At 35.5% G+C, this 72,089-nt stretch overlaps 1 protein-coding gene across 1 annotated transcript; it reads right to left on the bottom strand.

The window, feature by feature from the left end:
* Positions 1-10,000: 10,000 nt before the first annotated feature.
* DPB2 (DNA polymerase epsilon subunit B2) lies at positions 10,001-45,844 on the bottom strand. The gene is made up of 13 exons (XM_089796686.1): positions 45,372-45,844; positions 44,559-44,745; positions 35,665-35,818; positions 34,973-35,104; positions 34,434-34,511; positions 13,249-13,353; positions 13,029-13,109; positions 12,802-12,932; positions 12,551-12,645; positions 11,950-12,049; positions 11,733-11,847; positions 11,526-11,636; positions 10,001-10,734 (listed from the first exon to the last, which is right to left on the bottom strand). Exons 1-13 carry the CDS (start codon positions 45,532-45,534, stop codon positions 10,594-10,596), a joined length of 1,593 nt encoding a protein of 530 aa, XP_089652812.1. The 5' UTR covers positions 45,535-45,844; the 3' UTR covers positions 10,001-10,593.
* Positions 45,845-72,089: the final 26,245 nt, after the last annotated feature.

Genomic DNA, 72,089 nt, shown 5'->3' on the forward strand with positions numbered 1-72,089 from the left:
GCTAGGTACATTCAAATGATTTATGCCCTTCTCCACAGTGAAAACATTTTCCACGGAAACCCCCTCTTCCTCTCTAATCTCTATTGTTCTGATCATGGAAATGATTGGAATTGTTTCCCTTTTGGTTCTAGTTGCTACTTCTAGTTGCTACTTCTAGCCTCATCCTTTTTCTTTTGATCATCATTACGGCCTCCATAAGATCATCTAGCAGATCTTCCACAACGACCTCTTCCACTATTCTTATTGTCAAACTTCTTGCTTAATTTCTCTTCGACTCTTAGGGAAAACTGGTATGCCTCCTCAATATTGCTCATTCAAACTAGACTCAGCTAGTCCTAAATATTGGGCCTTAACCCATTAAGATAACAAGTGACTTTCTCCTTATCAGCTTTTGCATGGCCAGTTCTAATGAGAACTCGGTAGAACTCTTCAGTATACTCTTGAACATATTTTTTCGCTTGCTTCATTCCTTGCATCTTCTTTAACAGATCAAGTTCATCATCCATAGGAATGAAATGTCCCTAAATTTTAGCTATCATCCAATCCCATCTGGCGATTTTGTCCTTTCCCTTTCTATTTCGCTCCAATTGAACCTCTTGCCACCAGACCTTTGCATCTCCCTTCAGTTTTGCCTTCGCAAACTTGACCCTATCCGGATCCTCAATATCTTCATACTCAAAGTACTCCTCTAGTTCATTGATCCAATCGATCAGCTCTTCTGGATTAAGATTTCTTGAAAATGTAGAAACCTCAAACTTAGGTCTTTTTCCAATCTTGGAGATGGCCCTAAAAAGCCTCTTTTCCTTTAGATTTAGAACTACCTCTGCTTCAACATTTTCTTCTACTTCATCCTCATCCTCGCTTATCTCTTACAAGAAGATTTATTTCTCTTTGTATTTTTTCTTCCAATGCTTGCATTTGCCTTTGGAGGGCTCGAAAACCCTCAAGTGTAACACCTACAGCTCTTCTGCCACGCTCTCTTCATGGAGGCATTTTCGTGTTTCCACTTAAACACTAGTGCAAACTGTCTCACAATCGGTGATCTGTCTACACGCTCAGCCCAAACCACAGTTCTAGTGCAAATTGCCTCACAATCAGCGATCTGTCCACACACTCAAGAACTCTAGCTTTGATACCACTTGATATAGGGGACTCCTCTTAATACCATAAACTCATAACAAAAACAAAGAAACAACATCAAATGGATGATACAAAATATGGACTTCTTATTATCGCCGCAAATGTGGAATTACAGAATTCTCGATTAGAATATGTGAACCCAAATAGACACCTTCATTATAGTAATCTGCAAGACAGTGTTGTGAATTATCACCCAGAGCTCTCCTAGACAATGTTTGGGTCTTTCTTAAATAGGCAGTTTTATGCTGCCCAGGAAGGTTTTAGATGCTCAAACTTAATACCTAGGGCCGACAGACCCTAACAATACACAGAGTTAGGCAAATACATCTTTGACAAATTATTTTAAAAAAATTGGTAGCCCAACTTATGAAGGCCACAACTCACGAGTTGTTGCTCCAATTGACTATTATAACCACTTTTCGGAAATGCCAGCCTCTGATCTACAGGCTTAGATTGGTGCTAGCACTCTTCCATTGAGTTTTTGGATCTCATCCAAGCACTCTAAGGCCTCCAACGGTGAGCCTGAAGATTTTTCTACAAATTTTTCCACCGAAAATCTGCAATAACTTCTTTGATACTTAAGTTGGAGCAATGAGATTTTTATGGTAGACTTATATCTCTAAAATGAACCTTCCTATAGAAAATGAGAACATTCTGAGCTCGTATGAAAAATTTACTAAAAATAGCAAGTCCCCATAAATAGTAACCACCCTATCTACTAGTCCTTATTAAAATAGAAAAGGCTGAAAATAAAATATTTTTAGGTGATGCAAGGTTTCCCTTACACCCAGTATGCTCCTGCATCAAACTTGGTTAGCATAACTGGTTCCAGAGACTTCCAAACTCGGTTCCAGATGAAGCTTATAGAAATTTATTGTTTGATTTTCTGTGTCAATAAATTACTATTACCCCAACTAATATTGATACCAGAAAAGAGAAATTAAGAGTTGGAAATTAATTTATAAATATAACTATTTTTTAACTTTATAAATTGGCCAAATCTAATTATAAAATTTAATTGTTTAACAATTGGGAACATTAGACTAACAAGGGCTCTGGTTGAGTTGTAGTCCCTACCTTGTCTAGGGGCTAGAAGTATGTGATTGAGAAGCAACTATGATATTATTTTTCTATGAAAATGTAGATATGTTAATAACAAAAAAAAAAATCCTTTTTATAATAAGTTTTTGGAGATAAAAGTTCACAAGTCACTAACACAATTGGTATTTTTCATTAGAGATCTATATATTCAATAGGGCACTTGAAAGATATTGTAGGCTAATAAATAGATATAAATATGCACATGCACTCATAAATCTTAGACCAATACTTATGTTAAAAGAATAGTTTTCCATTATGTATATAATGTTATTTGATTTTATCATTTATAAATGTAAATGTATAATATTTATAACTCTAAAGTGAATATCTAAATTAAATAGGATTTATAGAGTTACAAGACATTTTCAATTCTTTTGGTGAAACAAAAATTGTATAGTGTTTTGAAAAAATAGTTTATAACACCAATTTATTATTTTAAAGATATTTTTCCTTGTATTATAGGATATTCTTCTAAAAAATATTAGGTACATAAAAATTGAGAAATTAAAATTGGTGATTTATATTACTTTCAACTTTTACTAAAAAGTTGGTACAATGTATGGACATGCTTAAGACATAGTACATAACTCAAATCTTATTGACAATGTATTTTGTATTTATTTTTATATTACTTTTTTGAAAAAAATGATAATTTATGTCTTTCAACTTGTACTAAACTATAAATTCTATTTAGGTTACTCTTAATTTTATACTTCATACTTATTCAAAATAAAAATAAAAATATTTTAGTATTGACTATAATTTATTTATTTAGATTACTAGTTCATTTATTTTTATTAAAAAATATTGTTTATTTTCTAATTTTTTATATTTAAATATTTTGTAATTATAATTGTTGATAAGAGAGTACTAAAATTTCAAATTCCATAAGAAAGAAAGTTGTAGTTAAAACATTTCATTTCTTAACTCTTATTAAAGTCAAGAGAAAGCATGATATATGTTATCATCTTATACAATTTTTAAAAATCTGTCAAGTTTTTAGAATAACAAAATGAGCTTTATTAAATGCTACTGAAGATTTAAAAATACATAATAAATGAACTGACGTGGTAGATATTTGTAGATTGCTTTCCTCTAATTTTTTAACTACATATGAATCAGGCAAAATAGATTAACATATTATTATAGTTGGTAAAACAAATTAACAAATTCTTATTGATCTTTGTGTTTTTTAAAGTCTAAGTTTTAAAAGTTTGCACTATTATATTTGTTTTTGACTTATAATATCATAAATATAAATAACAAAAAGTTGTTCCTGGATTGTACTTAAACATTAACATTATACATGATTATTCTTAAAAATATATAATAAAAATTGAATTAAGAATATAATGAAGAAAACAATTTGAAAGTTTTGTTCATCTTACTTGGTTTCAATGTAATAGTTTAGTAGACACTCGTATTGAATCTCTAAAAATTCGGAATTAACGATGAGGTCTAAGGATTTTTCAAATTGCCTAAGATTTGTTTACTAAAACTAACTCCATTGTAAATAGATTCTCAGTTTTTTGACACATTACTATAGCTTTCTAAACTACTTTTTTTATATTGAAGAAAGCTAATAAATTACAAATAGCGAGAGCAGTAGACAAAAGGCTGCAAAAAAAAATTAAGGACTAACTCAATACTAGAAAACTATATCAGCTAGTTCACAGACTAGAAAAACAAGTCACAAACAGCAACAATACATGAGAACCAAGTCACAAACTCTAATCAACAACAATACATGAGAAACATTAGGGTTGCACTTGAAACTTAATGAGTTGTTTGAGTTGTCTGGAACATTTCATCTCACTAGCATGGAGCTGTAGAAACTGATAATTAATTTCATCCAGCTGTCTTTGGTACCTGGCTTGATTTTGCTACTTAGTCTTCTTAGTCTTCTGCTGAGAACAAAGAAAAACTAATTCATACAAGATATCTGAATAAAACAGAAGGGTATCTATTTCCTGTTGTAGACAATGGTTAGAAAATACTGCTCGACATCTACTTTTCCACATATGTAGCAATATGTATTGTCTCATAGAGTCTGCAACCACATTCTTACAAAGACCAAGCCCAAAAATTGCTTCCCTCCAGCTTAAAATATGATAAAATATGGAAAGAAAATGATGAAACATAATATTCCATTTAACTTTAGCTCAAGGACAACTCTAAAAGATATGTTTCAAATTTTCAGATCTAAGGAAAAAAGGACACAAGGGAGCTTGTACAGACAAAAACCTCAATTTATCCTCGACAGGCAACTTTTGATGTAAAATCTTACAAGACAAAATTTGTGCATTTGCCTCAACTTTAGATTTCTAGATTTGAGAGCTCAAATTATGCCACTTCCTTTCGGTAAGCCTACAACCCCATTTATTGTTTAGACGAGGATTTAACCTCAAACGTGGGAGAATGTGTAAATTGATTTTTTTAAGAGGAAAACAAGAAAAGGGAAAACATTCCAACCACTGCCAATCCTTGAAGACAATGCATTGTAGAGGTGTACACAGCTTCATAATGAGCTCCATAGGCACTAATGACCTGACAAAAATCAAAAACCCTTTAATCTTGTTATTTAAATTGAAGTGATTCTTTGTAGCTTGCCAACTTGCCCAATCAAAGGAGTTGAAATCCTAGATATCATCAAAGTTGTGTACCCCTTTCTTGAAAAGGTACATACCATGCTTAGGAAAGTTGACTGCCAATGGTTGTCCCTGATATTGTATAAGTTTGTTCCACCAAATAGAGGAATTGGCAAAGCTAAAACCATGTTGTAATGAGTTCCTTCTCCAATCCAAACAGCTGCAGACAATCCTCCAAGCCTTCCAAATGGATTGTAAAGGAAAGGAACCTTTGATACAAAAGAATGAAGCAAGTAAGATCTTGTCCAACCATCCCACATTATGCCACTTATTATTCCTATCAACAAGAGCAATCCTATTTCTCATCAATATCTTCCAAGGTTCATCTCCGGAAACAACTCTAACAATCCATTTAGAAGCTAAACAAATATCTTGAGTCTTAGGGTCCAAAAGTCCCAGCCCACCTCTATGGTTTGGTTGAATACAATGAAGCCATGAAGACGACCTAAAACCAACCTTACCATCCCAATTAGTCCACAAAAATTGACGAATGAGTTTGTTGAGGTCTTCATAACATTTTTTAGAAGGCATCCAACAAGAAGAGTAATAAACATGTGATGCTAAAAAAATTCTATAAATCACTTGAATTTTACCAGCTAATGAGAGATATCTATTGCCCCAATTAAAAAATTTGTTCTTCAACTTTAAGAGAAACCAATCCCACATGTCAAGCAGAGAAACCCCCAAACCAAAGGGAATGCCAAGATAGTGTGTAATTTACCCATGCTTAATGAGTTTCCACTTATTAGGAATCCATGGTGGAACTGGGTCAGGCTGGATCATCAAAAACTCGGTCTTATGATGAGCTACTCTAGAGCCCGAGACTGAGTAATACAATTCCAAGACCTCCATCACATTGTTAATTTCAGAATCGAAATTTTGCACAAACAACAAACTATCATCAACAAAATGCAAGTTGAAAACCACAAAGTTATTAGGAATAGCAATACCCTTAACTAGCCCCATGTGATTATATTTTTGCAAAATATATCCCAGGGCATCAACAACTAATACATAAAGAAAAGGAGACAGAGGACAGCCCTGTCTTATCGAGTGTTCGAAAGGAAATGGGTTAGACAAAGAATTATTGACCCTTAATTGTGCATTTGCATCGGTAAATAACATTTGACATGCTTACAAATTTTAGGACCAAACCCCAACCATTGTAACATCTTTATAATGAAGCCCCATCGCATTCTATTATATGCTTTATCAAAGTCCAGCTCAACTAGCAGCGCATCTTGTTGTGATTGCTGAGCCCATTCACATGTCTCCCAAGCTAACATTAAATTATCCAATATGAATCTACCACCCAAAAAACTAGTTTGCTCAAGTCGAACTATCATAATGGCCACTGGTTTTATCCTTTTAGCCAATGCTTTCACAATAATTTTATAGGAAGTGTTTAGCAAAGTAATAGGATGCCAACCAGATATGTAATCTGTATTTTTTCCCTTTAGGAAGGAGCTTAATCAAACCTCTATTAATCAATGGGCCCAAGGAACCTTCATTAATAGCTTCTAGGTAAACCAAATAGAAGTCCTTAATATTTTGCCATAAGGTTTGATAAAATTCAATTGATAAACCATCAATGCATGGGCTTTTATTAGGAGCCATAGAGAAAACAACATGTTCTAAATCTTCCATAGAGAGGTCTCGATCAATGTATCTACTATAATCTTGTTCCACCTTCCGCGGAATGACATCTTCAAAGATATCTTTTAAAACTAAATGAACATCTTGCCAATTTTCGTCCTCTCTAAAGAGATTCTCATAAAAACCCTGAAATAAATTTTTGATTTCTCCTGGATTAGAATGCAGTTTTCCATCATCATCAAATATAGGACCTATGAACTTGTTCCTATGTTTGTAGTTGAGGTACTAAAAAAGGTACTTGGAGCCTTTGTTACCTTCTTTATACCAATGCAATCTTGCTCTAATTTTAGCTCCTTGCCCCTTATAATTATCAAGATTTCGTAGTTGTGATTCACTAGAAGCTATGGCAGATTGGATAACTATGTTGTTTGGATCAGACAACAATAGTTTTCTATTTAGCTCCAGTTTCCTTTGTAAAGATTTTTCCTTCCTTCTACGCTGCCATGCCAATCTTCTACCAAATGAGTGCAAAATTTCAGCACACTTAGAGATAGCTAATTGCCACCATTCTCTATATGACTCCCCATCTCTCGGTTTAGGAAAAGAGTTCCATAACCCCACCAATGCATCAACACAGGAGGGGATTTTCAGATGTGAAGTGTTAAGCTTAAAAGGCAGCTACAAATTAAAAACTGTGGAATTATCTTTAGCAAGCGTACAAATGATATGAAAGTGGTCTGAAAGTGTAGTAGTGTAATCTACCCTCACAACACAACCACTAGCATCTTGATTACTTGTAGGTGAGGAGAGATCTAAAATCTATCTAATCTACTAAGTTTCCTTTCAACCCCTAACCTACAATTAGACCAAGTAAACCAGTTTTTTTTGTGGCTTAGAGATTTTTTACAAATAGGATCTACAACACCAATAGAATTGCAACAAAATAGCCATTTGTCAAATTCTTCATTGCTGATTTTAACATGATTAAGCCAACTGTGATCCGTATAATGTTCCACCATCTTAAAGTCCCTGCCAAAAACCCAATCTGCCTATGGAAGATGATTAGACAACCATTCCCATAACACGCATCTATCTTTAGCACTATTAGGGGCATAAATTGAACAAAAACCAATAGGCTGATCATTGATGAAGGTAAATACCCACACACAATTATGTGAGGGATCCTCCCCTTTAGTGATCACAAACCTATTAACCCAAGAAGCGAGTCCAATAATTGCTCCCCCCCTGCCTTCACCATTCTATGTATGGAAGAAAGTTCCCTCTCTCCAAATGTTGAATAATGAAGCAGCAAGACGAGGGCCACTAAGCTTAACCTCTTGCAAAAATACAATATCAAGTTTCCACTTGACAATGGTTTTCTTAACTTCAAGTTTGCAGTGAGGGAGCGATAACCCTCTCACATTCCAAGATAGAGTTTTGTAATTCATAATTAAGCTGTGAGAGAAGAGTCATCCTCATTAGGCAAGACATCAAAGCGATTTGCATGCACAACTAAGTTTTCCACATTTCCATCCTCCTTGCAATTGGAAATGGGAGATCTTGGTCTTGGTCTTGAAGTTTGAATAGAGGAATCATGTCTTTTAGAAGGGGAAGGGGACCTGCGCCTCTCTGAAGGAGTTGAAAGAGATGTTTCTTTGTTCTTGACAAAAGGTCTAGTGGGAGATCTTGACTGATTGTGAGAGGACAAGGATCCCTTGTTCTGAGTCAAAAATGAACGACGGTCTTTTCTTTTTTTGACCATCCTCCAACTATCTGTCATAATGGCATCTTTGTAGGTAGAAGTTGTAACATTGTCATTCATGTTTGAGGGGTCACCGTCGAGTTGTTGAGACTGGGGGGCTATATTGGGCAACACCATAGGTTGAGAGGACTGAGGCGCTTGGGCTGGGCTAGGGGAAACTGTGTTCTGAGAATGACTGAGTTTGCTCTTATGGGTTGGGCAATCTTTAATCAGATGTCCCTCTTGCTTACAGAAGAAGCAGGCATTAGATTTATTTAAGTAGACTACAAGATGATAAATTCAAAGCCTGGCCCAACTAACTTAATACTCTCTGGCAACTGATTATTCAAATATATCTCAACGCAGGCCCTAGGATGGACCCTTAGGCTGGAAAACTTATCAGAACTATTTTTACACCATATAACCTTCCCAAGTTGAGCAACTATGTTCTTCATAAAGGGTCTAAAGGCCAGATTTAGAAAGGGTAGATCAATCCACATAGGATATTTTGATCTAGAGGGACCCTCAGGGTGAAACTCAAGTGTCCAAGCCTGTAAATAGCAAATCCACCCACAAATAACCCAAGTACCATACTGCAGAACTGCTTGAGCAGCATCAGCAAACTTAAATTTGCATGAAATACATCCTTTACCAAACCCTCTCAGAGCTTCAATTTCCCACCCTTCACTTTCCCAATTAAATTTGGCCCATTTATAGAAATCAATTTCAGAGGAGATGCCCTTCAAAAAAAAACAAGATTACAGATCTGTATTGACAATTTTCAATTGAATCAAGCACATCATCAGGAAGAACATATTCCAGGATTTTACCGTCATTGTTTGGTTCCTCGATGGTCTTGTCCACTTCCACAGGCCTTTTCTCCTCTTCACCAATATTGACTGAGGCCTCCTTATTTGCTTCCATTACAGCCACATCTTTAACAATCTGCATGTCGTTTTTGTCTACCAAGTTGCGGTTAGATAACTCCACACCACTCTTGCTTGATGGACCGGAGCTTGCATTGACCCCTTGAACCGCTAACGGGTCTAGCCCCTCTGTAGTATTCTCCACCGCCCTCCTATCCTCGGCCTTAAGCCGCATGGAGCTGTTGCCGTTCAGCAGAAAGGATTCACTTATCTAACTAACAAAAATGCTGTTCAGTTCCTGCAATTCCTCTCTAGGGTTTCCTGCTGTATTTGCCTTTCAAGCATTGCAAGTTGAAGTCTGCTTTCAAAACTTACTGACACATATTTAAGGCACGTTGGGACAAGATGCCTCAACTAGTCAAATTTACTGACATGTATTTAAGGCCTTCTGACATTACCGCAGTCTTATAGCTACCCAAATTTTTGCTTTTTTCGTTCTCTAAAAATCAGAATTTTGCGCAGGAAATTAGTGATGAGCCAATCAGAATTTTAAAAAGTCAACATCATAAATGATTTTAAAAATAAAGTCACCAAAACCTTAGCCTCCAAAAATATGTGGCATGGAAATTAATTGCAGGAGACAACCGGGAACATTAGTTACCTGCCTTATATAAGGCAGGGACTAATAATCAATTTGTAAGAAAATCCACAAAAAAGGGATAAATTGAATCAATGTGTCTTGAATGTTAGAAAATGCATGAAAAGGGAATAAATTGAATCAATGTATGAGAAAAAAAAAATTGCTGCCATGTCAAATTATTGATTAATAATCCATTTTAACTGTTATGATAGAGGAACACTAATTTCTAGATAGAATCTTCAAGTTCAGAGTGTTGTGCACAAGAACATGAGACTTAAACCAGAGCTGGATTATTAAATAGTAGAGTTGTCTACACGTAAAAATTCCTACAAAAGAGTGGATACATGATGTATTAAAACGAATAACTCGTTTCAGAAAACCAAGCTTCTTGTCAAGAAAATATGGGTACTTTGTATCTCTTCGGGACATTAGTAATGTCCAACGAACCATTATTAGAGTGCCTCTTTACAATTCAAGGATATCATCAAGCAAATTTCTGATGTATCTACTCTTAGATAGCCTGTCAGTGTATAAACTTCAAGATAAACCGTGTTTGTAAAAATTGAGCTAAATGCATAGCAGGTAGTGTAATTACAAATCTCCTGTAAATTTAGAATCTTCTACAACAAAAGTAGTTTGTCTATGCCTTTGTGGTGGATGCATAATCCATCGCATTCACATAAAAGCTATGCTTGTCTTAAATAAACTGGCAACAATCTTCCTCTGCCATGCATCTTTTAGACCATAAAACTGCAAAATGCCCAATTGTATTGAAGAAAAAACTCAGTTCCCAATCAGAAGTATCACTGGTTGAAATACAGCGAACAACCTCCATCCAAATTATACCCTCTCCAGCAGCATTCACAGAGAAGATAGTTCAACTTCATGAGTTGCTGGGCGGTAAGCTACAAAGGTTCCATCATTTGCAAAAGAACCCGGATTGAAGCAGGTGACCCCAGTGTATTTGAATGCTTTCTGCTCAGCTTTATCTGCTAATACTATCTGCTTAGAAAAAAATGAATAAACATGCTGCATTAAGCTAATCCTTCAGTTTCTAATGCAATTGGCAAGGAATGAAATAAAAAACCTGATACTCACTCAACAGAAAATGAAAAAGAACTTCAGTATGGTGCCTTTTCAGTCCCATAAATAGACTATAGCACCAGACAATTGGACTTTCAGATGCTTACCCTATGAAAACATATTGACTGTATAAACACTGATATAGCTCTAGCTATGTATGATATCAGAATATAGAGTAACTCTACAATTTACATACAGAGAGCAGCGAACAACCCACAGCAGGAGAAATAAAGAAAATGAACAAGAATGCTTAGCAAAATTGAAAAATCTCATCCTCGCCAGTACAACCATAGCTTCTTCACTCTAGAACAGGAAAATGATAAAATGCTTTTGAACGGAACCCTATGCAGCTGATATAATATAATAATGCCGACAGTGGAAATATTTGTGTATATACAAAACACAAACACCCATCCTAATCTGTTGCCATTATTGTATACCTGAAATCTGAAAAGAATTTATGTGGAATAAGCAATCCATACATGATTCATTTTCATCAGACCTTAATATACAACATTATATACCCTCACGATATTATGGTTTGCTTTTCATTTAAGCATCTATAGCTTGGAGAAAGAAAGATACCCGTGTGCGGTGTGGGGTACAAACGTAAACAGTGATCAAAATATTAATCTACAACATTATATACCCTCACGATATTATGGTTTGCTTTTCATTTAAGTATCTATAGCTTGGAGAAAGAAAGATACCGTGTGCGGTGTGGGGTACAAACGTAAACAATGATCAAAATTCCAGATAATAGGTTGCACCGTCAGAGCCAATGGGCAAAGATGACTTTGATGAGTTACAGTAGCAACCAACTGTCAGCCAAACAAAAATGCATAAAAGAAAGGGTAAGCCTTTACACGCTAAAAAATTTGCATTTAACATTGTTAACATAAAGAAAGGACACATACATGTTCGAAAGGTTCAGTTGTTTCCTCTGAAGAAGGAGGTATTATGCAGGACCTCCGCATGCGGTATAACATGTCTTGGCGGAAAAAGACTATCTCTTGGTTATAGAATTTAATTCTGACCATAAAGTTTAGTCAGTGGGGACATTTAAATCAGATTGGATAAAATAGCAGATCATTAGATTTCCCTGACGGAACCAAACAAGAGGAACTCAATTACCTGCAGGGATTGCTAGAAAAGATAGCATTCGGGACATGCTTCTTAACCTCTTCACAGAAGAAGTTTGGCAACGCAGGTCTAGGAAGAACTTTTGCTGGACCTACATTTGCAAAAAGATTTGTATCAGCTTATTTTCAATGAAATTCAAGATTTGCACCCAAAATCCTGTAACCATTGCAAGAACAATAAGTGAACCTAAAAATCAGGCAACAGTTCAGAAACGCCCATGGAGAAACAAGCTATAGAAAAATACAAAATGCAAATTCTCAGTTATTAATCAAACCCATAAAATTTTGATATTAAATTAATAATTACATACATGTATTAACCAGTGATACCAAATGATAAAACAATGTAGAAATAATAAAACTTGTGTCCATATATATAGTAAATAAAATAAAATAGCTCCAAATACATTTATGCATTTTTTCGAATGGACAAATTTAAGATACTGATACACATCTTAAACAATTATAAAGTAAAAACTAAGAATTTTTTAAATAAATTAGCTATAAAACAAAGAGAATAAAAGCTCTTTTAATAAGTAAAATAGTTCAACAATAATATCTATGCATACAAGATATGTAAAGTAGTGATTTACCAGCATCATCGGGACCTGGTATAAATAAAAACCGACTCCCTTCTTTTAGTCGGGTATGAGCCGCAATCATTGACCCCAGCTTACCAAACTGTGTTCTGCTAAAGAAGATGGTATTTTTAGGTAAAGCACGTTTTAGCAGAATTCCTTAAAAGAGACTTCCTAATACCAATTCAAACGCCATTCCTAACCAAATACCTTTCCTTTCCTAACATATATTAGAGTTGTTGACATGTCAAGCACCATTGACTTACCGCAGTTCTGAAAAAGAATGGAAAGCAAGATTGCATGGATGAGAGCAAAAGTTGCCCATGAAAACAAATAAAGAGGGTACAATTTCAACTGCTTCATATCCATCCAAAACTGTAGCAACCTTTTCCATGGTCTTTTCTACAGTGAACAATCAGAGCATCAAACTTCCCTGTCTTATCAAAATCAGACCATAAATGATCCAACACTGACAGAAGAATGAAAGCATTACCTCAGCACAGTCAACCCAGACATCAGAGAGGATAACAAACATATCATTGACTGCCTTCTCTTCTAGATCAGCAAACCTGGTCTACATGCAGTCAAAGAAATAAACATACTTTATCAATTTTCATTTTCTCTGTATTTAAATTTAGTTATATGACTACAGAACGCCCACACTAGCAACAAAACATTTAGCTATTTGTTTTTAAGCATAACCAAAAGGATACAGTTTCATCTGTTGTCAGAACGCCCCCACCAAAAAAGTCAAGACCTGCCGTTACTGAAAGAGATACATTTCTATTCTCCAATGGTGGAAAGCCACATGTATATATCTATAACTCACACAGAAAAATAAATGTTAGATGGTTACCTTCAACTGAATTACATAGTGAATAAGCACCTTCCTTGAACAAATCTTGCAGGAAAAACTTAAAAGAACAACTTTGGTATTATTTATATTCTAGAATTGGAAAATTTAACCAAAGGAAATAAATAAATGTAGATTGAACTGGAAAAGCATTCATGCTTGCTTAAGAAAGACAAATTCAAAATATTTAACATAAAGCAACTTTCATGAGCTACAATAAATCATCAAGAAAGCTTTCGAAATGATTTATTTCTTGTTGGAAAAGTTTATGACAGAGTTGGAAAGACCTGTTTCCTTCTAGATAATTACACTGATTCCTCATTTACAGAAATTGTTAGAGCAGTCTTCTTTGTTCCCCAACTGTTCTCATCTCCTTTAAATAAGATCGACAATGATTAAATATTGTTCTCTCTGTTGATTGACCTATTTATGGTTGGCAACCATTGCTGGCATTTATCTAAAAGGCCAATAATAATGGTTACTTGGAAGAAAATTGAACGATGAACCTACTTAGTTTAAGAACATTAGTACATTTTGACTTGATTTCTTATGGGCAATGTCCACCTAAAACTAATTCTCCAAAAAACTTATAATCGTGCTTGCTCTTTCATTGTTAATTTTGAGCAAAGTTGCCTAGGAGTTTGATTTCAATATTAACTTTAATGTATTTTTAAGGAAAATTTTGTGGGGAAGATTCCCAGAATCCTTGTCTTCTACTGTTGTGTTCTCTTTTCCTTTTTCCTCTTTACCAGTTTCTTTCTACATGGAAATATTTAACAGTTTCAATTAAGGATATAATCAGGCCAAAATGTCTACATATTTCGCAGAATTTTGAAAAAAGGAGCAAAAAAAGCACCACCATCCTCTTACATTTCCTAGTGCATAAGAAAATCGTATCTACTATCAGTCTTTCATTAATATGAAAGATAAAATGGAGGGATGAAGAAACTCGCATGATTATTGGATCAATCAGACATGTGAATTCAAATAGCAATTAAGATTTTCATCAAGTGGATAGTCATTTGTGTATGCAGGACAGAAACATAAATTATATATCAATGAACCATCTTGACTTACCTGTATGTCTGACCAAGGTATATTACTATATGCTGATGCTTCTGTAAACAGTTAAATCCTCCTTGTGTAGCATGAAATGTTGTTGATGTTGAGGAAACTGGATTAGATGGTTTCTGTGCAGAAGCGTCAACATGCTGCCCCAAAAAAGGCTTGAAAAGTTCTTTCCAAAATTTCAAGCTGTTACAAGTGCAGTTACAATTGATTGAAATCGTAGTCCCCACCTAGCTACAATTAAGCTGAACTTCATTTTGCTTTAGGAATCTTTGATTACACCTTCCTCTTCTTTGGATGGCTGAGATACAGCCATACAAAACAACTGAATCAAATCATTTAGATTGGTTAAATTCAAAGGATATGAATGTTTAGATCACATTCACGTCACTTCAACAAAATATTCTTGTCATCAGTTTACTGATCACCAACAATCTAAATTTTGTAGACAAGCTGTCTCAGGTAATAGTTTCTCCAATTTGATATTAATGCAGACCTGAGAATGTGTTACATCACTTTTATGCAAACTAAGTCAGCAACATTTGCAAACACCTCGTCATAATTAGAAAATTTAAGGAATAGTGCACACAAATAATAATTCAGGAAAATTTGCTCGTAAAGTTTTCATACAAACAAAGCTGAGACCCCAAATGTGGAGCGAAAGCAGTAAGGGCTTATGCGAGTTTTATGACCACTTCAACATGCAAAATTGAATACTTAGTATTCCAAATGAAACACCAAATCTCCAGCTCTTGTTTGAACAAAGAAGCTCATATGCTAAACAATATATATGAATTGTGTGATCAAATGTGACAACCCCAAGGTTTCTTCTAATTTTAGACTTAACTCAGTTGTAATGATGTTTGTAAAGTCGTGATTATGGACAAGATTACAATATTGTCAAAATAATTCCAGCATGATGCTTTATGTGAAAGAAATCTTACAAACCATCTTAACAGCACATAAGCACAATTTTCCATTTCTGATCTGATTCTGATTTCACCAATTTGAACATGATTTTTTTTCTTTCCAGCGGATCTGATTCTTTTGTGGACTAAAGGCCTGGTTGTAATCCTAAACAGCCAAATTTATTAAGGAACACAATCCAAAGTGCAAATTTTCCTGAGGGCAATGGGCAGAATTGAGGGGGAGTCATGGACACAAGTGTCCAAGGGTAGTGCAGATTCCACACTACCTATGGACAAGCTCCAAACATGCCCTGCTTAAAACTATAACAACTTCATTCTACCTTACCCTTTTCAATTTAGATTTAACCTTCTCGGTAGCAATGACGCAGCCTTAGTGATTGACTTTGCACTGAAAACTGAATTTAACCATCTACTTATCCAATCAAGGGTCTGGTTTGCATGATACATGGAGAAATTGATCCCTTACTTACTTGGATCAGACCTGCCTTGGAGGGGAGAGCTGGGATTTCACCTTGAATTGCCCACATTCATTACAGAGATCAGCATGTGGTTGAGGTTTTCTTAAACTGGAAGTCTGCAAATTGAAGGTCCTTTGGACAGCCCTGTCCATGAGGAGTGTGGAATCTGCACTCCACTACCTTTGGACAAGCTCCAGAGAGTCGCCTAACCTCTTCATTCTTTTCAAAAAGCAACCATCGACTTGTTCTTTCAAGTTTTGACCTCCAACTTTCACACTTGGACTTTGATTTCCCTCCCTTCTCTTGAAACTTCACCTTTAATTATCACTTAATGGCTTAGATCGGAACAGCATTTGGTTGAGGTTTTCTTCAACTGGAAGTGTGGAAATTGAACGTCGCTTGGACAGCCCTGTCAATGCAGAGTGCGGAATCTGCACTCCAGTACCTTTGGACAAGCTCCAAAGAGTTGCCTAACCTCTTCCTTCTTTTCAAAAAGCAAAAGTCAACTGGTTCTTTCAAGGTTTGACATCCAACTTTCACACTTGGACTTTGATTTCCCTACCTTCTTCTCTTGAAACTTCACCTTTGGATTATCACTTAATGGCTTAGATTGGCTCATGAAATTTTCATTTTGAATTTCTGATTTTGATAAAAAAAACCTTCTCTATTGGCCTGGATTAGATGCATTTACCTTAAAATCCCTTTACCATATGCCTTAAAATGTCTTTACCTTTGCAAGTGTGAAATCTGCACTTGGACAACTCTGTCCAAGGCAAGTGCAGAATCTGCAGTTGCTTTGGACAGCCTCATACAAGGCAAGGGTGGATTCCACCCTTTTCTCGGACAGCTCACAAGCTTGCCCAACCTATTCAAGTATTAAATTTATTCCTTCATATTTTGCAATTTCATCCTCCATTTCGCCTAAATGTCATCTAAATCAGGCCTTGATCAATCCCATCTTGCAATTGATGGCTAAGCCCTTCCAATTTCCACATTTTCATGTTAAGCCTTCATCTCCTAATACTTTGCATCTTGATATTGAATCCAAACTTGGTGGTTATCCTCAATCTTCACATCCACTAAGGCCTTTTCTTCATTATTATACTTCTCTTGATTTCAACTTTTCACCTTCCATCCAGGCTAAACTCTCCTCCCTCCAACTGCCTTGACTCCTACATCAGCCAACTCAGCCAAAGTTGCTCAAACTCGTCTCTAAGACTGGGAGACTTGCAAAACTTCTACCCAACTAAGGCAAACAAGATAACCTACTGCTAAAGCCAAACAACAAAAGGTCTCCATTTGCAATGGGGTGAGAGCGTGACGACCTCACAAGAGGACCACACTAAGCAAAGAGCACATGAAGCATACTCATACAAAGTAAAATTCCAAATTATTCCTTACCTTCATATCCACTTTGTAGCATTTATGTTGATGGCAATAATCCATCAATGGACAAACTAGCAATTGTTCCAAATTCATTAAACATTCCATACTTGCTCCGAATTTGGTAGCAATTTCTTGAGTGTCTCACCTGCTGATGAAAACCATTTAAATGCTTTCCAATAAAACTTATGAAGCTACATATCGCTTTCCTCAGAAAGCTATTTAGTAACCATCTTGTAATTTCCCCATTTTTGGCAAGATTGTGCAATTGATGGAGTTAGCTCATCATAGCGACCCTCATGAGCTGAGAGGGTGTTTTTGGGGTCCCAGCTATGTCTTCCTATTTTTTTAGTAAGTCTATTTTTGGTAGTGCAGTGGGTAGCATTGGTAGTTGGTCGTCACTTGCAGTAACTAAGGTCAATAATTGCATGAGCTCTTATTTATTCATTAATTATTAAGTTGCAATATTATAATAATATTTATGTTATTATAATAATGACATTAAAATATTATTATAATAATGACATTAAGAGATCTTTCTAAAAAGTGTGTTGGAAAGTTTCTAGTGTTGAGTTATTTTGGGAAACTTCCATAATTTATGAAGTGGAGTTCTTAGGAAACTTTGGCCAACAAACAATTATAAATAGGAGCTCATTTTATTGGAAAAAGCAGCTTGAAAATTTATTTGCTTTTGTTTCATTTGTGGTCTTTTCTGAGTTCTGATATTTTGTGGCCCTTGCTGAGGTATAAGGGTTGAGTCTGAGACTCTAAGAAGTTCTTGGCAATTGTGCTGAAGTATACAATTGGCCAACATCTCTTACTGTATTTGTTGTGACTAAGGAGAATAATCTGGATTATTATATTGAAAACTATTGGGCATCTGGCTAAGGGCTTTGAGAAGTTCTGGGGATTCTGAAATTGTGTTCTGCAAATTATGCTAAGGAGCATCAAGGAGACCGATTTACATTGTTGTGACCACATATTGGTATCATAATTGCCCTGGGAATCTGCCACTTGCTTCTACATGCAAAGTTGGATGATTGAATTGCATTTGCCAAACACTACTGGGTTGGTGGACATATCCTTGATCCTTGAAGTGGCTTGCAAATTGTTTGTCAAAATGCCAAATTTCCTAAATTTGTCAAGAAATTGGAGTTGTTGAGGTTATAGTCAGGTTGGGGTTATTACACATCTCGTGGTAGGATGCAATTTGCCTGTTATTATTTTACTAGACAGCAAGGGATAGATCTCCCCAAAATGTTCCATTCTAACTACTAGCTGATGAAGAAAGATTATTAATTAACAATCTTAGTGCTCACCTAAGAGTTTTCTTTACCAAACCAAGAAGAAATATGTGTCATTACATTTACATATCCAAACATACTTTGGCTCTCACCAAAAGAAAAAGATAGTCTTCGCATTACCAATTCCTCAAAATGAGGTGGATACACACCAACTACTTAACCAACTCCACATGATTGAGATTTGATATAGGTGATTGCCTACATCCATATGGATGTCACTTGTTAACAAAAGTTAATCAATTATCCCTCCAAGAATATGTAAACAAATTTTGCCTGTATGTCTGCTCACATAGAAAACTTGTACTTGGAGTCCTGTTAGCATCTGCACCTTCCTAAAGCTATAGACGAGCTTGGAATCCCATTGACTAACATTGTTTTTCAAGGAAAACCATGTAGGCAAAATATGTGTTGAAAGATCAACTTATCCACTTGAACTGTGAAGCTATTGAAATATAGGACAACAAAATGAGGCTATATTGATTGACCTAACCCAACAAACAGAGATTCAACTCTTGCTCAAGGCAATAATGTAATCAAATCCATGCTTGTGCCTATGTACACTGAGAATAGGCAAGGACTGCCATAATCATGAGCTTTTAAGAGCCCACCATCTTGCTTCACTGACACACCTTGCGTTAAGGAACAAACTTCTTGTATCCGCTTTCTTCCAAAAAGAATTTACATTAGATGTTGCTATAGGCATTAAAAACATCAATCTGAATGGCAGCAAGTGAAGAGCAAAACTCCGCTAAAGCATTTCCCTCGCATTATGTAAAACGAAATCAGGTCGGTATTTAATTGTTCCACGTTAATAATAACTGTGACAAATGGTAAGCATATAAATCATTCCATGAACCTTAAGCCCTGCAAATTGAGAGGCAATCTTTGGTGTGAAAACTGTGGGTTGACAGGCTATCATTTTCCTTTCTAGTAGTACCACTCAATGGTGCTTTGTTCCCTGAGGGTCCTCTTTATCCATGGTCGATCAACAGTGGACATGAAAAAAAAGGTCAAAGGTCATAAAACTACTCAGAGAGATTAGCCATTCCCAGTGATATGTGCCACACAGTTGGATCTCATAAAATAGTTTACAAGGTGCATACAATTTTTTAGAGAGTAAACTCATAAAAGAATACATAACTTTTGTCTTCTTATTGTGCTCTTTTGCATATCCTCACACCACCTTCTCATCCTTGTCATACTCTACTACTATTTCTTGACCAACAAGTTTCGGATGCAATTTTTTCTTGAAGCTCACAAATCCAGGACAGAGAAGCTGCCAATATCAAGCCATTATAATGTGACAATGTGTATTGCTTATTGCTCATTATGGATCCTTCTGGATAGGCAATACTTCAGAAATGGATTGTCAAAAGCATAAACGAGAGCCAACACTTATTAATCATAAACAAATAACACTTGTTTGTTCATCCATTAATCTTCTTCTCTCAATAACTATTGGTTTCTTTTTTACAAATGGCCCCATTGCCTTCACCAGTATTCCTCACAATCTATTTGAATGGTTTGAGCTATTTGGATATGTACAGACATGGGGAATCTTAAGAGCTCTTAATCCATTACAACCCTTGAAAATCTCTCAATTGTGTCACATTCCTTGGGATAAGCCATTCATGAAAAGCTTAATCATTGAATGGAAAAACCTTGATTTCACTATTATTGATGAGGACGGAACAACCATGACTCCATTGTTATTAATGAGGATGAAATGACCTTGACCCCACTGTTATTTATGATAAGCCCTTCATATTCAAGTTCATCTGGTTTAAATTCGCAAATCAACTCCTTTGCAAAATGATTATGATGCAACCAAGATCAAAGAATCCCCAAGGGAGAGATATCTAACCTTGCAACAGCAGAAATGCACAAACAAACATAACAAGAGAGAGACAATATGGAAGAATATCACTGGATTATCATCAAGTTGGGCTGCAAATGCAGTTATTACATCCCAATTGTCAATATACAATTGCTAGCAAGTTTGCAGCTGATCATTCATCAAAACTACAAACCTAACCTTCCAATTGCTTCTAAACTACCTTCCGCAATCATCACTTTTGCCATACTTTGTGCCGCAGCCTTCCACTTCCAAGCTCTTCTTTGCACTCTTATACTAGAGCCTCTAACCTACTTATATACAAAATCGCCAACCACAAGTTGGCTTATCCAATCATTAAATCCCAAGCCAGAGGAAATGTATTACAAACAAATAGGTCAGGACCCAAATCATAAGAATAATTCTCAAATGAATACATCGTGTCATGCAAACATACAAGAGGATCAATGGAACATATTACAACATAAAACAATGCACCAACATACATTGCATGTCGTGAATCTCCATCACAAGCTGCATCTTGCTAGCTTGATCATTAGAACCGGAAAGCTAGAACAGGACTGGACCAAACTTTAGATAACTTTATTTGGAAACATCAAAACACAATGCAAAGTTACACGTAGGAAGTCCACGATGCCTAAACCATGCCATTAGGATCGCATAAGAAAACAAGCCTGTTGGATCAATCACAAGCTAAAACAACAGGAAAACTTCCCAAATGAATAGTAAGCAAATAAACCTGATGGAACTCCAAATTTTTGCAATATTTAGACTCCCAAATGTCATGAAAAAAGAATATTCTTCATATTTCACTATGTCTAGCATTGCTGAAGGAAATGAACTTACAAGAAATGCTACAACTATATGCCAAGAATCTGAAGATGTTATGAAGTATTTGCATCTCTCACAGTGAATGAATATAATATACTATTGATTGCAAATGTCCAATAGTATATTGTCTTATATCAGAATAAAAGGCAGATATACGCTCATGGAATAGCATTCGCACCAAAAGGATGAGGAAATTATGCATGAAAACAGGGAACAGGGAGATTTTCAAATACATGTTTTGTGAAGGTCATTCTAATCTGCTCAAACAATTTAAAAGACAATGAGATTCAGATTCAGAATTTGAAAACTTGGCAGAGCTTCCACAAATGGAAATTAATGTCTGCAGATTCAAAATCATCTTATATAAACTGCAGTTAGAGAGTTCTTCAAGATGGGAAAGTTATAAAGGGAAATCCTTGACAATATTGTATGGAGATGATGAATGCGTGTAAGCCTGAATTCTGAATTCTGATGTCTGGGACTGCAAAATCTAAATAAATATTCACTTATGAAAACTGAACAATATAATAGTAAAAATAAAAAGAGCAGCATTATTTCCTTCTGCATACTTACCAGAAATGGTCTTTCGAGAAAGCTGGTTTGATCTTTTTCATGAAGAGACTTGAATTATAATACACATTAATGCAGTGGATGCACTCCTTGGATGGAATGAGGAGGCTTTACCCCTTGTTGAGTCCCAGTTGCAGCTAAATGAAAATTTAGAAGTAAACCGAATAAACAGGTAATACTGTATTGCAACTATACATCCACCACACCATATGCTGGGAGTGAAGTACTTGAATCAAGAAGAAGCCAGGTAGACATGGAGGTTTACTAAGACGTAGTATAAAGGAATTTTTGCACATACGGTATGCCAGAATCCATGTTGGCTAACGGAGGAAGTTTCCATGAAGGGTTGACTATGTGAGCGCATGCTTTTTGGTTTAGAAATGCATACGGGAGGAGTCTAAAATGCATGTACAGGTAAATCAAAGAAATTCGCCAGGATACTGAAGTCGCAAGTATTGGATAATGAAGGCAAAAATACTTCCCGTTGATAAAGAATTACCATGGGAGCAAGCAGTCTGAACCAGGCCATCATGTTGACGAAGACATACACGGGAGGGACACTCAAAGCATCTGATGATGGCATTGTTTCACGCAAGAGCATATGTTGGTGGAGTAACTCTATATGGTCGGATGCTAAAGTCTTCATGCGCAGGAGAATCTGGAGAGGTTTGAACGGAAGTTCATGGGAAAGTTTGGATGCAGATGCATGACATAAAAGAAGGTTATCAGGAAGCTTGGTTTCAACAAGCGATAGCCTGGAGGGATGGAGTCTTTTGCCTTTGATCTTGTATAACTAGGAATGCATCACCGATAACTAAAACACTCAAACGATGTACATTAAGGATGTAAGTATCTACCCGATGAAGAAACATTAAGCGAGGAGTGATTAAGCTAGCGGATACTTTCAGTTTACTTAAAGTTATATTAAAAATTTTAACAATGGGTTAGTTTTCATTATGAAAGGGTGCGGTGTTTGGAAGAACAACCGACACCCTTTACTTGTTTATAAATATGTGAAATGTAAAAGCCAAAAGGGGGGAGAGAGAATAGATTGATATTATTTTTTTGGAGATTTTTATATTGCATTTCCAAGTCTGTAGAACTTCCCATCATATTGTTGATATCTTTTTGTCTGAAAGAGGAGTTGGAGATTCGAACAAAGCAAAGGGGATTTTGATTTTTGAGTATTGTTTCCAGCAATTGTACGGATTCAGATGTGTTGAATTAAGCATCAAGATTTTGAATGCCTTCATCACGGTTTGTCCAACAATAAATCAGTAAGAAATTTTTATTTATCTTAGAGTTGAATTATGCATAACTCGTCCTTTGTAGTTGAGTTGTTTATTTGTTTGTAATTTATTGATTTGATAAGTATATTAAATTGTTCACTACTATTCAGATTTGATCAATGCAAATAGTGTAGAATATCGTATTATTCTCATTATTTGCATCTATTATGCCCGTGTGATGGTTAAATTATAATAGACTAATCTGAATGTGTTAAGGTGTGACAATTAGTAGCATCAAATTAACTAAGTTACTAATAAATATCTTATCAACAATATTGTAAAGTTGCACATAAGGAATGTATTTTTGACTCTATCGCCCAAATAGAATTCAGCACTGATCATAGAATTGCTCATAAGTTTGAACCCAATGCTGGCATTTCTCTAGTCTTTTTCTTTAGCAATCTATTTTCATTCAGTAATCTGTCTGTTTCTGTTTCAGCAACATATAACATCTTAAATAAAGTAATTGAAGTTCGAAGATAAATAATCCAGCACATTTCCTTGATACTTGCTAATTGAGGAACTTGTTTTCTTTAATCCACTATAATACATTTTGCTTCCAAGATTTGAATTGGGTAAACAAGCCCTGGTCCAGCGGAAACTAAAGCGCAGAGGTTTTTCCTGTTACGTTGGCCAAAATCAATTAGATACCCAGCATCGAGCAGCAAGGCTCATAGGTTTCTAACCTGTGATTTTGATAACCAACAAAACCAAAAGGATATATTTTTGGGTGACCGAGATGAGATACTTCTTGATGTGGTTAATATGAGTGCTTGCCATGTGGGTAAAACTTAACAATATGATGTTGATGTTATTCATGATTGCCAAATGAATGTTTTTTCTATCATCAAAAATGGCAGTAGGTTTACTCTACTTCCTTTGAAGTATGGACGAATGAAAGCTCAGAATTTCAGTATAAGAACTTACACCATAGGTGATCTGACTAAAGGTGGTGGATCTACAATAGGTGGCTGATAGGATTTCTAAGATTGAGAAGTTGCTGAAGGATTAGTGGATAAACATGAACCAGTTAACTTGAAGACTGGTGATAGCCAAATGTTACAGCAGGTTACCAGAGATGGTATTGTGGTATCAGATGAGCAATAGAATCATAAGAGTGGATTGAAGACTAATGTGTTACATAATTTTAGAGGTGGCATCAAACAGCAGGAGATGAAGCAGATATTGATGGACAGTAGCAATGGTGGCAGAGGCAGAGATACATGGTTTAGTAAGTTTGATCAAACCAGAGGTTGTAGCAGCAATAGTATTAAGTAGATACTTGGTGGAGGAGGTAATCCTACCAGAGAATTGATGAACTCTTGGGTGAAGAATGTTCATGGCATCTACATTCTGATGCCTTGTCAAATGTTTATAAATTCCTTTTATGGAACATCTTCTATTCACCTGGGGTGTTTGATGCAAGAGCATCCTTGGATCATTGGCAAACTTGTCCATCTTAAGGAGAATCCTAAATATCAACCATCATGCTATTGTTAACACTTGCAAGGAAAGCGTTCCTTCTAGTTCAGGGGTACACAAAGGCAAATAAACCTGTAGAACACTCATGGGTGCTATCCTTTGATTTTGAAGAGATCTAGTGTACATCCTTTCCCTTGGACTACATAGTTCTTCCGTGCTTTGAAGTGGTACTTTCTTTGGATGTAGAAGTTTCCTGCTTTTGTTTCTTTGCCTATGGCTCCTCAATTTGAACTCCTTTCTCCTTTGTATTTTCACTTGACGGAACACTTGTATTACTTTTCCTCTTCTTGTTCGATTCCCCTTGTTGCCCATTAGATGCTTGAGGTTGTTCCAATGAATCTCCTTCGACAATCTCTTCAACTTCTTTTATTTGGTCATTGTTAAGCACAACCTTCTCTTTGTCAATTCCACAATCTTTCTATCCAATCACTCCTTAGTATGAAGAGAAACTGGGATCGTCAAAGAATCCAGGCTAATCTCCATTCCATTCTCTCAATTAATTGATTCTAGCACGTGGTTTGTGGTGGTTTTAAAGTTGCCTCTAACTATGCTTCTATCGTCCTCAAGCTAATAAGGAATCTTTGTCCATTTGTACCTTCTAATCTCATCTATTGTCAATTAGGAAAATGTTCTTTCTTACTCTGAAATCATTACTTGCATTGGCCCAATAGTCTGTATGGGATGTGGATGTGTCAATTCCCAAATGTCGTCTTGATCTTTGCCCATGGGATTGAAAGCTTTCCTTGTCTAATAGAATCCTAGCCCATAATACTCTAGTTTTGTATTTGCTTGACTCGGCTATTGTTAGGGAAGTACACACCTCACCATTAACATTAAATGGGAATTTGACTCCTCGCTTGTGCTTGTTATTTAGAATTTTATCATAGGAAATAAGTTGTTTGGCCATTTCCATGATGACCATCCTATTTGTTGGATACCTTGGCAATCTTCTTGAGCATTTTGTGTTTCCAAGCAAGCGAATGTATGTGAAGTTATCACTTTGAGTGTAACACGATCCATGCTCTTTGATCAACCTTTTTGCTTCCTCTAAGAGCCTCGCTTGCGAAGCTCCTTGTAGTTGTCTCACAATCTTCATGGTGAATGCATTGTTGAACATCTTGAAATCTTTGTGACTACTAAGGTGATTTATTCGCCTTTGTGTACCCCTTAATTAGAAGGAAGGCTTTCCCCAACAAGTGATAACAATAACATGATGGTTGATATCTAGGATTCTCCTCAATATGGACAATTTCCACCTCCTGTTGAAGGCCCTAGTAGAAGTGTTGCAGCTCTTCCAGTTGAGAGCCAGAGGAAGAAAGAGACCGAGTCAAAATGGAGAGAGGGTGTGACACCTAATTGGTTACGAGCTAATTTACAGCATGAGCAAAACGTTGTTGAGGCATGACCAATCGATAACATTGAAGATCTCATTCAACTAGAAGAGGAAGATAATCAGCCGGCAAAGAGAATGGTGAGGGTGATTAGCGGTCCAAATTGCTATCCCTAGGGTGATCAAAGCAAGAAGTGATATGCAAACCCAAAATTACAAGATAGTGGAGAATGATTTAGGAACCACTACAAAAGAAATAGAGTATGACGAGGTTAAAGAAGGTCTCAAAGCCATGAAGAGAAGGATTAGAGGATGAGGTTGCAGAAAAGGACAAGTACAAGGAAGAATGTTAGAGGTAGCTAGCATTCTGCAGGAATGCCCACATGCCAATACAACGGATGGATTCCTTAGTCTCATCATTGCTCACCCTTGAGAGAGGAGATATTGAAATTATAGAGAATGCAAGGATCACACTTCAAGAGACTCGATCTTGGGTAAACAAAGTTATACAGGAAGGATTAGCGTTCCTCCCAAGGATGGTAGAGCAATTTCAAGCACTCATGACACTGAGAGATAGATTTCATGCTTTCATTAGTCTTTGGAATGAGTTTCAACTTATCAAAGAAAAGATTGCACCTTAGTTATAGGCCATGGCAAAAACTCTTGACCAACTACTAGTGAGAAGCCAAGTGATTAAAGTGAGAGAGAATGATAATATAAAGGCATTGCATTTTGCTCTAGGTCACATGCTAGAAATTTTGGGAAAGAAAATAAATGAAACTGCCCATCTTGATGTTGTTGTACACAACATAAGTACAAGCACTTTGGGTGCCATCACAGCTACATTCAATCTCAAAGGGCTAAATAAAGAAGTGAACTTGGAAAACTTGAGCAAGAGATCAAGATCCTTCAATAGTGGAGAGAATGGTATCATTAGGGATGAGGTTCTAGATAGCCTATCATCTCGCAGACTTCACATATGACTTTAATGCAAGAGCATGCAACTAAGTGGGAAAGCACATTGTGGAAACCAAGGGCAAAATGGATATAGCAAAGAGGAAATTTTGATACACCACCACACCTCCAATGAATGAAGTCAACAACATGGTGTCCAAGTTCATCGAATTAGCAAGAAGAGAAAGAGACAAAGGAAATATCAATTTGGATAGTAATTTGATGTGAGCCCATGTGGCTGTTATTTTCTCAATGGTTAGTTGTCTAGGTGTCTGATTATAGTTAGTTGTATTATTGCATGGAATTTTGGTATTGGTTTGTTTTGGTATACTTGTATCTCATTGGCCGATAGAGGTAGAAACCCTAATTAGGTTTTGTACGATTCAATCTAGATCATTGATTCTGATTTAATCTTGGTTGTCCATTGTATTTGAGCTCCCTATATGAGAATTGCTCCTCTCATTAGAAAAAGGAGATGTTGGAGAGTTGTTGCAAAAATAATGTCAAATTTGTTGTACTTGTCATTAGTATGTTTTGTAAAGTGATTGGTGTGATTAAGATTCTATTATTGCATGGTTACCTTCATTCTCATTGAGAATAGTTTTATTTCAAGGTTGCTTTCATTTCAAGTTGTTAAGTAAGACTAGAATGGAATTTGCTTCAAGTATTTGTAGATGTTCACTTGCATGAATCTAACAAATCTGGGCCACTAGCTTCTTGCAGAGAGTAAAATTGCCTTGTGTGGCAAGTTGATGAATGATAATACTTGACTTCAATTAGTATTGAATCTTTAGTTTGCATCAACTTGATTCGATTAAGGAGAAGTTATTGATTTGAAAATCTTTGAGAAGGTATTGATTTGAAAGTCTTCAAGTATACCTTAGTAGCTTGCACTAGGTGAGTCAAGTTGTTGATTAAGCTCGATCTAGTTTAAAAGTAGAAATAGGAGTTAAAGTTGAAGTAAGTTGAGAAGTCAAGAATTGAAAACCAAAAGCAATAATTTTATTGCGTATTGTGAAGCCATACTGTTAGAACTGCATAGTAGAATCTTGAGGAACAACATAAGTCCCCTGAGTGATTACTGGCAAATCACATTTTTTTGAGTGTGTATCTACAAATAAAAGGAACCTTAGAGTCACAATCTTTCATTGCAAGCTTAGCAAGAGAGATGACTTTGTTCAAGGGAGGATTGGATGTTTAATGTTTTATTTCAAATGATTCAATATTTGATTATGTATGTTATACTAAAATAAAATCACATCAACACTTCATAGGAAATAACCCACAAGAGACACATATCCCCTCGATTCATATGCACCAACCCCCACACCTAAGCACCAACTTAGCAAGAGACACTAATCTCCCCTATAGGAAGCACTAACTTCCAAATCAAAGTTTCACCATCTATTTTGCCTTCAATGACAATTTCCTCTATAAGATTCTCAATTTCTCATATCTTCAATGAATGATCTATATTTTCTTCACACAAATTTGTGTATGGTATTCTTCTCAATGTTTCCTTCACATATAAATTTGTCTCTTATATTCTCTTCATATAAATCTGCAACGCATATACTATTAGATTTTAGACAAAATGATAGAAGTTGAAAATGATTCAATTCAAATTAATACATGCTTCATTATTTTAATTCAATTACATAAATATTATATAGAAGTTTCATCTCCTACATTACAAGAAACTCCTATAATAAATTACCCAAATATATTGAGTTGTTTTAACAACTCAACACATCTGTACCTCTATTATATGTACGTCTTTAAAAAAATAAAACACACCATATATATAATTAGTTTGTATGTCCAATGTGAACACTTATTCCCAACACCCCCTCTTATTGTGAACATGGAGAGATTATACATCACAACACTAGACGACCACACACAATATAATAAGAGTAGGTGTCGTCGGTAGAAATTGTGTATCAGCCGATGGGTCCCTTCGGAAAGGTTATTGTTATGTAGCCGACGGGTCCCTTCGGGAAGGTTCTTGTATGTAGCCGATGGGTCCCTTCGGGAAGGTTCTTGTATGTAGCCGATGGGTCCCTTCGAGAAAGTTCTTCGAAAAGTATTTATACCCCCTTCGAGAAGGTTCTTCGGAAAGTATTTATACCCCCTTCAGGAAGCATTGTAATCATCAGATCTTATCAAGCATAATGTATTGTTTGGCATATGCGAATAATAATAAGAAGTTCTGCTATTCATATCTATTGTCTGTGCGTTGATTTATTGTACCTGTACGATAAACAGTAAGGACAAACACATCTACTCGTGTCCGGTTATAGCAAAACTAGCCTCACTATGCTTAGTGCTTTCCTCCAAGGATAAGGACTCACCCTACTATAAAAGGTCTTAAACTAAGTTGCCATGGTACCTCCCCCTAGACTAGAAGAAGTTCGAACTGGTCCGCAATTCTGGTCCGGTTCAAAATTGGTTCGGGCAGGGTTCTCTTTTTGCCTTGTGGGTTCGATCGAGTTCAAGCCCGGGTGGACCAAGTCAAAAAGTTCGAACTAGGCCCGATGGATGGCTAGAAAGTTGTTTTGCGGGCAATATTTTAATGTTTTTTGGGTAAAATTACATCTTGCACCTTCTTTCGCACAAGAGTAAAGAATACGAAGAAGGGGAGACAAAGAAGTGGTATATAGGTGCAGAGATTGCAGACTCGGATGCTTCCACTGCTTGGCTTATAGTGGATGATTTTGATGACTTTAATGCCAATACCATTGTTACTTCTATTGCTGATCCCATTGGCCTTAGCTCAAGTTATATCAAAGAAGATGAAGAAGAAGAGGAAGAAGAAGAAGAAGAAGATTGAAGAACTTAGAATATTAATAGATTTGCATTCCATTAGTTGAACAATGAATGTGAAAAAATGATACTTGAACTTGATATTTTTAATGTTTTGAATCTTTGATGTTGAAGTTGATTGAACCATATGATGGTATGATCACTATGATTACAAGTTTATGGTGTTTTTGTTGTTTAAATATATTTATGCTCCTATGCTACATTCTAATTTTAACTCATGCTTCATATATATATATATATATATATATATATATATATATATATATATATATATATATATATATATATATGTTTTTGTACTAACGAACCCAAACACCTTTCCAAAATTTTGACGAATTTGTGAGCCGGTTCTTGAACTTCGAACTTCAAACCAAACCCGAACCGATAACTTAGGTCTTAAATCAATCCTAGATAGGGACAAACACATCTATCTAACGTGGAGGCTATGAATAGGGACATACACTTGTGCTCACAACTATTATAATTTGGGACAAACACATCCAATCATAATTACCCAACAAATGTGATTAGGGACAAATACATCCAATCAGAATTACCCAACAAATGTGATTGGGGACAAACACTTCCAGTCACATACATCAATCTTGTGAATGGGGGAAAAACACATCCACTCACATATAACAATGCCATCTTGTCAATGGGGACAAACACATCAACTCACACACAACCAAGACTTGTAATTGGTGACATACACATCCAACCACAAATACAAAGTTTGAGAACTATCTCCTCATTGTCATGTATGAAACCACCATTAATTATCATTGTCACTCTAATCATATATAGGAGACGGTTGTCGCTGCCACCTAGAAACCAATTTTGGCTTTAGTCATTTTGGTACAAATAATTTTGCCACAAAAACAATTTCACAACCCCACCGATAGTGACACACAATATGTCATTGAGTGTCCTCCAACCTCTAGTGCCTCCATCCTCCAATTGATTGATTTGCTACTTACTTAGCAGATTTGGCCTTTGAGGCTCATTCCAACAACTATGAGGCTCATTCCAACAACTATGAGAAAACATATATCTCCCCCATAATTTAAACCTTTAACAAGAAGTGTAGGGTACTAACAATCATGCACTACAAGTCCAATGACAGCTGTGATACTTTTTAGATTTCAGTAGACTCAATGACACTAAACTCTTATTAAGATGGACCCGATTCTAAAAATAATTGAGCTTGACTCGGTAGAAGAAAGGCAACCTAGATAGCCCAATCTCCACTCCAATATAGTAAGGCTGATCATGACCACAATACATAATGATATTGCCGCAACAAATCACACTTATTGATCTCACACACGCCATAAGCTCAGCAATGTGTGTCATTCCCAAAGGCCTCAGATCTGAACAAAACTTCTACAAGCACTATGTGACATGTACTATAGCTTTCATTTCTCTTACCAAGAAAACATGGTCCCCAACTTAGCAGCTATCCTTGGAGACGCTCAAGCAAATTGGAATTAGATAGGAACATGAGCATAGGTCAAATTTCCAAACTCATTCAAGCATAGAGCTCTTTACATAAACACAACGGTGAAATACTGGCTGAGAAAGAGCCAGACAGAGGGTGAAGAGACTACAAATGCTACAAAAATGACACAACCAAGGCATGAGGAGCACTCACACTGACTGCAGATATAAATTCACAAAGAAAGAGAACTTGTGGAGCACTAATACAAGTGGCAATCCAATATGTATGGGCAGAGGAACGAGATCAATCAATCAGAGGTAATAATCATCAAATAGCACAATATACAAATCAAATAATTGATATATAGACTATGAGGGGAGCAGTATGGGCTTGGATAGCGCAATAGATATCTCTGCCTCTAACCATTCAACTCACTAATATCTTAAATGGATTCCAATCTGGAAAAATGCAATTGAGCTTTAAACAGATGAAAGCTTCCAACATTAAACCGTGCTCAGTGATCTGATTGCTGCTCTAAAAAATAATCACAAAAATAATAGGCATAGAAAATGAGCCTGCTTTGATACCATATTAGATTCTAGGTAGAATCACAGAAGCTGCAAATGATTGAATTCAGAATAATGCATGCTTCATTCTTCACATTCAAATAGATAACAATTATATAGGAGTTTAAGTCTCCTATGTTATAGGAAACTCCTATAACAACTTACCCAAACATTTGAGTTGTTTTAACAACTCAACACATTCTTACCTCTAATATCCTAACCTCTTGAACAAAATGTAACAAACCATACAAATAATTATTTTATTGTCCAATGTGAACACTAATTCCCAACATACACTCTTTCCTCTTGTACTTTACCCCAAGAATAGATCTTGATCTTCTCACAAATTTGCCTTCACTCTTCTTCTTAAGTCTTCATATACTTCTCTTTGTAAATATGCCTTTGTATGGTTTGAACTTTACTATCTTAATATGCACATTAGCTCGTGCATGTGTCTCAGATCTTCTTATTCACACATCACAACCCTATATCTGCATGGATTTATTTTATTTCTGCATAATGTTGCCTCTTATATTTGCAAGATCTGCCTGTAAATATTCCCTGCCTCTGCCTAAGTTCAACAAATGCTCGATATTTGAAATGATATAGCATTACGGTACTTCCTTCTATTTAATCTTCTTAAAATATCTCACATTTTCGCTTCTCCACATTTCAAAAATCTCTTCTTATATCTTCATGTCTCTATGAGGAGAGACTTCATTTAGAGAGGAGGCAAACTTTCCTTTACAAATTGCTGCCTCTTTAGACTTCTAATAGATACTCATTAAACACCACCCATAACTAATACGAAATCGCTGCACTTTTAATTTATTGATCAGTCAGCACTGCTTTTTACATTGCCTTCATTTTAGTAATAATCACTACTCATGGAGAATATTAACTACTGATTTTCTACTTATCATATTGACTTCTCTTCTTGTAAATATAATCATTGCCTTATATCATTTGCTGTCCATAATGGTGATGGTTAGGTGTTTATTTATATTGATTGTTGCTTTCTATTATTAGAATCACTGTCTTGCTTGAATAGCTTCTTTCTTGAAAAGGAATCATTAATTTTCCAATGAGGTTCTTGCCTTTATATGAAATATACCTGTGTAGAAAATAATGCAAATCTCCCAGTGACTCAATCTGCAGCAGAAAACTATCTAATCGAAGTTTCAGATTAACATATTGTTTACAAACAGCAGAATATATAAAATCAAACTCAGGATTTAACAGAGGAAACTTGTGACACTATACTTACTGTTTTCCCCTACAGTGTACACTATACACCAGATACTGATGACTGTCAATAGCAAATTGGAGCTTGCATTTACAAGCGTAAGCATACCAAAATAAATAAGGATGATGGCCATGAGAATTCCTCCTGTTCTAAAACTCTATCATGTGCGACAAGGGGATAGCGAAGTTGTTCACCTGCACAGTTTTATCTTCAGCAATCTGTGCCGGTTCTGAAGTTCGCATCACAGACTCGTAGATTCCCATCATATCTTGCATTGATTCTGCATATGCAATGCAGAGGAGAAAGAACTGAACAGGGGTGACATCCTGCCCAAAATTGCCCTCTAAGACTTTTGTCTCAGAGAAGCAGCAGATGTATTTGTATGAAAAAAAATGATATGCATAGCTGCCCATAACAGCTCCATTACAGTCCTGTTCCTTCCTATGCCAACCTGAAAAGTATAACTGCCTTAAGAGAAAACCATCACAAACAAGGCAGATTGACCTACAGCACCCAACTTGACAAGGTTATTAAATAATTACATTTATTGAAATTTATTATTTATTATTTATTTATTTAATAATTTATTTACTTAAATGGGGTTCACCACTTAGTGTGTTGGTTAAGTGGTGGTGTTATCCCCACGCAGGTTCAAACCCTTGCTGGGCCAATGTTATCGCAGGCTTGTGCCTTTGCTGATACAATGTGATTGTTCCTTTGAGCCTCAGCTTTGTAATAAGGGGATGAGGTCCCACATTTGTGACCTCACTGGTTCTTTGCTCTAGGTCAAAACTGTTCCCCATAGAGCCAGAGGGCATATCATGTTAGCATCACCAATCACGTTAAAAAATTCACCAGACACAAAAAAATTATTCACTTGATTAAAATAGTAAAAAACTAGAAGCGGCCAACTCAGATTTAATCAGGGACATCACATCATATTAATCATGTATGAATAATTAATTTGAGCTCTAGACATGGGACTCGGCCAGCAAAGTATTGCAGTGAGGCTTGGCTCTTTTATAAGAATATTTAATTTACTTCAATTTCAGCACTATCTCTTATAATAATTCAGCCATATTTTTGTTAATGCTTCCTCTAAACAGCAGGCTATCAAATGTTCTATCTTCACTTATGCTTGAGGCCATATTTACTTGGACCAAAGTTGATTACTCATTATGAGTCCCAATGCCAATTTTGCTTTGGAATCAATGAAAAATTCCTAACAATCTTATCCATACATCAATAATTATATATTTAGGCAATGGAACCCTTCTTAACATGAATTTCCCATCAGTGACAACTAATCGCCTAAACAAGAGAACATAGAAGAAACCAAACAAAATTAGCTAGGTAGCCTTCTGAAAAGAACCCTAAGATAAGACCATTACACAAAAGATGGATCAAAGTTCCAGAAATTGAAGAGAATCTAGAGAACTAATCATCATTAGCTAATCTGAATTCCTGATAAAAAGTTCAATTGTAAGAACATGAAAACAAACCATCTATGTACCTGGAAAACTCCATTTGGCTGCAGCTCTCCTTCTGCAACAATTATTGTATTTTCCACAAAGTATCCTGTTGTAATCTTGTGCCATGTGTCAAGGAGAATAACAAAACGTAAATAGTATCAATATTGTAATTTGAAAAGTTTCAAAGCCATGAGAGAGTATTGACCGAGAGGTCTCAATAAATTTATGACATTAGCTTTATATTTAAGAACAAGAGGATTTCCTAATTTAGTATCAAGTTATCAACTTCCTCAATTAGTTTTGAACATACAAATAATCCTTTTGGAAACTTCCCATAACCTTGCGTCTTAAACTGACTTCTTGGTTGGTTTTGTATCATTCAGAACTCCTGGAACTAGCATTTTTTGTGCAAATATTTTACTTCTAATCATCCAACATTCATCCTAAGGAAATATTAGATAATTAAACTTTAAATCCTCTCTTTACTTCTCCATCACAATCTAATAACACTTTACTCAAAATTCTATTTTTTAATTTCAAACTTTCTTCATCCAAAGATTTAACCTATTTTGAAGGATATTGCTTTTGACAAGTCAATTGGAATAGCTCCAGTAAGGTCTTCCAAGAAAAAATGTCCATCTTCTAATTGTGATATCACCCCCATGATCCACCTTCTTCCTATACACCCTATTAGTGATTGAATTGTTATCATCTGCATCAAGTAATCCACGTCATATCAAAATTAGAGAGCAAGCAAAAACATGATACTATAAACTTGCACTCGTTTTCTCAGCCAAGAAAAAAAGCAATAATGAGAGAAAAACAAATGTGCCCAACAATAAACATGCAGTCTCATTGAAAGATACTACGTGATCTGGTTCAATTTTGTAGTTTGAAAATAAACAGATATCCTCTTGAATAGAAGCTGGAAGAATGTCATTTAGAAATTAATGTCAAGGATCAAACAAAAGATTCTCAACAGGGCTTTCCAATTAGGCAGAGAGGACTCAAGAGTGTCTGTTAGTTTGCCATATGCTTTAGAATGTTTAAATGGTTTAGGGTGGCTCCCATGTAGGAACAATCTGTCAAATAGCAGCATTGACAGTATAATTGTGTAAAACAAAAAAGAATTGCTTAGCATCCTTTGGAACCATTTTATTTTTTTGTCCAAAATGCAGAACAAAACACAGATGCAAAAATCAGATTATAGTATATATTCTGTAAACCAACATGCATGATGATAGCACATAAAAGGCTGTCCTCATGGCATACCTCAAAGCTGCCAGACCTAGACATGTCAGAATCAAATGCAGGCCTGACAAAATGCCTATCACGAGCAAGCCTCTGTTGCAACAATTGAAGCCTTTCACGATACAGAGCAGCTTTGCTATTAGCTTCACCATGGATTGGCAGCTTCCCAGTGAACCTGAAAATGTTATGTCATGTTAGATCAGGAGTCAATAGTATGGAAGTTGTATCTTCTATTCTGAATATGAAACTTCACTTATTCCAGAATAATGCCTTTGTTCAATTCAATTTCAAATGTGTCAATCACAGTTCATTTTCAACCAGAAAAATGCATAGAAGAAATTTTCTCAGATTAGATAGACATGAATATTTTATGCTTCTTAGTTTGCCTGGGTAACTTGAAAAATATAGAGACAACATCAAATACTCACTCGAAGCTGTATTTTGGCCTTCAACTTTGTGAGTAAGAGGGTTGAAACTAATTACTTAGAGCTTTCCTTGAGTTTGGAGGGACACAAAAGAATGAAACCACTGAACAGTGAATTTTATTTCCCGTTAGAAATTTCATACAGCTCTGTTACTTAAGAAAAGTGTGGAATTATCGGTTTCCCACAGAATAAATTAGTCTGGAATATACGTTTAAAAGATGCTATGAGAAAGTAGTCTACTCATTGGTTCATTCTAATTGTTTAGATTTACGGCATGACTTCGGCTATCCATAGTCAAAGCTTGCAGTTATTATTACGGGGATCAAAAATGAGATGTGAAAAATAATTGTCTAGCATTTGATCAAGTCATTCCCATTGGAGATGGCTCGTTTAGAAATTTTCTGTTCTCATATATTGGAAGTATCCAAGCTCAGTACACATGGTTCATAATCCATCAAGGCGATTTCACCAGTCATCTGTATTGAAATAATATTCTAATATTTATTTATAATAGGCAATAAAGTTGTTAGGATAGACTCCAGGAATATACTCTACTCTAATTTCTCTTAGTTGTCAATACTATCCTTATCAGATAAATCATTTATAACTCCTATTTGACTTTCACTCCTTTGTTAATATTGCATATCAAATATCGTGATAATCATTCTTTGTCATTACTTTTTGTAATATGGTATTAAAGCTTGGAAAGGGAGCTTTGGTTTTGAAGGGAGTTGGTGATAGAGAATGATAATCAAGATATTTGGAATTTGATAGTAACGAAGTAGCAAAAGTCTCCTTAAATAAGAGTTACAAACAATTTATCCAATGAGAATGAGATCAACAACTAAGAAAAGCAGATGGCAACTGAGAGAATATTCTTATCGTTCATGTTAACAACTTAATGGACAATTATAATTAAATATTACACTATTATTCTTATACTCTTGGCTGCTCGAAACCATGATGATGCACCACTCCTAAAGTGGCAGGTTGACTCAGGTTCAAACCTACGTCAATCATTCTTGTCTTTCAACAGCTCAAGCAAACAACCAGTCTACACCCTGGGGGATGCTCTTTTAGAGTTTGACAATCATACATTATTTAAAAATACCCACATCTATCTGCAAGAATATTATTTTGGCAAAGACTGTCTACAATGACTAAGGAATTTTACAGATCCTAGCTGCTTAAGATGTCTTAATTGCAAGATCAAATGGAGTCTCCTTATTACAAAAGCTTCCACTGTGAGAAATGGTTGTCCTCAAAGGTGAGCATAATGCAAAACTATAAGTATTATGCATAAATTTTAGCTAAGCACATGTTTGCCATATTTTCACTAAGAAATTGTACAAATTTCATCAAAGTTCCTGAAATTTTGACATCTGAGCATCGATTGTGCACAGATTCCTCATTTAGAATGTTTGGGGATGTTTCCTTGAAGGTGTATGGTAGATCACAAGCATGATACAACCTAGAAACTTGAATTTATAGGTTGTTCAGAAAGTACATAGCAATCACCTTCTAGTCATAAGTGGTTAAGATACTTCCAAACCTGATTTATTTAAGAAGGAGATCGAGGTTATCAAGGAATCTTCTTTGTGCAATGATTTGATAAATTAGCTTATCCCAAGAAAGTAGGTATCTCCAACAATGTCAAAGATTAATAAAACATGGGCACCATTAAGACCAATTGGCAATGCTATTCACTGTGTGATTTATAATCTACCATACTTTCTCAAAAAAGCTCAAAACATTGGTGGGTGGTGTTGATGTGAGTTTTGTGAACACCCTACATGCAAGATAGAATCCTAGGCATTCAATCCTCCCTTGAACAAGGAAACTTCAAGCGCTAAATAATGTAACAATATTGTGCAATCAAGCGAAGTGATCCTAATGTTTAAAATGTGTACTTGCAACATTTTGCTGGATACAACTCATTTTTATGATGTGATTTTTTGGTGAACGTGCAAGGGCCTATGCTATTCTTTTGTGGAGAATCTATCAACTTTCTTATGACAAGTGATACGGCAATTGAACTCTTCAACTGATCCTAACAATGATTTTTAAAAGTGCAAAACAATATGAGTTTGAGAGTCTAAGCTACTTCTAACTCAAACTCTAACAATGCAAGAGACTATTGATGATGTGATGAAACTAAACCAATCCTTGCTTCACCAAATTAAATAACTTGGGAAAAGAAGTGCCTAAGGGTGTGCAAATGATTTACAAATTGCTCATACACATCAAAACAAGAAGACATGCTAATTGATGAACATGAAGCAATTGAAGTTAAGCACTTGCAATGTGTTCAGCCTAGCTTGCACTATCACTTGTAATCAACAAGTAATAAAGACAAAACGTATAAACACAAGTTTCACCATGAACCACCAACAATGATATATGTCATCTTCTACTCAACTACTTAAATAGATCTCATCTAGGTGAGAAGTAGAAAACCATGAAAAACTCCAAATAATGCAAGTAGTCACCATAAAGCAATGGATTTGTAATTAATTTGGTGGCATTTAAGCAACAATTTCTCTAAAATCTCCCCTTTATAAATGATTTAAGCAAGCCTTATCCAGAGGCCTCAAGTACAATGGATGGTTGGATTGATCCAAATATCAACGGTCAAGATTATTTCAAATAACCCTAATTAGGGTTTGTCCTAACTACCACCTACAAGCATTAAATGTTGACTAATAAGAAAATTTCATTGCTTTGAAATGCATATCCTCTTGAGGATGGACCAATGAGAAAATTCAATGTAGGAATACATCAAAAGCATTCAACATGTCCATTTGGAATAGCTTAATTAGTGGAGATGAAATGGGTGCCACCTTAGCATGCTTAACTTGCAAACTATGTTTCAACTCTACTTCTCATTTTGAAAATCTTCTCATTGAAGTGTTCATGAAATTGTACTCGTAATGATATCTAGGCTTTGATCCTACCGTTGACTCAAACTCATTGACCTTCATCTTTCCTTGTTTAGGCTTGATCATGATGGTGTCACTTGTATTGTTTGATCACCAACATCTTCCATGCAATCACTTTGTCTTTAAACTTGATTTGTATCCTAGCTTTCTTATCCTATGAGATGTGTGTATTTACAATTTGATCATCACCCTTGGTTGAGGTTTCCAACAGATTTGGATATACAACATTGATCAAGGCATCTCATAATCCTTTCCTCTTCATGATTGAAGTTGCAATATCCTTCTTCCTTCACGTTTCTTTATGAAGGACTCGCAACTATCCAAATGATGCTTCCATACTAACCTTGGTGTTATGATCAACCATGTTTATGGAGAGGCTTGACCATTCCATCTCTTTGCTTGTCATCACCCTTTCACTTGTATTCCCTTCTCCGTGCATCCTTGCAAGACAAGGGAAAAGACTTCTATTAGAAGTAAAGCTATTGCAACTTTGAAAGGAATCAACTTGTGACTTGCACCTAATTTGCATATTCACTCTTTAAGAACCTTGAAATCTTGAACACAACCCATCAATCATCACAATATCAATTTCTGATTTTCACACTTACTGCCTGATTTTTCACTTTAAGATTCCCAGCAACTTACCCAATTTGATTGAATTTCATCATTGCACATTCTACTTTTAAGCTCAAACCTTATTTATATTTTGACAAATTTGGGTCATCACAAAGTGTGATTCACACTCCTCAGCTTGCACTTGGAAAAGTTTCATGCCTTAATTTGATCTCAATCCACCTTGAATTTAGACACTCAATTCATCTGATTTTTGCTTCTCTTGAGTCTTCTCTACACTCATGCAATTTATTTGCTATTTGCATTAAACAATTAAGATGAACCAATCAACCTCTACTTTATATGCTTCTCCTCAAATAGTAATGTCCGTTGGGGGGGTTATGAAGGCTGACCTGATTCATGAATCCCACTTGATTTCAGTTTGTTTACACTCCTTGGCTTTCTCCGTGGCTGACTTGGCTTGATCTTTGGATTTCCCACTCAATGTGAGTCAAACTTCTTCAATGGCCTTTAAAATTTAGCCGAAGGGAGATCAGATTTCCAACCTGGTTGGATCTTTGTCTAAGTGACATTGCAAGTGCATATTCTTCATCAATCAAATCAGATTTCTCTCCTTCCATTTAGATTTTTACATTGGCAAATAAAATTTTGCCTTCCATTGCTTGTATTCTCATCTTATGCCTCACCAAACCTAGCTTCTGTTTCAAGATTTCATTTCAAGTTTTTGGGAGGAAAGCTTCATGTCCAAGGGTGGTCAGAAACTAGCCTTGGTTTGGGGTTTCTTTATTAAGGTCAACTAAAAACTTTGTATTACAATGAGTCCAGATTTTTGCCATATTCTTGGACTTGTTTCCAAATGCAAATCAGATTTCCCATTCTTAACTTGAATTCTTACAACATTTGTTGGAGACATGATGATCAAGTCAAATTCCTTGCTACATGTTTCAAAACTTTGTGGACAACGCCAATTTCAACCTTGTCTTAAGATTTTCATTTACTATTCAAGAAGGATCTCACCCTTGGCTTGGGCTTTGGGAAATTTGTCCACAGGAGATTCTATTTCCAACCTATATTGAGCTCTTGATGAGACTGACTCCAAAATTTCAGCAATTCTTGGAAGCTCACCTTGGAGCAATCAGATTTTCACTTCGTTATCTTAATTTCCATCAATATTTAGATCAAAAGCCATCACTTATTTGCACAAATTGCCTTCGGTTGAATTGGGTTTTTTATTTGATTGGAAGTCTGATCAAAACCCAATCTAATGTCCATGGTCGCCCAAGATTTGATCACAAAGAAGGGATCAGATGTCAACCAATTGTTAGGAATTTCACCACGTTCAAATCAGAATCTTTGGGTTCAATTGGAAAAAATGTTCCATCCAAGTCGGAATTTTGGTAGTCTTAGGAATCTCACATGGGATCTAACCAAAGATTTCATTATGTGGGTCATGACTTGACAATCGAAACTTCTCATTTCGTCCTAGATCCTAACTTACAACTAAGAATCGACTTGCATCTTTACCTTACTCAAGCTTCCTACCTTGTCAACATTTGAAACTACAAAATTGTTACTGAAACTAAGGTTAAACTAACAAACTACCAATCTAACAAGCAAAAAGAGGGGGTCCACATTCGCAATAGGGCAATGATTTGAAAAGGTCACAGCAGATGGTATCTCTTCTCTCATTTAAGACTGCACTAATTTCATTACCTTAAGTCAAGATATTTGACATCTTGGTTATTTTTTCCACAATAAGAGCTGAGTACTAAAGATATTGATAGAGTGATAGGAGAACATAGCATCTTCTTGCCAAAGTGCTCGCCCAATGTGAAAGTCGGGTCATTGTTGTCAATAGATGAAGGATTAAAGGAGTGAACTTGGAACAGTCTATCTAGTTTGGGAAACTTCAGACAACAATAAGTTTTGTCTAACCATATTTTAAGTTATCTCTCTGAATTGCATTGTTCAATAACAAGAATCATACTTCACATCATAATGGTCAGGGGACTGAAAACTCTATTTTGATAAATCTAGTAAGCTGGTTTTAACAGCTGTTCGTGAAACTTGGATTATAACATTCTTTCAGAAATAATGGCTTTCCAATAAAATACAGTCCCCCTCAGATTGTTTCACAAACTGTAACAGTATTCAGCTCTGGTAACACTCCTTTAGAACTATACAATCTTTTGAGATGCCACTGCTAGCCCCTGTTTTGTATCACAGTTGAGACTGATTTTCTTGTCAGACAAACTTCAATGCATTCTAGTGTTTAATTTCTACAGAAATTCACTAGGATCACTAATAGAAGATAAACATCAATTGCATTTTTGTTTGGGCTGCATCTTCTACCCTTCTGGTAATTGCAGCACTTCTCTTGTCAGGAGAAGTATCATATCCTAGTCTGATGGAGTTTTTCTCGGTGTTGTCAAACATGATTAGTTTTGAAGTAGATGTTCCAATACAATTTTGTGGTTACAATGCATGAAATGGATGGCTTAAATCTGACCAACTTGGCAGAAATGAGTTTTGAAGCAGACTATTTCTGATGCAATATTGCAGTTAAAATGCACAAAAATGATTGGCTTAAGTCCGATCAAATGGTAAAGTTCTCCCTGTTGAGACTTAATGCCCACAACAATTGACCAACAGACTTAGATATTATAACTTGACTGAAGTTCTAAAATTCCTAAAGGAACACGCCTAGTGGGTCTGTACTCTCTAGCACTTGAAAATGTGGTCTAACTAGAAATTATAGGCTGAATTGGTATATGGCTTCCCGAGTTCAAACATGATAGTTCCTATACCTTATTCAGACATATATATTACACTATTACAATTCTGGATGCACATATGCCTTGTTCACATAATTAAAAACCTTCCAGACTGTTACCAGCCAATTAGTTTGAATGCTTTTGTACTTGACTTGTTTGATAAATCCTGCCTGTTTAATTAAATACCTTGCATAAATTATTCTTGAAAGTAAATTGCACCTTGGCATACAAAGATGTATTCAGTCAAGAATATTCAACCAGTGTAACTATATCACATTTTTAAATATTCAAAAACTGTTAGGGTGTTGGTGCTTTGTTCAACTGGAGAGTATCATCTAAGATGGCCCTGCATAGACAATGAAGTAACCTGACATGACTGTATGAAAAAATTATCCGGTATAGTGAGCAAATTCTGCTCCTATTTCATGGAGGAAAATCTGCAATAGTCTTATTACTGGATACATAATTGGATTTACCTTTCTTAAACATAAACTTTGAAATGTTAGGTTTATTTGCTTCAGAATAAACATGTCTTAGCAATGGGGTGTGCCTTCAACATTGCCACTTGACAAGTGACTCCAAGATATTCTAATTAGTTGGACGTCCTTTCTTCCAACTATCCCTCCCACAAAAGGTGCCAAGGATCTTAGGGCCATGCCCTAGAATATATAAATTTGAAATGATCTTCTATGTTAGAACATGTTTCGCGCAGTCACCACCTTTTTTCTGTATAGGCCCATTGGGATCTTGATTGTAAAACCAGTGCAGTGGCTAAACATAGACTAAAGTGATAAAAGAACAGTTTAATTCATGGTAAGGTGTAACAAAGTACAATAGATGGTCAGTAACAAAGTACTATATTTTAAGCTTCCCTAACTCATACTAAAAGCATTAAGAGACTTGATTGGTCAGTCTCACAAATGGAGCAATGTGGACTATCATAGCTAGCATTCCCTTGCCTCATGTATAGTGGAATATCACAATTGAGATTCTAATCATGTTCAAGGTCTCTTTCAATGTGTCAATACATTTTGCTTGTAGAAAGATAATAAAGCAAATTTAGGCAGTATAAATAAAAGCGGCATACTCTAAGTAAAGAATTGGGACTGGGTTGAAGAATTTTGAAACATATTCGCCTCTGGTTAGCACTTAAACCAATCTGATTTTCAAAAGTTGACCTGACAACAAACTCAACAACATTAAGTGAAGACTGTTTGCCTTAATTCCATCCATTGACACCAAGCCTATAGGCTGAATGCTGTTGTGATGCATTTTTACTCCCAAAGTTATTCAAATATTTGCAGCTGAGTTGCCAGTACAGGTACATAGGAGAATCAGGTACACTCAATTCTTTTTTTGCATTTGGGTATGTGGTTTAGGGTAAGTGTGTGTGTTTTGAATTGAGTTGTGAGCAGAATTAGACCTTTTTTCAGCTGATAGTGAGTCAGAGCAGTTAATTAGGCTTCTCATATATTTTGTGTATCACCTTCTAAGGTTAGTAGTAACAGTTTCAAGGTATTCCTTCTATCTCTTTTCCCTGTGAAAGAGTTAGTTTTAAGTGATCCATCTAGGCAACCGACCCTTTTCAAAGTTCATCCTTGCTACAGGAAACCCACAGGTCCGTGGATGATCCCATGTTTCACAGAATAGCTGACTCTCACACTCGGCTTGGGTGCAATCCTTCGTGACAACAAGCACACGACCATAAGAGGCAAAGCAGGCAACAAGCTCACCCAAGATTTATGGAAGCAACCAATTAGGCTCCAACTTCTGATTCAAGAGGTGAACATAAACAGTCCAAGGGTTGTTATGTAATGTTAATCAAGGACAGTCTTAATAGTGTGCCTTTAAAATCTTCCGTAACGAGTCACCCTGTAACATTATACATTCCAGGGCAATCTACGTTTCAAGCATTAAACAAACCCTCCTAGATTTTTTAAAAAGGTACAAATATTAATATAATCAATTACCGTGAATTTAGAAAAACTTAGAAGAGGAAAAGAAAGGTGATGCAGGCTCGGTGAGATTGTGATGCAACTGTTGTGGGAAACATTAAAGCATCCATGTTTACACATCCAGCTCAAAGCATACCTTATGCAGCAATAACAGCAAAAGAAAGGGAATAAACATAAATAATAGATTTGTAAAGGTCATGGAATGCTTGGCAAAAGGTGTTGTATCCAAGTAATGAAAGATACTCTTACTCGTAAAACATTTTTCGAATGGGATCATAGCAAAACTTGGAGACGAGGAAAACATCAATGATACGGAGGCCACACTGATTGTAGGCAGTTATGGATGCGCCTGCGGTATAATCATTTTCTGCATTGGTCCCAGCGAGTAAATTGATGATTCCCTCCACGCATTTCTTGTCCAAAACAGGTGCTTGCACTGAAAGAAAAACAAAAATTTAAAATCCTATAAACAAAATGACACTTTCCTCCCTATAAATAATAACAACTTACTACCAATAATTAGCAATGTAAGGGAATTTTTGAATTGACGAACTCTAGTGGTAAAGCAGTGATTATTCACAGTGAAGGCCTAAGTTAAACCTCAAGAGGTGAGATAAAGTGTTGTGTTAAAAAGTAAATGCAAACTCCTAATGGAGCCTCAAGTCAAACCCCGTAAGTCACGATTAAATGTTAAATTGAGTTAAAAGTAAGTGTGCATTCTCAATGGGACTCCAAATTGAAGCTCCGCAGTTGACATAATCGGGTATAAATTTTGTAGAAAGTAAACGAGCCTTTCTAGTCGAACGCCAAGATTACATCAATCTGTATACAGAGGCTCCATTTTGCTATGACAGCACAATCCCTTAGACTCCAGGCAGTGTTACTTGCTGATGTGTATTTTGTCATGTTTTTTGATAGTACGTACATATGAGATCGCACACAGTTCTTTGAAGAATCTAAGAAAAATTATGTTGCTGATCATATTCAATGAAAAAGTCCAAAAATCTAATTTTTTTTTTTTTTAAATTAAACAAAATGCGGAGTAAGAAGAGAAATGCATACAAGAAACTCTGTCGATTTCGTCCATAACAAGCTCGAGAGCTTCATCTTCTGCATCAGTGAATTCATTAATGAAGTTCACCACGGCCCTGAGAGCTTCTACTGTGAGAGCCAACCCTCTCAGCTTGAACTTTTTCTGGACATTTTTCAGTGTTTGAGACCCCATTTCCCGTTTTCTTTATCCCTCGCTGGGCTTTCTTCAACTGGTTGCCTCCTCTCAGATGTCAGGCTTCCTTCGATATTTTACCATGATGAAAAGAAAGTGGCGGGAAAGTTGAAGACCTTTTTTATACAGATCGTCGGTAGTCGGACTATGGTCCTATGAAGGGCGCTTCCTTAAAAAAAATTACGCCGTGGGCATTTCATCCATCGCCTCACTTTGCAGATCAACGGTCCATATTTGTAATCGTTCGACTGCGAAACCGTATCCATCGGTATTTTAGATCGCTGTTTTTAATATTATCTCATATCATTCCACTGCTTTTTTGAGGCTAGGCCGGGGTTTTATGGAAGGGGTTGGAGTAGCTTCCTCTTTTTCTCTTTTTTTGTTTGGAATATTTTTTGTTTTTTTATGGAGGGTAGAGATTTGCGAGGCAACCCAGCGAAGCACAAAGCTTGCAAGCTATCAACCAGCGAAAGTCACTACATAGATTTTTTAGGAACCCAATATGGGTCTACTTGTGCCTAAAACCTCTTTGGCTTAGAGCCAAGGATTGAGGGACATCCACGCTGTTAAAATCACCCAGGGCACAATCCCAGCCTCATCCCTTATGATGTCAAAGCCTTGCACTCAACAAAACTTGATCCCTGGTAGGCTCTTTGTGAATCTTCTTGAAATAAGATTCTAGAGGAACGTTTTAACGTGCAAAGGATTTCCTCAATGCCGCTGTTTCGACGAGAACACTTGAACTGACGGTTTTTAATACAGGCACAAGTAGAGCAGAAGCCCTAAGTTCCGTGGTCATGGGTCGTTCACGCCAATCTCCCGTCACTTGACGGGAAGGAAACCAGAGGAACAACTCATAATTTACCTAGGAGGTCGCGGTTTCGAATCTCGGAGAGGAGTACAATAGTGTGTACCAAGTTTTGTTGGGGGTTTGACTGAAAGATCTCATAATAGTGGGACCAGGGCAGCAGACACAAGGAAATAACAAGAAACAGCGTGGGCGCTTCTGTAAGAAACAGTGGGACCAGGGCAGCAGACACAATACCAGACAGGGTTCAGATCCTAGGTAGGCCCGTTTCCAATGGTAAAACGAAGACTGGGGCCCAGCCCACAGCAAGATAGTGGCAGGCCTTAAGCCAGGGGTTTCAAGGTGCACTTTTTGGTTTTGTTTTATATATTTGCTCTTGTTAGCTTTTGTTTCGCCCTTCTTTCTTTTGATCAATGGAAAAACAAATTGAGGATACACAAATGAGAAAACAAACGGTGGATATGCAAACCATGGAAAAACAAACCATCTCATTGGTAAAAAACGGTCAAGAAATTATGGTACACTTTGAAACTAACCATTTAGGGCAAGTCAAAATGGCATCACTTGGCAAGACAGGAAAATATATCTGGGTCAATGTTAAACAGTTCAAGGGCATTTTAAAACGTAGACTTGCTCGTATGAAAGGGTCACATGACAAGCAGAAACACGGGCAGAGATTACATAAACAAGTCAAAATGTGCCCTCCTCCACACTTAAGTGGTGACAGTCATCTGTATGGTAGTAATAACTTCGATGAGTCTGTCAGTTACAGCCCTACCTCCACACCTCTCGCTTGGTGCCCAGATCTATACGTGCAAGAACTTTTGAGGGCCAAGAGGAGGTTGGAGCTCCTAGAGGCTAAGGAGCAAGAAAGTTACCGCAATATACAGGTGCTAATTGCAACAAATAAAACTCTTGCAGATGATAACAACACTTTAAAAGCTCAAATCTCAACGCTGCAAGAAACACTTTTAGCCGGGAAGCTTGAATGGCAGAATATGAAGGATGAATGGAAAAACCTGAATGTGACATTGGAAACAAACAAGGTCACAGCAAATACCGAGTCATCTCATAATAAGGAGAAAACGATTCTTCACACTAGTTTGCCAAGAAAGGCAGATGGTGAAGAGAAGAGAAGGAGTTTTGCAGAAGTCACCAAAACTTGGGACAAAAACAGCAAACACCCTGATATGGCAAGAGAAGAGGCAAAGATTCGTGTGAACACGCAAGACAAAGAGGTCAAGGAAAGGCAGCTTAGGGCATCCAATATAATTATCAAGGGGATAAAAGACTATGGGGAAGGCGAACATACCCTTGACCTAATGAGGGATTTCCTACAAGATGTGCTGTTGTGGCAAGGACAAATCTGCCAAGCTTGGAGGGTTGGCAAACCACACGCTGAGAGAAATAGGCCAATCAAGGTAGTCATGCTCAGCATTAGCGACAAACAAAATCTACTTAACAAAAAACAGCTCTTGTGGGGTTCTCGCTTCGTTTTAGAGGAGGATTTAACTATGAGACAGCAAGTAGAAAGAAGGATGGAAATGGAAAAAATCAGAACAGCTAGAAATGAAGGCAAAAGAGCTTGGATGTTCAAGGGAAAAGCAATTATTGCTCATTTTGGCCACCGCTACAATGAAGGGCAGCAAGAAGGCAACAAAGGTGCAACAACAAACACCTTAACAGGCAGCGATACAACAAGATCCATAATCACACCTAGCGATAATAACTCAACTTTGAGTCTTTCGCATCAAAATAAATAGCAATCAAGCTTAACCCAGGTGTCCTTAAGTTTAGTTTGTTGGAATTGCAGAGGTTATCCGTGGAGACGTGGGCCTGGGTTAGGGCCTATTGCGGAAGGCAAAGACATTATTTGTCTCATAGAGACACATGAGCATGAGGGATGTAAGACCCCATTGTTTGAAGGCTACTGGAAGATGGCAGTGTGGAATGAGGCAGCGGGAAATGGTAAAGGTTATGGAGGTATAATGGTTCTAGTAAAAGAAAAAGAAGGTCGTGTCATTCAGCTGGAAAAGAATGATTCTAATAAACAATTTATATGGCTCAAAATCGTGGAAAATAACACTCTTCTCAGGATTGCAGCTTGTTACTTTGCTCCACAAGTATCTAAAATTTATAAAAAGTGTGGTTTAGATCACAATGACCCTTATGCTACGTTAAAGAAAGATGTTGCTATTTTTTCACAACGTGGGGATGTCCTTCTCGTTGGAGATTTCAATGCTAGGACAGCAAATTGGCAAGCAAGTATTTTCAACTCCGAAGTAAATGATAACCCTATTTGGCTCACAGAAGAGAGAAATCATCCATGGGATAGAATATTTGAAGATGCTAAAGGCTGCAATCATTTTGGGGAAGAATTGATCACTTTGTGTGGCACATTTGATCTAATAATCTGTAATGGTTTGGCTAGATGGGCTAAGTCGGGCAATTTCACTTGCAACACATACAACGGGGCAAGTGTGGTAGACTATGTAATTTGTTCGCAGCATTTGTATAACAATATTGAAGAAGTTGAAATTGGAGAGCACATTTGGGATCTCAAATCAGATCATAGACCACTGTACGTAAATTTGTATTGGGCAAAGGATAGACGGATTGGGGCAAAAATCCAAGGCCCTCAACACCCACCTTCTCAAGGCAGAATTTTGTTAACTTCAGAAAATAGTAACACTTTCAGGGCTACTCTTGAGGAACTTTGTATGGGACACCCTATGTATAAGCATGGTGTTAATAGTCATGATTTATCAAATCTGATTCACAAGGCTCTTTCAAAATGCAAGAGAGCAAAAAATAGAAAATCTGAAACTAATTGTTTTCCAGCCAATGCATGGTTTGATAAGGAATGCAAGAGGGCTAGGAGAAATCTAAGGGAGTCAAATAAAACTAACCTTGACATTAAGACCTACAAACAGATCCTAAAGAAGAAAAAAATCGATTTTATGTCCACAAGGAGAGAGGAGCTAATTTTCTTGGGCAGAAATAACCCCAAACGTTTTTGGAAAGAAATCCAACCAAGGAGGAAGCAAACTGAAAATAATATTACTGCCACCCAATGGTTTGATTATGCTAAGAAACTTTATGAACAAGAGGGTGGAGTGGGACAGCCACCTTTGGTCAATGATACCACAAATATTTTTACTGTGCAAGAGATAGAGACAGGGATTAAGAAGTTGGGTGGAGGCAAAGCAAAAGACCTTGTTGCACTTCAAGCTGAATATTTGAAGTGGGGTATGAAAACTCTTGCACCGCACATCACTGAAATCTTCAACAAAATCTGCCAGGAAGGGTTTCCGAAAGATTGGACAATCAGCCTTGCAATACCACTTTTTAAGAGTGGTGATGTTAACAATCCCTCCAACTACATGACTATAATGATCAATCCCCTCTTTGCTAAACTTTTTGGCAGTATGATAGAAACTAGGATCAGCAAATGGGCAGAAGAAAATCATAAATGTGCTAAAGGGCAAGCTGGTTTTAGGCCAAAGCACTCGACAGTGGATCACTGTGTCACTCTGAGACACATTATTGAAAAAGAGTGGGAGAAAAAGGAAGAGGTTTTTTGTTGCTTTGTTGACTTCAAAAGGCTTTTGATACCGTTCCGAGAGACAAGCTTTGGTTGAGGATGGAAGAATTGGGGATTCCTAGGCATCTCAGAGCTGCTGCTCATAGGATGTACGAAGAGGTGAAAGTCAAAATCAGAACTTCAGATGGCATTTCAGAATGTTTTAGGAGCGATATCGAGGTCAAACAGGGCTGCCCTTTATCCCCTACTTTATTTGGTTTATATATTGACAAACTGGAAGAGTGGTTAAACACGCAAGAGCGTGAAGGCATTCAGCTAGGAGAATTTGTTATAAAGCTACTCCTATATGCGGACGACCTCATTTTAATTGCCAAATCTGCTTGTGGTTTGCAAGACCATCTATCTTCTCTTGAGCGCTTTTGTAGAATGGTGGGGATGCAAGTCAATATCAGCAAAACTAAGGTTATGATTTTCTCTAATAATAAAAAACAGCATCAACATGAATTTTATTACAATGGAAGTGTTCTCGAAGAAGTTGCGGAATATAAATACCTTGGCATCGATTTCAACAAAAAACTAAGCTGGTCTAGCTGCAGGTATAAAAGGACATTAGGTGGATGGAAGGCTTTCTACGCTCTTCAGAATAGGTGCCGTGAAGCGGAGTTGTGGGATTGGAAAACTATTCAAACCTTGTTTGGTCTTCTTGTGCTGCCAGTTGTTCTTTATGGGTGTGAATTATGGGCCAGCAGCACTACTATAGCACAATGGAAACAAATCGAAGGAATCCAAAAGCGCTTGATTACAAGCAAGTTTAAAATTAAAAGCACTGTTCCATATGACATCATGCTAAGTGAAATGGGGGCTGCGCCTATTGAGGCACTTGCTATGGTTCGCCTTTTAAGCTATCTAAAAAGAATCGAAAAAATGGAAGAGGATAGATGGCCGAAAGTTGTCTTTAGTGACACACTATGTAAGCGAAAAAGGACATGGATGCAACAAAACATCAAGTGGATGAGTAAATGGAATATTCATTTCAATATGTGCCCCACAAGTAATAAATAAATAAAGGTCTTTGTTATGGAGAAATTCTACAAGAGAAATTGGGGAAGTGAGATTGGGAGGAAGAAACTATATTATATAAATGAGTTCAACCCCACTTGTGATCAACTCGAAAAAGTGTACATAGGAGCCAACATTTCTTGGAGAGCTAAAATTCTTATTGCTCAGCTAAGAACCAACTCTCACCAACTTCGTTGTGAGACCGGGCGTTGGAAGAGGCCAAAGGAGGCTTGGGAAGAGAGAATTTGCAGATTTTGCAATTCTGGGAAAGTGGAAACTGAACAGCACTTTATTCTAGAATGTGAGGCCTACAAGGATAGCAGGGATAAGTTTGCGGATACTATATGTGACAGTTCTTGGCATAACCTGTTCAACGAAGAGTACATTGAGCAATTGGGGGGGCTCATCATTAGTCTACACAAGAGGCGAACAGTGCTACTTAAGTCTGCTTGAGTTGTCTTGCTGTCCCATAGGCTATTTTTGGCCTCGTGGACATTAAAATTTTATCTATCTCTATCTATCTTCGACTTCACCAGACCAAAGGCCCGTTGATAATCATCTCATTAATTATATATCTTAATTCGGTTTAAAATTTTAAGTTCTAAATTTAAAGGAAGATTTAATCTCGTTGATAACAATATTTTTTTATCTTTTCTATTTTGTGCATAAAAAATAAGTTTAAAAACTTATTAAATATTTTTTAATAAAAAATATTAAATTAAAATGTTTTGACGAGGCAATTAATGCAAATGTGAGTTGGATGTGATTTAAAGGGTGAGATTGAATTTTTAAGTACCATTTAATCATGCAAGAGTTAAAAGAGTCCTTTGAGAGAATTTAAAGGAAAAATTGAAGTGTTTTAAGCAGTGTCAGCAAGTCCTAGTTGTACGAATTTGAGGTACTTATCGCTTGCACAATCATAATTTGAAGTTTGAATCTATAAGAAATGGCAAGCCCAATTGTATGTGATGTTAGTGAGAGACCTAGGTATAGGTTCAAGAAACATCCCTACATTTCATTAGAAGATGACGCATTAGGAATATTTTCACAAGTACCCAACAATGTTTTACATGTAGAGGACATTTGAGCATACACTCATTGTAAGTTTGAGAGTATAGGTGAAAATGGCATCCATAATGACATGGACTTGGTTTGCAACAATGACCTATCATTTAATCAATGGTTTGAGCCTCTGAAAAACCTAAATATCACTAGGCATGCGTTTTATATGGAATTTGACAATCATGAATGGAGAGGGATAATTTTGAGTCATATACATGAGGACATGTTTTGGGTAGGAGATATACTTGTCATGATAGATAATGACATGATTCGCAAACTCATTGGTTTATGTAATGATGGTAATAACCCTATTAATGAAAAGAATGTTAAGAACTTGGTTCAAACAAACTTGAAGACAATATCAAATGGTAGAAACATGAAACTAGATATGATAAAGAAATTGATGTTAGATTGATAAGCAAATAACTATAGGATATAAGATGAACTACAGTTCAAGATTGAACATTGTACTTGTTGGATTCGTCCATGCAGCTTACCTAATGACAGTAAAGAAAGAGAAAGTGAATATGTATGAAATCTTGAAGTAGAAGATACTGGACAACATTGACAGAATTAAGAAAATAAAAAATGCATTGTTTAGATTTGAATCTCTGATTAGACACCTTTTCTTCCAAGTGATAAGGAAATTCCCTAGAATGCCAGATTATAAATAGAACACAAATAGATGCACAATGAATTTGATTACTCATTACTACATAAAATATTCAAAGGATAAAATGACTAAAAATATAACTAGAATGATGAAAAGCTTTCAAGCCAAGATGAAACAAAAATATAGGATCTCTCGATCATTGGTTGAGAAATACAAAGATGACACATGTTTCATGTTTGAACTAATGTGACTTGCATAGAAGCAGTTGAACAAAGGGCAAAGTTCATTAACCCTATGGGGTATGAAATGACATAAGAGCTCATAGAAGGTTATGCAAAGATTATCTTGGAGTAAGAAAGAGACAAGGATTGTCTTGGATGGGACACATACGAGGAAAAAGTAAAAGTTCACAGTGGACTTTATAGAAAAGACATTAAGAAAAAGGTTGACAAAAAGAAAGATACTATATTAAAGGAATTAGGAACGAGCAGAGAAGAGTTTAAAGAAGCCACGGGAATAGCAGTGGAGATGAAGGCAAGTGGACAATCATAAGTACTCATTGCTAAGTCTTTAGCTATTGGGAGTATTGTGAAAGGAGTGACTATAATAGGACCACCATCATAAATGCCAAGTACACCCTATGCAACAATATCATAGGTACAACTTCACTTTATCCCACCTGTTCAAAAGAAGCAAGAAGAAGATGTCAGCATCATTAAAGTTCAGTCAGCCACCCCTCCTAGCACTAGGTCTATGAGGTTAATTGTAGTTAAGTAGGAGCCAATTGAACCTCCTAGACACAAGAGAGTCAAGCATATGGCTAGTGGTCCACCATAAAATAAAAGAAAAACACTTCTTAAATAAAAGGGCATGCAGAGAAGAGGAACACAAGTTGTTGAATTAGAATCAAAAGAATCTAAGAAGGAAGACACGAAAGCAGAGGAAATAATGAAGGAAAAAGAAAAGGTAAAGACAAAGTCAAAAGTTCCTACTCGAGGAAGGAAACCATGGAAGCCAAAGATTGAGACATTGAATTGCACAATCATAAACAATGGTAACTTTGTGCAATTGAACAAGTTATATGGTTTGTACAGTAATTTTGAAATATTTGAGCTAGAGAATGAAGTGATAGGGCACTTGATACTAAGTGGCAAGAATATTTTAGACATAAAAAATCTTATTCCAAAAGACTTGTATGAGAGACTTATCAATAGAAAGAAGAGATCAGCAGAAGAAGACCAGAAAATAAGAGAAAACCAAGTAAGAAAGTTTTGTGAAGTTACTAGTGAAGAGTGCTTACAAAGTTTAGTAAGTAGTCTTGGACCTTACCTTAGGAGCAAGACAAGGCCTATATTAATCATAGGAGGAAACTATGAAGAATTTAACAAGGAAACAAAGGCAACAATCATAAATATGATGGAATAATTCAAGCCATCTAACTTAAGAGACATCAGCACAAGAGAAGGAAAGCACTATGATGGGGGGAGCAATCCCTATAGTTCAAACACAAGTAAAGGTAAAGGACAGGGAAGTAGCACCAACAACGACAACAAAAGATTCAGAAGTGAAAGAAGTGACAGAATCATCAGAGATGCCATAGGTAACAATTGACACAAACTCAATGTAGATAGATAGCACCAATATAACAATGGATGCTATGGAAGATCCTTTCAAGAATTTTGGCCCTTCCATTGTTGACAATTTGGTTGGCTATATAAGCTCTAAAGATGAAGAAGAGGAAAAGATGAGAAGAGAAGAAGAAAATAAGAAGAAAGAAGTAGAAAAAAATAGAGAATATAAGAAAGGAATAGAGTAGAAGAAAAGAAAGAAGAAAAGGAGAAAGAAGAAAGAGAAAAGAAAGAGGACAAAGAAGAGAAAGAGAAGATGGATGAAGAAGAGGAAGAGAAAACAAAAGAACAAAGACAAGAGGAGAAAAATAAGAACAAATGGAGAATAATCATTCAGGAATCAACATTTTTCCACAGTTAAAGCATACAAAGACTGCGATTGATAAAGTTATCTTTCAACACGAGGCAGGCATCCAATTACAAACCCCAGTCAAATCCAAGTCTCCATTGGAAATTTTATCTAGTGATTATGATGATCAAATTTAACTGATATCATCTTTAAGTAAATTATTTGTAAAGAATAAGAAGGTAAAGAGTCTTCAGGAAACTCTAGAAGAAGTTTATGGAAAATAGTAGAATAGTATACTAGTTAGAATAACATAGGCCCAAATCCTCATGTGAGAGGTAAGGAATTGATTAAGGCTTTTGATAATGAGTTTAATCAGTTATTAGAAGTAGCAACTACACAAGCACAAGTCAAACATGATGCACATCTATTTGATACAGTGTGCACAAACATTATAAATGACTTGGCAACGCTTGACTCTTGTATAAAAGAATTAAGGAGATGTGTCATATAAGGAAGGATATTATATGGACAATGCACTTTGTTATACAATTTCATCAAAGTTGTGAATGAGGAGCTAAGTGAGAAGCAAAAAGAACTACAAAACCTTGTTACTAAGCTTTAGCAACCTGAAAGGAAGATTGAAGACTCAGAGACAAGAATTGTGAAGATATATGATGATATAAGTCTAACTGAGTTGAGAAGAGAAAGAATCATAAGAGATTTTCATTATTAAGGGAGCATTTGACATTGCAAATCAGTATTGTCAAATGCAACTAGAGGAATGTCTTAAGGCTAAGACGTCATATGAGAAATTTGTGTATTCAGACTTAAATGCAGTAGAAGTAACATCTTATGGATCATGCACCCTGATTAGTGTATCTAAGGCAGTCAAAGACGTGTGGAAGAAAGAATTTGAAAATCTGAAAACAAGCTTTGCTAATGCACTTGAATGTAGTAGAGGTAATGTCTTATGGATTGTGCACCCTGATTAGTGCATATGAGGCAGTCAAAGACACGTGTAAGAAAGAATTTGTAAATCTAAAAGCAAGATTTTGTGATTGCATTACCATAATATCAACATGAAGGAAAAGGTAACACAATTTTGACATGTATAAAGTTTTGTCACTACCTTTGTCATTGATATCAAAGGGGTAGTGAATGAGGAAAATTGTATGTAAATATATGTAGAAGATAGAGTATAGTCAAAGGGGGAGTATCCCTATGTATGTAAGGATGGTATATATGATGATCCATAATATTGAAAAAATTGCAATGGTCATGTAACAAAAGTTACAAGTTCTGAAGTTTTGGTTTTGGGACTTAGCTATTTTTCCCATATGTTTCCATCAATGCCAAAGGGGGAGATTGTTGACAATTTGTCTAGATTGCTTAGTATGATGTTGTCGTTTATGGCAACATAAAGTCAAGATTAAGTCAACATATCTTGGAGATAAAGTTTTGTGTTAGAGACTTAGAAAATTGTCTAAGTACAATAGAGTTTATCTATCAAAACATATACTAATTTGGTCAATGTAGTTTGTAGAAGCATTTATGGCATTTGTGCACTTACCTGAAGCAAGTATAGTATGTCAGGATGATGTATGCATGAGCGTAGGACAATATAATCAATACAGACAAAGATATTCCAGTTTTTTAGTAACAACGTTGTAAAGGCATAATAGAGCAGACTTAAAGAAATATGTGTTTAATATTAAGGAATTATTTTGTTTATCAAAATAATAACCTAACTAATCAGGATGACATCCTAGATGTCAACCCTAAGTGAGAAAGAGTTAGTTTTGTATTTTAGTAAATGTTCAAAAGTATAAAGGTGGTGTAGAGCACCAAGGCACTAGTGTGGGTTTTAGTTTTCACCTAATAAGGCTAGATAAGGCAAGTCCTAGATGAATAGTACACGGTTGTAATGGAAAGACACCATCATGTATGCCTAGGCCATTTTGTGCAAAGTTATAAGCAAAAGTTGTTAATTAGGTAAAATTGGGTCTTTTTGAGTTTTTGGTCAAAATAGCCTAGGATTAGGTGTTCTTAGTTAGTTTTAAATAATTTGGAACCTTTTCCAAGTCCTAGAGGTGAAATATGGTGAAAATTGCAAAAGTTGCTTAAAAATGCAACTTGGTTGAAAAGGAGTTATAAATATTCAAATCAGGGTTATAACCATTGGGATAAATCTAGGATTGATAAACACCTCATTTGTGAGGTCACAAAGGGCATATTATATGGATTGAGAGAAGTTGCAATAAAAGATTTTTAGTTTTGAAGCATTTTCACTATATTTTGTACTTTGTCCATACAATATAGATTAGAAGGCTTGATCTAATGATTGTCTGAAGAAGATTTTTGATCTACCTTTCTAATAGTTTTGGTTTCATTCTTTTATGTGGAGTTATACTTAAGTTATTCAAGTTTTAGTGCATGAGGGTTTGTAGGACAATAGTTTTGAGTGAATTCCAAAGATAGGCCCAATACTGTCATCCCTATGGTTGGTTTTTCATGGCCTCTTAGGGAATAGCAGTTGGTTGGGTCCTCTCAATGATTCTAGGGTTTCAAGACTAGACAAGATGTTTTGCCATTTCTCCTAACCAGTCCTAGGTCAAGTACCTAAGAGGATTTGACCTTTTGGATGTGTTGTTTGTAGTATAAATGGAGTAGGAGACCTGTTGGAGGGCTGAGCATTTTGCAATAAGTTGGAGTAGGGTTACTAATCATTCCTGAGTATTGTGTGTGTTTCTATGAACCCATATCCCCTTGGTTACTTTATAAACCAATCCTAATCTAGGTAATTAAGACTACATTGATTAGTGAAGGAAAGGGAATGTTGGACTGGGATTGAAATTTGATGCTTTGTGATTTGTTACAACTCTAAAAAGGGTATCTAGAGCCCTAATTTTTTCGAGGGCTTGTTTGAGATTTTTGGAAATTAGACCTCAAAAACCTCTTAAGGAGGGCTAATAGGTGAAATTGGGGTTTGAGAGATTGTGGAAGTGTGGGAATCAAACCAATGGTGGAGTTTGTGTTATGTAAGTGCCCTAAGTCCATTTCATACCTTAGAACCCTTGGAATAAACCTTTATGACATTTTTCTCATATTGGCCTAGTTGTGGAAATTAGGTCCTAAAGCCACGAGTTGGGTGAGTTTGGTTCTTTGTCCTTGGATTCTTGGTGAAGTTAGTTATCTTGTTTCTCTCAGCATTCAAAGGATTGAGACTGGTTATAACCTTGTGAAGAGGTTGAGGATTTGGAATCTTGTTAGTTTGGTGGGAAAGCCCATTCGAACCTTTCTAGTTGTGCACTCTACATCAAAAGGTCGACATATTAAAAGTTTAAGGTATCAAGGAAAAGTTGTGAATGTCAAGTTAAATGTGTTTTTTTGTGATGAATATGAAAACTTTGATGTAAGGTTGGAGCAAAGAAAACTTGTGATCAAGTTTTTGTGAAGAGCAACAAGAGGAAAAATAATATATTAAAGATATCATCAACAGTAAGAGGTTTTTGTATCCATCTCATGTATTGAAGAACACCATTGTATATTACATGTTTGGGTAGTGGGCTCATCTTGCATACTTTGTATATTGTAATAACAACTTCTAACAAGGTTGAGGCTTCTAATAAGGCCTAGTCCTCTAACAAAGATTGAGACACTATACAAATGTAATAGACTCCTAACAAGGTCAATATCTTTCATAAGATACTTTTGATTAGTGGATCATCTTGTAGGCATCATCCCCATCGAGCTCTTCCCTTGGCTAGGGTTTCCCTAGTTAATAAAATATGGTGTCATGTGTTGCTTTATTTTATGGTTGTGCTTACTATTCAACATAATCAGTTTGCTTTCGTATGCAAGTTATAAGTTTATTAATGATATCCATAATTGGGCAAAAGTTTCTGCCCCCCCCCAGCATTTCCTATTTCTAACAAATAGGTCACATTCTCTTTATCCCCTTATATTTCCACTTAGGTGGTAAGATTTTACCTTGTAATTTTATTTTTCTATCTATATCTACCATATCTTTCATAGTTATATTTCTTTTCTTGTACGGAAGTCTTTGTTTTGTACAAGGATTTTAATTCTTGTTTACAACCTTTTTCATACTTAAAAGAGTATATCTAACACAAATGATCTATCACTTGGGGTGATTAATGTGTTTTTTGTGTTCCTTATGCTCAAATAAGATGCATTGAATCTACTTTGTTTTTATAAATTATAAAATGGCACTCTTCCTTGCAAGGGCTTGTTTTGTTTTGGATAAGGTTTCCATTCTTGTTTTCAAGTTCTTCCTCATTTGGGAGTGCATGTCTATTAAAAATTATCATTAAATTAATAATTCATACCATGCTATATTATTTCTCTCATTTATAATTGGGGGTTGGTATGTTTAATTTTAATCTTTCTCTTTTTTTACAAGAACCCACTTTCCTCAATACAGTGGTGTTTGTTTCGCATGACACATCATCATTTTCTTATACATAATTGTTTGTCTTATTTTGAGATTATCTAAGTATGAAATAGGCATGTATCCTTGATTGCAAATTCTTCCTTATTTAAAAAATCTTGTCCACTAAAAATATTTTCCCTTAATTGGGAGCTTGAAGTTTATCATCATTTATCAAGAATTCCTTTTTCACCTAGCAATAGGGGGCTCAAAGATGAATTATTGTTCTCCTCCTCCTCCTCTCTTTGTCTTGGAGACACTATATTTTTTTGAGAAATCCTATTAGAGGTAGATGTTTTGTAATATAGACCTATCATCTCCTATGGCCTCTTTCCACTCATTGCAATATATTCTTCTACACTACTATCTTTCCTTGGCTCTCAAAAGAGCTATGCCTATTTCTCCAAGGTTGTGCATGTACATTGTTTCTTAAAGCGTTATATCCTCGGTGTTGGAAGTAGGTATCCTTTCTCATCTTTTCCTTGATATGTCACCACATTCTTATGTTTCCATCTTAAGGAGACAAAATGCGTACAACCCTCCTTGTGTACTAAATGGAAAATTACTTTATTCTTTTGCATCCTTTTGCATTATGGCCTTGTGCATAAAATTTTGTGTCCATTTTAATTAGGACATATTACATTCCCTTTTTCATCCCTTTGTGTTATTCCCTTGTACATTATACCCCTACAAATTCTCATTTAGATATAATTTCTATTGTGGCTCTGCACATTCCCCTTTTGTACCCCTATGAACTATGTTTTCATGGCCATGTGCATTATTTCCCCCTAAGAATTATTTTGTGGAATACTTGGGAGAGAATTATTTTTCCTTTGGCTTGACCCTTCTATGGTAGATTTCCTTGTTGAAATGCTTCACTTGGTTATGCTTTTGATGGGGTTGACTAGCATAACACAATTTGATAGACAATTGATTCCATCTTTGCACTTGGTTATCTTTTGAAATGAGTGGAACTAAAATAACACAACTTGATATAAATTTTACTCATTCCATTTTCTTTCATGGATCATGTAACATAACACAACTTGCTAGCATGTTGGATTCATGGTCTATTTTCTCCTCCATTATATCATAGCTTTGTCAATGGGTTAGACCATCAGTTTTTGTCTTATCTTTGGTTGTGGCCCCCCTCCCCCCGATATCTGTATGTGTGTATGTGGCCATTTGAGCTCTTGCAATAGCTTTTCAAACACAATACTATTAGTTGGAAAAAGTTCCTCTATCAAGGTACCTTCGAGTATTAGATTTGGATTCTTCTTTTACTAATATCCTCTTTTTGTTGATGTTCATTTTCTACTTTCTTTTTTCTTTTTTTCTTTTTATTCATTTTATAATATGTCGTTGAACATGTTTCTATGAGTTGAGATCCTTTGTTTAGGGTCTTGTTTACTTAAACTCAGTGATTTCTTGTCTCTTTATAGTTTTTCTTGATATCTTATCTCTTTATAGTTTTTACTATGATCATATATCTCTTTCTCTCTCTCTCTTTTTTCTCCTTTACCACGAGCATGAGGTGGACTCATCTTCCTACTAAAGTGGGGGCTAAATGTACCATCTTAAAATTTCTTCACCATGTAGTTTTAATTTATTTTAGCCCTATTTAGCACATGTATTGGCTCTAATATTAATTTATAGTACCCCAACCCAATTCTTGTTGTCATTGCAGTATCCCCACTTTTTTTGGGACCTCTCCATAAAATTTTAATGACTTTTGGTGGGAACACATTGTGCCATATGACTTGGTCTCATACAAAATTGTAGTTCAACAAAATTGCTTCACCCTATTTTCACTAAAATTAAAATCATGGGTAGATCTTATTGATTAAGTGGTAAATTTGGATTTCCATTAGCCCTCTTCAAGTTTTGAGATCCTAAAATGCTTGAGAAAGATATATAAGCAATCTTGCCTTCTCATTTTGGGATCAATATTTAAAAGACACAATAAATCAAGCAAAAAGGTAACTCGACAATCATTTCAAACATCCTTTAAAGTACATTACAAGTATTCAAGATATCTCTAAGTCAATCTTCTCCATGAAAGAAAGCATCTCCCTTTAATTGACGATCAAATCAAGTAACATGATCATAAAATCCACGAGAATTCAAGAATCCAAGTCATTATTTCCTCTCCATCAAGGACCATGGAAAACTACAACAGGTGTTTTTATAAGGAAAAACCCTTAGTACTCAATAAGTTCTTTCATTTCTATGTGTAAGAATATGTGGTAGTGATGTTGTGACAAATGTGGACTACATAGGATCTTACATACACTTTGAGACTCAAAATATGCCAATATACATATTCAGAGTCATGCCACAAAACTTAGTCTAGGATAGAGTCCTGCTACACCACTTGGTTCCTCCAACTTTTCATGAAATCAAAATTATGGGCTAGTGATTGTCTCTAGGTTTCATTTCCTATAGCTAAATTTATCTGTCTAATTTTCATAATTTTTTATTTGTTAGAAGCCAAATTCCTTCACTATTTTTTCCTCTATTTCTTACATCCACCTTCCCATTTTTTAATTTTCATTTTTCCAAGAAAAGGATCATTGTATTCATTTAGCACTTAGGCCTCCTTAAGCTTTGGTCATTGTGTTCTTAGATGTATCCATAGAAAATAAGATTCATCCTCCATATTCCTATTTCATGCATTATAGCTTCAATCATATTTTGAAAATGTTCAACATAATAAAATCCTCTTATGCAATTTATTTTTGTCTATTTCTAGTATTTGGATGCGCTTTTGTCATGCTAATTTTCATGTTGGTTTTCAATTATTTGAAGACAATTAAATTATTTTTACATCAACCTTACATGTGTCATAAATGTGGATATATTTTAGCTACACATACTGTTAGTAAACAAAATTTTCCTTCAAAATTGAATATACAAATTGACTCCAAATGCCCCAAAATGAAGGACAAAGAGTACTAACGATTGGATAGATCATCATTGCATTGATAATCATCCTTTGAATTGGAGGTGTAGCTCCCTCCTATATGATATTCAGTGAATCAAATAAATTGGCATGTCTTTAACCTAAAGATAGTGAGGTGTACTAACATCCACCCATAAATATGAAATGAATATGATTATTAGAATCACAAACGATGCAAGGAGATAAAGACAAACAAACAACCCCAGGGCCACTTATTAAGCCTTTCATATCATAGAGAAAATGAAGAGAAATATATGTTTTATTCTGCAAACTATGAGTTTGTGAACCAACTAATTTACAAACAAATATGCACTTGACACAACAATACAAAATTTTATTTAAAATATGAAAGAAGTGACCACACGTTCATTTTCAATCTAAGAAATCCACATTCAAACCTCAAAATCTAATATATGTAAATTTCTTTTTATTGTAAACACATGACAGAATAACCACATGATCATTTTGACCCTCCAATTACAATCAAAGTGCAGAAAGTAAAAAGAAATCCCCTTCTTTCCCTCTGTTATAATTTGCAAAGGAAAATGTATTCTCTTTCTCTCCTACCCTTAGGACCATGGCAAAAGAAGAACCCTCGTTTTAGAAATATTTTTCCAATAAGAAATCTCACAAGACTATAATTCAGTTTTCTAACTAAATCCCGAAATATTTTCCCAACAATTATAATGTTTTATCTGTCTAAAAACATTGTAACTTAGAAAGCATAAAGTTTACAAATTAGTTAAGGGTTCCGCCTTATTACAAATATAAGTTATGTTTTGAGGGTGGGAAAACTTGGTCACTTCTGGGATAGACACGAATAATTCCTCACCATCCACCATGTTTTGAGTCGGGTCACCCTTGTTAATGATTCCGTGTATATAATCGATATCACATTCCCTATGGGAGAAAGACTCTGCAAACCTACTAATTTCCTCCTATGTTCAATTTGGATCACCGCGGGCTCTCTCTCATTACAAGGGACCTTTATTCTTGTGTGAATGATGCTATTGGCGATTGAATCATGATATTGTAGAATGTCGCTTCGTGAAGCATTGTGGATCCACGTACCTGTAGATCTTTCTGCTACTACCGTCTTCCTCATTTTTATAGGCCAACATTCATTGGTGGGCACAAAGCTCTTAACAACTTCTGAAGGTGACTTTTCCACTTCAAGTCGATATCTTGCTTAAAACATCCATTTCATTGGTTGGGCTTTTCTATAAATTCATAACTTCTGGACAGATGTCATCATGTTCTTGGGATGGCTACTACTACTTTTCAACATTTTCCTCTACAACTTTTACCAATCCAATCCACCATGACCGTATCATATCCCTGAAAAGAATCAATAGATGCTGGGAGATTAGTGGCTCAATTCGGTGTACTGACTGGAATGCCAATTCAAGCCACACTACTTTGGAATGGAACCCAAGAACTTTTACTTTGAATCTTTATTAACATTCTAATTGCTTTAGCGCTGTGCAAGAAATACCAATGGCTTCTCCCTATACCAACATCATTAACATCGAGTTACTCTGTAGAGGTTTTCCTTCCTCGTGCTTGTTCGCCATAGAGATATGGAGGCTTTACAAAATCTCCATGTCGGTGTACTTTGCATTGAGAGACCATGTGGGCAATCTCAAGTGGAATTCTTTCCTTTTTCTTGTCACTAACATAGCTGGATCTTGAATTAAGCTTGGGTAAAAAAAAAGTCAACATTGACTAATTAACACTTTTGGTCTAGGAATTAAGCTTAGTGTGTGATGTTTAAACCACTCCATCTTGCTATGACATGTTTGCTTAAATTGTTAGAAGGTTAAGAACATTTAATAGAGTCTTTATATGCTATAATAGATGGCGTCATCTCACCAATGAGAATGAATATTACTTCCTCTGTATAACCAACACCAAAATGATGATCCTCTCCAACAATCATCATCCTAAGGCCAACAACCAAGACAACGATTGGTTGTTTTGAAGTAGTTGTTCAAGAAATATGTTCACAATGGTCATTCAACTCTTTTGTCATCATATAAGTTGCATAAGAGTACTGAATGTTTGCTTGCTTCCAATTCTAATCTTCAACTCACATGTCTATGATTTGCGCACATTTCCAAATGTAATAGAAATATAGGAATTGGAATTGTTATTCTGGAATAGTAAATGGGGATACATATTTCTATTCTTGTTTGGTTCAAAATTTGATGGGGAATTTACAACCCAAAAATTTATGTTTTCTAAAGGCCTATTTGGTTGCTGGAATAGGAATATAAAAATTGGAATATATTTTCTATTTTCTGTTTGGTTTGTCAATTGGAATAGGGAATAGTGTTAGGAAAGCTACAATCTACTTGTAGAAAATCAATTTATAGGGGAAATATAAAAGATAGTAAATCTACTTTAGAACATTGAGATGCACAAGAAAAACAAGAACAATGAAAAACAATATTCACATGAGATAAACATCGAAGACCATATTTAACATGGGCCACCCAAAAACCCCTGAGAAATTTTGTATTAAAGTAAACAATTAACATACAACAAAGTTTGGTTTCTGGATAGGTTCACATGCTCAGATTACCTTTACAATCAACCTGACTTTCATAGCCTCCAAAGCCCTCACAAATCTCACAAACATTTATACATTTTGTAATTCGATGTGGAATCTAGTACACTAACTATTAAGAACAAAACAGTTATTGGCAACTTTGGAACTCATCCATCCGACAGTCAAACCTTCAAGTATCAGATGCCTCTAGTCACTCGAACACCTTTGGTCACATAGATGCCTACGATGACAGTCACTTGGACACCTTCGATCATGCAGAGCTTTGGCATCATGTTAGTTTGTGGTGATTGATCATAACTTCTAGATAGATGTCATCATGGTTTTGTGATGGTATTTCATCAAATAGTTTTACTACAACCTTTCAACATTTTCCTCTACAACTTTTACCAATCCAATCCACCATGACTGTATCATATCCCTGAAAAGAATCAATAGATGCTGGGAGATTAGTGGCTTAATTTGGTTTACTGACTGGAATGCCAATTCGAGCCACACCACTTTGGAGTGGAACCCAAGAACTTTTACTTTGAATCTTATTAACATTTTAATTGCTCTAGCACTGTGCAAGAAATACCAATGGCTTCTCAATATACCATAATCATTAACATCAAGTTACTTTGTAGAGTTTTTCTTTCCTAATGCTTGTTGGCCATTGGGATATGGAGGCTTTATAAAATCTCCATGTCGGTGTACTTTACATTGATGTCATGACCTTCCAACCTTATCACATCTAGAATCTTTTACTAATTGGCCTTCAATGTATCACTTCTACCTATATATACCCTACATCCTTCATAGTCTACAATTTGTTGAGCCCCAATATCTCATATTTAACGGTCCTCTAAGAGACCAAGTGAGCAATCTCAAGCAGAATCCTTTCCATTTTCTTCTTGCTCAATACATCACCAATCACTACAGATTTGTGATGAGCATGAGATGCTAACATAGCTCAATGTTTTTTTATGGGAAAATAGTAGATATAGATCTTGAATTAAGCTTGGGTAAGAAAAGTCAACAACACCAAAATGATGATCTTCTCCAACAATCGTCATCCTAAGGGCCAATGACCAAGACAATGATTGGTCGTTTTGAAGTTGTTGTTCAAGAAATATGTTCACAATGGTCACTCAACTCTTCTGTCATCATATAAGCTGCATAAGAGTACAAACCGTCTCCTTGCTTCCAATTCTAATCTTCAACCCACATGTCCATGATTTGTGCACATTTCCAAATGTAATAGAAATATGGCTCGTTTGGCAATAAGAATACAAGCAGAATAGGCATATGTAAATTCTTAAAATTTTAAATTCTTTGTTTGGATGCACCAAATTGAAATCGAAATACTAAGTAAAATAGGAATACGTATTCCAATTTTGGCCCAAAAATGAGGTTTTGCAATTCCACCAAAATAGGTGGAATTGGAATACATATTCCTATTCCAGTTTAATTTATTTTAGAAAACATAAATTTTTGGGTTTGCGGATTCCCCATCAAATTCTGGCTGAACCAAACAGAGAATAAGAATACGTACCTCCATTTTCTATTCTAGAATAGTTATTCCTATTCTTGCAGCCAATATAAGAATTGGAATTGTTATTCTGGAATACTAATTGGGGATACATATTCCTATTCTTGTTTGGTTCAGTAAGAATTTGATGAGGAATTTATGGACCCAAAAGTTTATGTTTTCTAAGGGCCCGTTTGGTTGTTGGAATAGGTATAGAAAATTTGAAATATGTTTTCTATTTTTCGTTTGGTTTGTCAATTGGAATAGGGAATAGTGTTAGGAAAGCTACATTCTACTTGCCCAAAATACCTTCCAAATGTCAATTTACAGGAAAAATATAAAAGATTGTAAATCTACTTAAAAAAATTGAGATGCACAAGAAAAACAAGAACATTGAAAAATAATATTCATACAAGATAAACACTGAAGGCCATATTTAACGTGGGCCACCCAAAAACCCCCTAAAAGCTTTGTATTATAGTCAATAATTTACATACAAAAAACTTTGGTTTCTGGATAGGCTCACAGGCTTAGATTGCATTTACAATCAACCTAACTTTCACAGCCTCCAAAGCCCTCACGAATTCTACAATTTGTTATAGAATTATGCTTTTCTAATTATGACAGGTATGTAGGGCGAGGAAAACTTATGAATTTTCTCTGGGTTTAAGAGCAAAAAATCTGCAAGAAGCCACAAAGATTATTATGGTCTTCAACAAATAGAGCTAGGCAGATTAACTAAGCCAATGGGTGTCTTGATGTCTCTGCTATGTTTTACTTTTCCCTCTTTCAACAATATAGCCTTGTAGATGACAATACTGTAGTTTACCTAAGTTTTTGAGAATTGTCTGATGTTAGTTCTGTGTCAACATATAATGTATTAATCTTAGATATGACATGGCTGAATTTTATCTCGACAGCTCATACACAGTATGAAGTTAGAAAAATGTCAAGCTGCGCTGTACCTAAGCAGCTAGGATAGCTTTTTGGGTTTTTTGGATTGTAAGTTTGTATTACAATACTTAAGACTATATTAATATGAAAACTATATTTAGCATATATTGTCTCAAAACTATTTTGAATTGGCTTGAATTTCGACAAAAAAATCTTTAGTAGTGATTAAGTTTATCATTTTTTGAACTGAAACATGTTTAACTTTGCCCGAGTTTAAAGACAAAGATTCGGCACAGGAGAACAATATTTTATGAAAAATAAAGATTTCAAGAATTAAAATCAGAAAATAGGTACATTAATCAAATACCATTAATACATCTTTTTTAACACTTCCTAATGCATACAAGTAAGCACGCACACTCAAATTAAACTATAAATTTAATCAAACCAGTTAGATGTATTTAAACTCCCTATTTATAAGAAACCTAGGAAGGCATGGATTTGCCTAAATTCAGGCACTCATTTTTATATTACGAATAGACATTAGACCAACTTGGCTCCTTTGTGATTTAACCCCACTTTGGTTGTAATAATACGACCTTTAATTATATTTTAATTTTGTATTAACAATTAACATTGTATGGTGGTTAGTTTGTGGTGTTTCTTATGTACGCAACGATTATAATCAAATTAGGTGACAATCCTCAGAGTGCAAAAGAAATGTAAACATTAAAATCCATCAAGTATAAATGCAAGTATAATTTAAGATACTCATTTGATTGTATTCTTAAGGGGGTATGTCCTTTTGATTCATGTACAATAAAGACTATGGTCCCAGGCTAGACTAGAGGTTTTCTTTCTCCATTCTTTCCTACCAGTGCCCATTAGAAAGGAGACGTTTGTAATACTTATTATTTTTTAATATCATTTAAGGCTTTGGTCGTTTACTAATAATAAATAAATAAAAATTATGTGCCTTCTCTTATTTTACAAATTTGGCTAGACCTTTATTAATTCAAATTAATAATACTTAATTTACTCCCTCAACAAATCTTATTATGACTAATCATTTTTTTCTCCACTTTAAGATGGGTCTTATCCCATTTTAAAGTTTGAGGCATTGGCCACTTTGAGATCTCTATAAAAGGGAGCCTTCCCATTTCATTTTCACATCATGCATTCAGTCTTATCCCATTTTAAAGTTTGAGGCATTGACCACTTTGAGATCTCTATAAAAGGGAGCCTTCCCATTTCATTTTCACATCATGCATTTAGTCTTATCCCATTTTAAAGTTTGAAGCATTGGCCACTTTGAGATCTCTATAAAAGGAAGCCTTCCCATTTCATTTTCACATCATGCATTCACAAGATCAAGCACTCACGCTCAAGCCTTCAAGCTCAAGTCTTTAAGCAATTCCTCCATTGAAGATCAAGGATTCAAGCATTTAAGCAATTGTGGGAGCCATCTTCAAGATATCCTTCAATCCATTCAAGGTCCTTTGCTACATCTTCTACATCCATTAATCTTAATCTTCTTCATCCAAATCAATTGGTGAAGTAAGCACATTGTATTTGATTCAAGAGATTTTACTATTGCAAGGTAAATTCTTACATTTACTTTACATTTTCTACAATTCAATTATTTTAATTCAAGGTTAATTCCTAAATTAAGGTAAACCCCCATAAGCAATAAAAACCCCTTTTTATTGGAGGTTGTAGATCTCAGATTAGCAAACAAGTTGTAGATCATAGTACCCTTTTCGGCTTTTTACAGAAATTGTGAAATAGGAATCAATGTCATACTCTTTCCATCAGGGTTGACCTGATTGACCTTGATTCTTCAAGGGAGATAATTTTGACTTTGATTAGGGAGGTTGACCTTGACATATTGCCAAACAATTTTTGGGTTTTGTCTATCTTACAGTTTTCTACCTAGAATTTGGGAATCAACCCTTTAGGAGGTTGTTTGACAACCCATTTTTGGGTTTGTGTTTCACAAGGTAAATTTTTGTTTCTTCTTTATTTCAATACACTTTTCCCCTTCCTTGCACTTAACTCTTACATTTCACATCTACTTAATTGCTCTTCATAACTCTTGCTACATTAGGGTTTTAAGGACTCTTTATATTATTTCTCCAACCCTATAACCATTAGATATTTTTTTGTATTAGTGTTCATTTATCACTTGGTTAACACTAATCCTCTTAGGTCTAGTTACCTTAGAGTTTGGATTGAAAGGATCAATCTCCTTAACTTTCCCTTAAGGTACAAGGTTAATCAATTCCCTTTGAAGTGCGAAGTAGTTGAGACCTATTCTAATTGCTTCATTTTTCACCTTGTATAGTACATAACAAAGATAACTAAAATGATCAAACTCTAAGCTTTGAGAATTCTCTTTCTGAAACAAAAGCATGGTCAAAGGATTATAACGCATTTGTAGGATACTAGTACATCGTGTTACTGTCTTTTACATATAGAGAATGGCAATGCATGGACAAAGTAGACAGATGAATAAGATGATACTTTAATTAAGAATGCACGATAAATTAAAATGACAAAATATGGATAAACTTAATAAAATTAGTTTATATATTAAAGATAAAGAAAAAGACTACGTGATAACATACTATAACTACATGTTCAAGGAAGATGGTTTAACTAGATAATGTGTTTTACAATTAATAAGATGAAAGAGATAGAGTGAGAAATATAGAACTTGGTTCAAAAGTTGATAATGTGATTGAAGCTGAAGCCCAAAAACCCATGATCAATACCCTACACACAAGAAAATATAACAAATTAGTGAGGTATTTTTTTAGATACATTCCTTAGTCAAGTCCACCTCCATAATAATTGTAAGACAAAAAAAGAATATTGGTGATAAATAATGATGCAAGAGCATCGAGCTTAGATATTTTGGGCCTATGTTTTGCATGATTACTGTTATGTTTGAGGCATATTGGTGGGTCTTTTCATATGTGTGCATAGTTATTGGATGGATCATGTTGGAGTTAGAGCTCTTTTGGTGGCTACTAATAACGTGTTCCTTATTCCTTGTGTGGACTTTGGAGATTATTTCTGTTAGCTTTGATACGTGGGACTTTTCTTCTGTGATCTTAGATGTGGATCGTTGAATGGCATGTGGGTCTATGTCTAAGGCCACATAATGTTATGTTTTCATATGAGTTATTTATGCATTGTAAACTTGTGGCTTATCCTAAGCATTTATTTAATTTAGTTTGTCAGGCCAACTTGTGGCTTGAGTGTTTATTTAATGTAAATATCTAGGTTGATTTGTGGCTTGGTTTAGTATAAGTAGAGGGTCTTGTGACATTTTGAGTCATCTATTATTATTATTCAATGGAGCATGGGGTAGTTGAGAGGAGTGAAGTTTAGCAGAGCTAAGTGTGTGATTGGGAAACAAGAAGATTTCTTGGTGGCTTGTGAGTAGACGTTTAGATTCTTCTTGGAGTTTTTACCATATTGTGAATCTAGGCTAGCTAGGGTTTGGATCTTGTGAGGTCTTGCAAAAATGTTATTATAATTATTTATGTATTTGGCCATAGCCCAGAAGGCCTTACAACTGGACATGTTGGATGTTAATCTATTGATTCTATTATGAGAATATGTGTTGCAATTGATCTGAAAATTTGTGTTATTGTTGTATTTCTACTAGGTAGTTATGTGTTGGGGGCTAGGTCATCTCCCTTGGAGACTCATCAACCTTGTATTGCATCAACTAATTAAGTGGAAAAGATGAACAATGGTAATGTAAATAGAGAAAAGTTAAGACCAATAGTATACTTGCCAAGATAAATGAAAGATATAAAATAGACTCTCTTATTAAGATAGTGAGCCCAGATGCACAAAACAAGATCAAATACGAGAGATTGAGTGGTCTAACAATGGAGAGCCTACAACAAATAAATGTTTAGAGCCAAGGAAATTGTAGAAAAATGGATAGTATGAGAGCCAACACACTATGAGAATTTTCAAAAAAATTATATACTATAACCAAGGAGATGCAAAAATGACAAAGAGAATGTAAATGAAGGAAGAGAAAAGGGTTAATAATGGAATCAAAAGGAATCTTGTGCAAACTAGCCATCATTTGGGGGTGTTAAGAACATAGGTTGACTATTCATTATGCTCCAACAAAAACTTGCATGTTTGCAGATTCACAGATGATAGTATGTCACTTAGACGTCTCCACACCACACAACTATCTACAACCATTAGGTTACGTGCCAAAAATCTTGAGTTGGGTGAGGAGTTGTCTTGATGACAAGTGTGACAAGATTTTTGAGTCTTATGCTAGAGCAGACAAATGCAAAAATGACATTTTATATGAAGGTATAGAATTTAGGCCATTATAATAGTATAAGATGTTTTCAAATCATAATTTACATTTTGAGAGTTCACAGCAGTAAGAGTGTTATATTGTAAGGATATTAAACACTATAAATTTATAAAAATTTGGCCAGAAAACTATATTGACAACATTGATTTTGGTTTTATGCAGATTGTATGAATTTATAACATCCTAGAGTATGTTCTAGATCAATGTAATGATTTTATTAGTTTGGTCATGTCCACATACAAATATTATCTGGTAGGTTCCTATATAATGGCATTTTATTTTATTATATTACTTTCAATTATGTACCTTGACTATTCAACATGATGAAATCCTTATATATTACAATTTTAAATTACTTCTATAAAATATCAATTTATACAACTTTTATGCATAATTTATTTATGTCTAAAATTATACTATTCAAATGTATATGTTTTGTCATGCTAATTTCTATGTCAATTTGATTATTCATGCTTTGAACACAATTCAATTGTATTTATATCACACTTATATGTCATATATGTGGAAACATTTTAGCTATACATACTATGGGCTATTTTGAAATCATAGTTTGCATTTGATGGTTCATAGTAGTAATACTAATCTAACAAGGGTGTTAAATGCTTTGAACAAATTTGGTAAGAATTGTAGTGATGACATTCACTTTGATTTTGTGTAAAATGTGTTTGAGTTTCTAACACCTTAGTGTATATTTGGTAGGAGCATGATTTTATTAGTTTTTTCATATACATAGATAATATTTACACTCGTTGTCTAGTGGATTTCTATACATACGATGGCATTTTA

The sequence above is a fragment of the Cupressus sempervirens genome, chromosome 8 (genome assembly GCF_028749045.1).
Source record: "Cupressus sempervirens isolate cs-2001-9-10 chromosome 8, ASM2874904v1, whole genome shotgun sequence".
Taxonomy (NCBI): Eukaryota; Viridiplantae; Streptophyta; class Pinopsida; order Cupressales; family Cupressaceae; genus Cupressus; species Cupressus sempervirens.

Excerpts from the sequence above, each read along its gene's own strand:
- DPB2 (XM_089796686.1), bottom strand. The coding sequence starts at position 45,534 with ATGGGGTCTCAAACACTGAAAAATGTCCAGAAAAAGTTCAAGCTGAGA. Across the intron at positions 35,819-44,558 it reads ATTCGAAAAATGTTTTACGA|GTTCACTGGGAAGCTGCCAA; the intron begins GTAAGAGTATCT and ends TAACATTTTCAG. Across the intron at positions 34,512-34,972 it reads CAATTGACTTGTCAAAAGCA|AAGATTACAACAGGATACTT; the intron begins ATATCCTTCAAA and ends GACACATGGCAC.